Genomic DNA, 72,089 nt, shown 5'->3' with positions numbered 1-72,089 from the left:
TATTTAGAGAAATTTGAGCCCTGTATATGGGGGGTGGGGGTAAAGCTCCTTCCACTTTTGTAACAATAACTTTTCTTAATTAGTCAAGATCAGTTTGATGATGTAACAGTTGCCATTTCTATGAATAAAACATGTTATCACTAAGCAGTATGGCTGTGCACCAGATCTCGCCAAACGAACTGAATTGGGCCGGTTTGTGTCAACATATCTTGTGTGGGGCAGGAAGGAAGGAGGAGGAAAGATCTGCTTCACCAACCTGTTCCCTGCATAGAACACACTGGTGAAGCTGTGTCCAGCAGGACTGAACTCTCAGCCCCCCCCCCCCCAAATACTGACTGGAAAATTCAGTCTTGCTCTCTGCACGGGTCTACTTTACCAGTGAGTTCCCCTCAGGGAACGTGCTGGCAAAGTTGCAGCAAGCAGGACTGAACGCTGCCTCTCCTTCTGCACAGGCAGATGGGCTCTTGTGTCGTAGGAATGCCTTAGAACAGGGATGCCGAACTGGCCTATCACGATCTACCGGTAGATCGCGGGGTGTCTGTGGTCGATCAGGGTCAATCGCGTTATCCTGATTGATCGCCCCCCCCCAAAAGAAAAAAGCTCAACAACTTTGACTCATCATCCTTCCCCCCAAAAGCTCAACAACTTTGGTGAAGCCTCCCAAAAAAAGGGTCATCACCTCTGGTCAAACCAATGGGTAGATCACTGCCAGTTTATTTATAGTAGGAGTCGATCGCTGTCTCTTGGAAGTTGAACGTGCCTGCCTTAGAAGAAGTTAAGTCTAAGGCACCTTGAAGATCAGAATCTCAAATGCCGCAAACATCAGTCTCAAGACTCTCCTATTTGGTTATTGGAAGCCACTGACTGAGAGTCATAGAATCATAGAGGTGGAAAGGACCCAGGGGCAATAAGTTCATTCTAATATGGTTTATGTTATTAAGTCTACAATGGCGTTTTCTTGACACCTGTGGCAAGACTTATTTCACTAATGTGTCTCTGCTGTGTGGTCTATTGCTGCCTGTATCTCTTGCATCCCTTTGAATTAATCATCATTTCCCAGGAAGAGTCTAGGTTGCTTATGTGTCAAGGGAACTTGATGAGAACAGCAGGTGCCTGGGAGAGACATTCATTCATTTCCCCAGTTGAATCCATGCTGTAGAATATCTACTTTGGGTCTTCTTCTATTGTATTGATCATAGCTTTTTAAAGGCCTCTTGTAAGACATTTAGGGTAGGGTGTCCTTATCTGAACACTGGCTGGAGCAGATGGGATTGCAAGCTGGAGGAACAACTAGTTATGACAATTTCATGCTTCCATTTACAATATATATATTAATGCAAAGTATAAGGGAAAAGCAATATAAGATCACACACTGGCCATGTAAGAGAAAACGATGAAACTATATGCTCTAGGCATTTGCCCTATAATCAACCATACTATCAGTTAAATGTGGCTGAGTTTCAGTGGCCCTGAGAGAATTCACAGTAGTCTGTACCTTTAACAGAGCATTTAAGCAGTCAAACCGTGACCTTGTGGAATCAGTTTGTTGGAGAGAAAAGTGTTGTTGTTTTTTCCATTGAGGCAGAATTAACATCTTCCCACCCCCCCCCCCAACTCCATGAACTCATGCTATGAGAAAGCTTAGTAGTTTGCAAATAGTTTTTCAATGTCACATTCCGGTTACAGTGTTATAGAACAAAACTAATTGCTGTCTGTAGTGGATGCAATTCTATTCACAGCAAGATAAATTGGATTTCTAAACTGAGATTTCCATTGTGTTACCTCCATGTATCACGAGAGTTATCCTGATGTGCACGGCAGTGGGTCTGCTTACTTATACGGTGAGATACAGCTTTATGCTGAATCCATCATCTTGCTGTGGGCTCTAGGGAGACCAAAAGAAAGCCCTAAGTTTAATTGTAGACTGCCATCTATTGGAGGGGGTTAATGAGGACATTGGCCATTCAATACCTGACTGATTGTCTAACAGAGGCAGAAAAACACTCCTTTTGGTGATAGGAGATAGGAAAATATCCCAAGCCGTCCATTTAGTTGCTGAATTTCAGCTATTGGGGGATTTGGACTATTTGCAGAGATTCTGTCCACTGCAGAACAGCATATGCATTTCAGTGCATCTGTTCCTTTCAGTGAATAAAGAGAGAGAGAAATCTTCAGCTTGGCTGCTTTTAAACAGCAATACCCAGCTGAAAAGTAAAACATTAGATGGTACAGCTTGATTTTTTTTCAGAGGTCAATTAGTTATTTGCCCATTGCCTCTTTATTGTTTTTACAGCCTATGCTACTCGAGGGTGCTTCCTTCCAGGAAAGTTTACAGACAGAGCAATCCTATACAGTGGTACCTCGGGTTAAGTACTTAATTCGTTCCGGAGGTCCGTTCTTAACCTGAAACTGTTCTTAACCTGAAGCACCACTTTAGCTAATGGGGCCTCCTGCTGCTGCCGTGCCGCTAGAGCACGATTTCTGTTCTCATCCTGAAGCAAAGTTCTTAACCTAAAGAACTATTTCTGGGTTAGTGGAATCTGTAACCTGAAGCGTAAGTAACCCGAGGTACCACTGTACATATTTTCTCAGAACCATAGAGTTGGAAGGGACCCTGAGGATCATCTAGTTCAACCTGAATATACAGCAGTCCCATATGGGGATCAAACCCGCAACCTTGGCGTTATCAGGACCATGCTCCAACCAACTGAGCTAAGTAAGACGCTCTTTGTCCAGTAGCCTTACTTCCAGCTAAGTGTGCATAGCACTGTAGCTTTAGGATTGCAGAAATGGTCTGATAAGATCATGGGAGACTCTTCTGAAGTTACGATGGTTAAGTGAATGGAAGGACACTGGACACTATCTACAATCATAAACCTCTAAGAACGAGGACACATTATTTAGAATCATAGGATGCTTCAAGTTTAGGAGCTTCCATTTTAAAAGATTAGAAGGGGAATGAATCAGGAGGGTGTGTGTTGGAATGCTGCATAAAAGTCGAGCTATAGATTCAGTCCCGTGGGCTGAAAAAATGTGCATCAAGAAATATATTTCATGCTATAAATCGCAATGAACCTCTAGTGGTTCAGGAGAGTAAGGGATTCTCTTTGAGTTTAAAGCAAAATAGCATGTCAAGTTCAATATAGATAGTTCAGCTATCTCCGCAAGAGGATGATATGGTTGAAACCGCCTAGGTCAAAGCATTAGCATCAAAGATAATAGAGCCTTTCAGTCTGTAGTCTGGCCTAAACAGTAGCAAATAAAAGTTTGTCATAACTATATTGATAAGGTGCTGACCTGTGATAAGTGAAATAGTAACAACTTTTCAGTTCAGTAAATCTGCAGCGGAATTCGATGTGACTTGTCTCCAACCAGAGCATTAAATTCCTTTCATGACCAGGGAATTTCTTAAATAATTGTTATGTTGACTGCAGTGATTACAGTGACAGTTGCCACTTGTCTCTGGAGAGGAAGGAAATGAGGCCTAGGGCAGTGGTGCCAGCAGGGATAGGTAAAAAATGAAAATGAATTCAATAAAATTCTGAATTATTTTGAAACAATTATTTTGCTAAGATAAACTAATTGCAAATGCTAGACAGAAAATGCTGGCTGTCACTGATATAAGACATGGAGGGTTGTTCTGATAAATTGAAATATTGGGTTGTATCCACTGTTAGTGCTACTCAGAGTAGACCCACTGAATTTAAAGGCCGTGACTAATGCAGGTCCATTAACTTCAATGGGACTACTCCAATCACAACATAGTTGGACATAACCCATTGGTTTTTTTTTCATTTTCATTTATTTTTCTTTTTTAAATAAAATTAAAAGGATAGTTTCGAGAATCCATGAGTTTAGCTTTGATAAGGAAATGTTGCAGAAACATTGGGTCATATAAAGAATCTTTATTTCTGTGCCACTTTCAGGAAATGGCATCCTCAATCAGCTGCCAAAAGCTTATCATTGCCGACATTTCTGCTGACTTTTCTGGCACTCCAAGACCACTGACACCTGTAACTGCAATTGCCAACAATATCCTGAAGTGATGCAATGTCACTTTGGGGGCAATGTGCGCAAGTACAATGGTTCCAGCATTGAGCTGATGAAAATCAGGACGTGTCTGATTTGGTGCCACGCTCTTGCAGGAGCCAGATGACTCATGCAAGAGTGCAGCAGCACTGGGAAATTGGGTGGGACACTAAGGTTCATCTAGTCCAGCCCCCTGGGGAGGCTGGTGCTGTGGTCCATGCCAAAACAAGCCTTTACTGCAACAACTTCATATTGAGTACCTGCATCTTCCCCTTCCCCCAGAAAAAAGGCACTGAACATTACTAGGGCTGCCACTATTGCTGCTTATTCCAAATTTCCTACACAGAAGTCATGATCACCCATTGCAAATCACTGTGTGGAACATGACAATCAGAAAGTATGTTTCACTTCCACACATAAGATTTAAATCTGCGTGAACAAATTTGCACAATCTGTAAATCAGATCTTAGCTGCTCAGATAAGGGAATGTGTAATTATGTTAAGCAAGGAGCTATAGATTCCGATACGTTACATTTTAATCCTTGCAGGAATGAACATTTCTCAGATGAAGAATGAGATCTCGGATTTATACAGTGTGGCTCAAGGTTAGGAAAGGTTATGACTAATTGGGATGAATTAATATACCTCAAGCAAAGATGCACACAGTCCCTCCTGGACTCTGTCCACAGGTAAATGGGATGTGACAGTTATGTTAATCATTTAATTAATACCATGCATACAATTAGCAAATGAAGATTATCACTGGCAAATATTAATTACAAAGAGGGAAGATGCTGGTTCCTTCCACTGAAAGCTAACTATTTAACCCTATTTCACTGGTATTCTTTCTCTCATTTGTGATAATTCATTAACAAACTACTGGGAAGCAAGAGCTTAGCTCATTATTTGCATAATACCTTGATTATAGTTTGACCTCATCATATCCTTCATAGCACTTGTTTTGGCCGGAAGTGTCTATTTAAAGCACTTCCACATGAGGCTTCCCAAGCAGAAATGTACATATTTGAACTGAATGGAAGACTTCTCATTGGATGCAAATGGACCCTTGAGAGTTTACTCTTCCCTTATTGTTTTCACTAGAGATGTTACATTGCAACAGCATCCGGATGCACTAAGAGGCATTGCTACTGTGCTCCTGCATTAGTGTACATATATCCAGTGCTTTTTCTGGGGGGACACAGGGGTACGCATACCCCTAAACATGTTGTGAATCTTTGTACTTTTGTCCATTTACTGTATTTATTTTTCCCGATTTGAACTATAAAACGGTGATTTTTCTTGAGACAAAATGAGAGTACCCCTAAACATTTTTTTAAGAAAAAAAGCACTGTCCCTGAACATTTTTTAAGGAAAAAAAGTACTGCATACATCCGTGCATACTATACCCACTGACTGTACAGTCTGCAGAGTTGTTTGTTTGTTTGCTTGTTTGTTTTGAAAGAATATTGGGCCCAGAGTAGGAAAGGAACCATGGATTATAGCCTGGCAAATCAGAAGAAGAAGAAGAGTTTGGATTTGATATCCCGCCTTTCACTCCCTTTAAGGAGTCTCAAAGCAGCTAACATTCTCCTTTCCCTTCCTCCCCCACAACAAACACTCTGTGAGGTGAGTGGTGCTGAGAGACTTCAAAGAAGTGTGACTAGCCCAAGGTCACCCAGCAGCTGCATGTGGAGGAGCGGGGAAGCGAACCCGCTTCACCAGATTACGAGACTACCACTCTTAACCACTACACCACACTGGCTCTCAATCAGGGATAAAAATTCTTGCCACACAGAAAAATTAAGATGCTAGTCACAAAACTGGGTGAACTAGGCCACATTTATTTAAATATTTAAACTTGAAACCAATCTGCATAGGGGAACCAAGGTGTGGGATCTAACCAGTGCTTTCTTTCAAGAAGAACAGGTGCCGGAAACTCACCATGAAGTTGTCACAGTAAGTTTCTGGGTGACTTGGGGCAGCTGTGAACACATGCTGGTTTGACAACAGCTGTGCTCACCGCCCATAGAGGTGCTGAAAACTATAGCAAACTGTCTCCCTAGCTGGTTTGGCAGTCACCCCTGGGGCTGGTGCAGATCAAATAAATGCGCTTCCACCTCCCTCGCTCTCTTAGATTCAACCAGATGGCTAGGGCATCTCAGAAGGGCCCTCGTGCAAATGGGTGCATGTGCAACAGCAGAGGCCTGGCTGAAAAGCTTAAAGCCCATCACTGCTACATGGGAGATGGATTGAAGAAATGTGAATTGGCCCTGCCCCATAGCTTGACCAATTGCAGCTAGGAGCGGCTAGGAGCTAGGTGGAGTCCTAGATCTTAAAAAAGTTGACTTGCACAAGGTTATCAGCTTCCATGTTGACTTCAAATGTTTGTTTTCGGCTTCTCAGAAGTACATAAAGGCAAGAAGCAGGTAGAGGGAGAGCCAATCTACAGTGGCGCCCACCTGAGAGGTGCCGGAACTGTGCTCTCCGATTGAAAGAAAGCACTGGATCTAACTAATAACTAATAAGGATAAGTCAGCCCTGGCTAGAGCAATGGGTATTGTTTGTTTGGTTCATTGGTTTATACCCTGCCTTTTCCCCTGGCATGGAGGGGCTTGCAGATAAAACAGGGGGGGTCATGAAAAACATTGTCCTCTACATCTACCCTTAATTCCCACCCTTTGGGTTAATAGGGAGGCCTTTCTAGTCCATCTGCTCCTGGGGATCCCACAACTCCAGGCAGGTGCTACAGGTCAGCTCCAAAATTGACTGGGAGCCAGTGTAGTGTAGTGATTAAGAGAGGTAGTCTTGTAATCTGGTGAACTGGGTTCGCGTCTCCGCTCCTCCACATGCAGTCTCTCAGCAGCCCCACTCACCTCACAGAGTGTTTGTTGTGAGGGAAGAAGGGAAAGGAGAATGTTAGCCGCTTTGAGACTCCTTCAGGTAGTGATAAAGTGGGATATCAAATCCAAAGTCGTCTTCTCTTCTTCCTCAAAGGTGCTCCCTATTCACCCATCAAGTCCCACAGCCCTGAAGGCAAGTCTCAGGACTGTTGGTGCCTAAAAGTGCTCCCCAAAACTCAACTACCTCGTAACTTCCTAGACCTACCTGCCAGTGCTGCCAATCACCCTGTTTAATGACCACACCCACCAACACATCAGTATAGAGCAGGCGAAGTAACCTGCCAGCAAAGTCAATCTTCTAGCAACCAAAAAAATCCTACTTGCCCCCCCCAAAGACAACCAGCCATGACCTGTGCTGCCAAAAGATGAGTCCAATGAATGGTCAGTCCAGGAGAGGGGCATTAGCCCCACTTTCTCTTTGGCACCAGTGTTTTTTGACACAGAGGTGTTTTTTAGTCATCCTTCATTAATTGACATACAGCTTTTCTCATTTTCTGAATATAATTTGGCAACTCAGCTGCAAGGGTAGAACAATATGCCTTTGCTCCCCTCTTTTGTTGTTGTTGTTTAGTCGTTTAGTCATGTCCGACTCTTCGTGACCCCATGGACCAGAGCACGCCAGGCACTCCTGTCTTCCACTGCCTCCCGCAGTTTGGTCAAACTCATGCTGGTAGCTTCGAGAACACTGTCCAACCATCTCGTCCTCTGTCGTCCCCTTCTCCTTGTGCCCTCAATCTTTCCCAGCATCAGGGTCTTTTCCAGGGAGAGAGTTGTAAACAAACAACTCTAAATTGAATGCTACATAGGTTTCTTTTTCATATATTTTTACTATGGGCGATCAAGACTGTTAGCTCTGAAATTCCGCTTTAATGGTAATTATTCTTGGAGATGACTTTGGTCCTATGTACACTTACTTAAGAGTAAATCCATACGACACATAGAAACTTACTGCACAGTAACAATGCGTAGGATCAGGCTACATGGGCTTTTTAAAATTTTGTTAGTGTTTTTATATGATGTAGGATTTAGGCAGCCGCAAGCTGTTAATGCCTGCATGTTATTCGCTGTATAAGAAAACCTGAAATCAATTTAAATGTTCATTTAATTTTGTGTATTTGAGCATTTTGACAATACTGCAGAGAAAGTATTCTGCGTTTATGAAAACATTTGGGAACAGTTGTGCTTTAAATTGCTTTCTTTGTGACATTGTACAGGAAGATTGAACGGAGTTTCTGAAATATGTATTTGTTCGTTGTAATTGCAGCTTAAATTAAAAGAGGAGGGAGCCTGTGGCTCGAGAATGTTGGGGATTGCACAATACAAATAGTGCTTAGTCTTGTTCATATATGAAAATTCAGAGTTGCTTCCTAATCCGAGAGCATAAATTTCCCGATTTACCCTATGCTAAAGATTTGAGTGTGGGCTTTTTACTTTCTTGTGGTTTTTGTAAGCTATTATTTGGTGGAGGTGAGAAGAATTTTGTTGTGTTGGTTATTTTCTTCTGGAACAGGCTATAATCGATATGTCACGGGACATATAATTGATGTAACTATATTACTATTTTTGTTGTCAAAATAATTGCTCATTTAGGGTAAATTACATTTGGTGATTTTTTTTAAGGTTATTCTAGTGAAGTATAGTAAATTTCTCTTATAAATTTGATTCATTGCAACCCCAATATAAATGTTGGTGTGTGGTGGGCAGAGAGGGAGGGGTGAAAATATTTGATATTAGTAAAAATAATAGTAGTAGTAGTAGTAGTAGTAGTAGTAATAATAATAATAATAATAATAATAATAATAATAATAAAAACCATTGGTGTAAAAAGTATTGGGTATTGGGATGTAGCCTTGGTTGAAAGTTGGCACATACATTAAAATTGGCCAAGGATCTAGCTTTGGATCAGATACATTGATTTTGCAATGTATGTGGATAAGAAAACAAAGGATGTAATGCAGCTGTCTCAGTATGCTACTTTGTGGAAGTCATAGTTAATTTTTAGTAACATTAAGAATAATATTGACATTTGTTACCTTTCTGCTGTCTTTTTTGTAGAGAACAATTCTTGTGTGATTCTTGCTCTGCATATTCGACTCTGTAACTGAGTTTTTTTATGTTTTAAGATATGTTCAGAATGTTATTTATGTTTTAAGTTATGTTTCTATGGAATAAACACACAAATCAGTCAGGCCTGCATCCATAGCAGTAACCAGAAAGGGAATAACTGCTAGGAGGAGCTCAAAGAGAAGAAACCATGGTGCACCTATTGAGATTATTGATTTTATGCATGTGGAAGCCACTGGATGCACAAAACTGACTCCTGTACTGAAATAAAAAATTCTCCAGTCCAAAAACCTGGTTCAAAGGCTTTACTCACAGAACTTAACTTCAGACGACTTAGAAACAAATAAAGTTACATTCACTTAGTTGCATTAATCTTAACACTGCTCCCAGCATAAGGCATAAAAATTTAGTTGATCACTGACACCAAACAACAACATCAATTCCCTGTCCATTCATCATGTAGAATCTTACGCCAACCATTTTCCTCAAGGCATCAGTAGATTTTGCCCCCAGCCCCCACCAGCACCACTAAAGGCCAAGTCTATAAATGACGGTCATCTGGGTTTGTAGAATATAAACCTGGTTTTCATTAAAATAAGGGAAAGGCTAAACAGTAAGACAATTGCAGATTGCAAGGTGCAGAACTGTTTTTCCAAAGCAGAAATGCTTGCAACAATTTTTTCTACTTTGAGATACTCCAGACACATCTCCTTGAATGGACTGTTCTTGTGTTTGCTTTATTTTCATTTTACAACCCTTGTCTCATTTAAGCTCAACACATCTCTGAGAACTAATGCCAGTGGATCCTGGCAAATCGGGAAAACCAAGAGAAAATTAGCTCCTGGTCACACCATTGGCACAGTTTCATTGAACCACGAAAAGATAATCCATGCAAATATATGGACATTTTATTATTATACGTGGTGGATGCAATTCACAGAATTCAGCTTTTTTTAGCACAGAATTTTGAATGCACAGCCCTATGAGGCTTTCCTCTAAAAATAATGTACGTACCCTTTTTTCCAACCGGAACTGAACTGGCTGTCGAATAATGCTACCTACAGTGCCGATGCTGCCGATTTTGTACAATTGTATATCTAATTTCATATCAGAAGACTGAGAGAAGAGGTCAAAAGTTGGCAGAGGTCTGTGGTAGAATGTGTCAAACACTACATCCAGAATGCGTGTTTGTTTAATATAGATAGAGATTTTGTTTCAAATTAGATTTGACAATTTCTGAACCTGAAGGTCATTTCCTCTGCTGTTGACAGCTTTGTGGCAGAAAAATATCCAGCAGATGCATTTATTTCTTGTCAGTGCATCACTGCAAGTGATGCAGGTACTGTTCACAACATCAAATGGCATGCAGCTATTGAAGTCACAAGTGTGAGTCAGGAATGGGCAATAGTGGTTTCAATATCCAACTGCAATGGATTCCTATGTACATTTTGAAAATGGTACAGACTTTGCATCAGTATCTATGTCAGGAATGAGCCAGCACTCAGCAAAGGTTTACAGCAGGCTTCTGAAAGCTACCAGGAGCAGAGAAGCTTAGAGGTGAAGCCAGCTGAACAGCAGCTCGCTCCATCCACCCCACCTCTAGGAATGCAGGTTGATAAGGGATTGGCCGGGAGTGAACTGGCACACCGCCACAGTTCGCCTGAAGAGCGGGAAAGTACAGAGTGACAGCTTGTCAGGACAAGAGGAAGCTGGGGCTGAACCAATCAGCCCACGGTCTTGTAGAGAGGGAGGGTTATGAGACAGGAAGCAGAGCAAGCGACATAAACTACATAAGTTCAATATCTTCTGTAGACACAGGAAGCAATCTTCAGAAGGGTCATCTTGATTGATGGTGTCTGAAGCTCTGTTAGAGCTTTCCGCAGTTATCTGTTGCTTTTGCAATAAATCCTCCTTTTTAATTACCTACACGTACTGTGCTACCAAGCTGAGAACCTGGACTCCTGACAATCTAAATGGAAACACTTTCTATATTCCTGATAGTTTTCTTACCAGACAAGGAATAATGCTTTTTGTGCTGTATTTATTTCACAAAAGAAGAGCTCTGTTGCATTAGACCAAAGGTCCGTCCATCTAGCATCCTGTTCCCTAAAGTGGTCAATAGATACTCTAGGAAGTTCTCAAGAAGGGCAAGAAAGCAAAAGCCTTTACCCATCATCACTAATCTGCAGCTGGTATTCAGATGCAATGCTGCCCTCTGGTCCTGGAGGCAGCATATAGTCAATGACCACTGACATCCTCCGTGAATTTGTCAAAACTCCCGTGAACTCATCTACATTTGTGGCCAGCTCCACATATTGAAGAAGCAAATTTCACAGTGTATATATGATGTATAAAGAAGTAATTATTTTGGCTGTCTTAAGTGTCCTATGATTCAGCTTCATGGGATGACTTCAGGTTCTAGTCTTCTGAAAGAGGACCTCCAACTAGATATCTTGAGAAGAGTCCACAAGCAGAATATGAAGGCAATAACCCTTGCCCATTCTTTCTCTCCTGCAACTGGTATTCAGTGGCATACTGTCTCCAGTACTGTACGTTCAACCTGTGCTTGGGCTTTACTACTTCCCAGATTTATTTTTATGCACGAAATAATGAACCATCATTACTATGTACAAGTATATTCATGATCATTTAATTATAATAATATTTCAATTGCAATCCCAATTATTTAATATGAAAATAGTAAATTTGTTTAATTAAACAAATGATCCATTATTTAATTATCTAATAAGTGTAGCATTGAATCGCATAAGCTTATGTATTTTTGTTTGCCATCTTGCATTTCATTCATTTTACATTAATCAGCAATAGCAATAAAACTATAATGAATTGTGTGCATACAGAAATACTTTGTTCTTTTATTAAAACCATTTCAGTGGTAGGTCATTATTATTATTAGGTTTCCAGTATGGTGTCAGTGAAGGAACTTCTCTGACGTGTGGATCTAAATGGAGAAAGTGCCCCAGTTCTGCACTACCACCAAGGATGTATATTAAACCCAATAACCAAGAGAGAATCACATAGGCACACTGTATTGCTACACCAGGGATAACCAATGTGGGACTGCAAGTTCCATCAGCCACAACCAGCATTGCCAATGGTTAGGGATACCAAGTCCAACACCCTCTGGAGGGCACCACATTGCCTAGCCATGCTCTTCATGGCGGAATTTATTAGAGTCCCTTGAAAGAGTAGGAACTTATCAACTAGAGAAAAGCACTCCTCATTCTTTGCTAGACAGACCATGTGACATGGCACAATACATGCAAATGCCCACATTGTCGGGGCTAAAGTCAGACACAGGTCAGCAATATAGGAAGCTATGTAAAATAACTAAGCAAGTATTATACATCACCCCAGAATTGGCCCTAGTAAACATCTTCCAAGACAACAATGCCCATTTACACCACAAAGCACTCATAACCCACCTACTTTCAGCAGTCAGAAACACCATAACCAGACACTGGAGAGACCTGTCAGGAGTAAGCATGGACCAATGGTACCACATAGTATGGGAAACAGCCCTACTGGAAAAATTAACCAATAAACTGAAACTGACACGGGGACAAACAGAAGAAGACGCCTTTACCCCGGTATGGCTCCCCTTTATCCCATATACAGCCCAACAAGACAATGACATAATCCACCAACAGCATACAAATCAATATGGCTAACCTGATCCAAAACACCCACCCACCCCACTCACACACGAAAACAAAGATCACCACAGCCAATCACAAGCAAACAACCACACCCTAGGCCAACCCCAACCTCTCTCACCACCAAAGGAACACAAGTGAACAGCACGAGCAATGCTGACACCAAACCCTACATACATTAAGCAAAATAGAAACATAGCCACCCAACCCCCCATCTTCCCCCCTTCCCCCCCCCAATGTCTCAACAAATGAAACTGATTTGTAAAAATGTTACATGGAAAAAATACGAGAGACAATACACATACTTCTGTAAAACAAGAAAATCTTTAATTAAAAAAAAGCAATAAAGGAAGCAGATATCTGTTGTCAGTGAAGTTAACTCTTTATTCAAGGAAACAAGCATGCAACTTGGCTCAGTAGCGTAGTGTGGGTTGCCAGCACTGGGGAAAGGTGGGGGGGGAGGGAGGGAGGGAAACAGACGGAGTACGCATGTGCATTCAACTACCTAACGGCATCCACATCACCCAGGAGATCTGAGCCACAGAGATAAGAAAAAAGACTTGTTCCGTTGACTGGAGAGGTCACTTCCTGGTTTGCATGGAGAAGCCATTTCAGTGGAGCCCAGTGACGGAAGTGCACAGCTGTACTGAGGCAGTGCCAGGTGTAGAAATTTTGCACCCCTAAGAATTTTGCACCTGGGGCAACTACCCCTGTGGCCCCTTCCATGCTACACCACAGAGTCGTCCTAGTGGTCTCAGCAACACTTCCCAGTAGGTCTTGCCCCTGTGGAGTAGCATCTAGCACTTCCTCTCAATCTTCTTTCTCTGACCTCTCCTTGGTGTCCCACCATCCATCCCCTGGCTCTGAGCCTTCCTCCTCTAGGGTTTCCTTTGGAGGTTCCCTGGCTGGTGCCTCCCACCAGTCCTCTTCGTCCAGCCAGACAATGACACACATGCCTTCTTGGTCCAGGCTTTCTGCATATTTGACAATGCAGTTGGACAACCTGTATTGCATATATGAAGAATACAGTAAATAAAATGAAGAATATGCAATAGGGTGTGATTCTTCAAACAGCATATGTACAGAATCAATAAATTTTATTTATCGGTTTAAAGTATTTATAAGCCGCCTTTCAGGACAAAGCTCCCTCAAGGCAGCATACAAAAGGTTACTAGTGTCATATGCATTGAATGAATATCATGCTTAAAAATAATTGGTGCCCTCATTGACTTTCCCCATCCTCCTATGATCCATTGAGTGGTACCTCAGGTTACATATGCTTCAGGTTACATATGCTTCAGGTTACAGACTCCACTAACCCAGAAACAGTGCTTCAGGTTAAGAACGTTGCTTCAGGATGAGAACAGAAATCGTGCTCTGGTGGCACAGCTGCAGCAGGAAGCCCCATTAGCTAAAGTGGTGTTTCAGGTTAAGAACAGTTTCAGGTTAAGAACGGACCTCTGGAACGAATTAAGTACTTAACCCGAGGTACCACTATATTGTCATTGATACCCTGTCCCAACTCCACCGCCTGCCTCAATCTGTGACACTTATTATTTTTTTTGATGATGAAAATATTTTTTTAATCTGAGTGGTAAAAGGTTAGGCTGTCTTGACCTTCTGCTCTGTAAAGCCCTTCACATGCTTTGCAATCTAAAACCAAAGGAACAGATCACAATACATAACATTCCACTATCACAAGGTTAAGACAAATTTTATTGTGGTTGCAGCAATGGAATTACTTCTCTAGATCAACAAGATATTATTTACAGAGAAATCCACTGTTATGCTCTCTTGGGTCACTTTTGGGAAAGCTCATTAGTTAGTGGTTTCCTATTTATATTTCTCTTGTTCTTCATTACTTTTGCCCCTATGAGTAATGTTGTATGTTTATCAACAATAAATTTTATTTCCCTCATGTCAGCCTGGTTACAAAGCTGATACAAATCTCATAAAGCTTTCTTACCACTCAATGTACATTCATTACTCTTCCAATCTTTGTGTCACCAGCTCTCTGTTTAGCTAGTTTACAGTCAGTTCATGAAATTCATGTAAAATAGAAATAAAAAAGCAGACCAAAAACATGCAGGTATCCCAGCAGATTGATATGGCCCTTTTCTCACCGAACAATGTTGCCTTTTAACATACCTGCTTGGAAATCCTGTTGTAGGGTAGATAAATCATCAGAATGAACCGTTTGAAAGGACCTTCATCACTTAGTGGTGTCTTTCGGGTGCTGATGGACAAACAAGCCTAGCAAACTCTGTGTTGGTCACAACAGTGAGAAGGAAACCTAATTTGCATGGAGTAGAAAGATCCAGAGACAGAGGCAAGTTGAAGCATGGTCTGGGCAATCTGGGCAAATAATGGATAAAGCAAAGAATCAACATTTCTGTTTTGAGTCAAGGAGGAGGTTTGACCTGTACATTAGAGGTGAAGCATCTGTGGTCCTCTAGCTACTATTGAGCTACAGTTCCCATCATCCTTGAAAACTGACCAAGCTGGCTGGGGCTGATGGGAGTGGAGTCCAACAACATCTGGAAGGACATACCTATCCTATTCCAGCTGCACCTTCTGACAGAAATCAGAGCCTGTGACATTGCCCATTCTGGCCTATGAGATGTTCAGGCATCTCTTGTTGATTGGCCTTAAGTTAAAGAATTTTAACTATTGCTTTAATCATCAGGCATCTGACTGGACTGTGTTCCTGGTGATTCCAAATTGCACAGAAGTTTACACTTGGCAGAATGAAGCAGAAAACTCAACTTGGTATTTTAAAAAAAAATATTTTGAGAGAGATTATATTTAATGATCACTTATAAACAGTATCATTCAAAATAAACAAGAAAGCATTAAATCCTGAGGGAGAACTGTCTCTTAAGAGACTGTATGACATGCTGAAAGGCATTGGGAGACGACAGCCCTATAACCATTGTTTAATGGGCTCATTTCTAATCCTATCAGCCTTTCAGCCTTTCAGTTTATTTTTGTTGATTCAGTGCATTGATAGTTCTTGTTTTCAGTAGATAATTACCTCTGGTTTATTTCTGTCTCGCCTTCCCCTCTATCTTATTGATATTTTTCACTCACAACTATTTCTGAAATGCAAAGCTAGCTTTAATACTCCAAAAAAAGTACTAGCGGAGTCATAACTCACCCTTCATTAATAAACACATTATGGGCCTCTAACTCAGTTTTCTCTCCTCGTTATTAGTAATAGCTCAAGGGCAATGCAGTCAGAATGTAAGCAATCTATCTTCAGGTTCCCCCCTCCCACACCCACCGCCTTGCTTTGATGGTGATGATGAGGCACACAAAGTCCCTCGTCTCGTTTGCATGTGAAAGGACGCTGCTGGCAGGTGGCTGGGTGAAGATCAGAAACCGCCTCTTCTCATGTCAGCAAGGGCAAACGCTTCTCGCCGACATGAATCGGCAATAAGAATCCTATTAAATGCAATTAAAGAACCCTTTAGTCTCTCTTTTCAATAACTTCCAGGACCCTCCTTTGTAAGCTACAACGTGGGTCTGATATTTCTCATTGTCTCAGTTTGTCAAACCCCATCTAGACTCTTGGCACCCTTCATTCCTTTCGGCGCATCACAATGCAGGGTGGAAATCTTCAAGGATTCTTGGAGCAACACAGGCAAACACCCATACTTTTGGATTTGGGCTTGTATTGATAGGGCTCACACTTTCTTCTGTTTTGCAGAAGGGAACAAAAGCATTTCAATTATGCATGGAAGCTTAAGAAAATGCCATTTGCTACAAAAGTGCTTTATATTATTAAAGCCTTGTAGAATTATTACCGTACATCGTTTTATTATGTAGCTCATTTTAAATGGGGCAGAATATTTTAATGGCCTAAGAAAAGTAATAGTTTCTAGCTTAAAACTGGAGATACATCTGTAATTTTTCCCCATTAAATATGCATGCATGATTTTCAGGCCCATTTAACTAATGTATGTTGGAAAGTCTTTATAATAGTAAACGCAACAAACCTCAGTCAAGATAGAAATATATAAAGTGTGATTAATGGCAGCTCCGGGTTTTTTCTTTTTCTTTTCCTATTCTGCCGAAAATTTGAATTTTGAAGTATGAATCATTTTAGGTAGGTAGGCTCAATATTACCATGCAGTTTAACAAAGCTGCATCCATTAGAGACTAGGTACAGAATTGAAAATTATGCTGGAGAATTAAACTGTCAAAACATCATAAACTACTCACAATGTATTTACCAAAAGCGGAAAAAAGAAGAACGTAACAGCTCTTTGAATTGCCTGGAAAAGCAATCAGAAATTGGATATCAGCTGCTATGAAGCTGCATTTTAATGTATGCCTTTCTCAAGTTGAAGGGATGGATTTGAGAAGCCATGTTCCCAAAAGGAAAAAGTTTTCGTCCTTTAAGAACCAGCAACACAAAATTCCTCAGGGTGCAGTCAAGCCCCATCCGCACTGTACATTCAAAGCAGCATCATACCACTTTAAACAGGCATGGCTTCCCCCAATGAATCATGGGAACTGCAGTTTGTTCTTAGGAGACCTCCATTCCCCTCTCAGAGCCACAATTCTCAGTGTGGTTTAACAATCAATCCATTTTCCCAGGGAACTCTGAGAGCTACAGTTTTCCATACCAAAACAGGTGTTCTGCTGTCACTACATAATCACTCCAAATGGTCCAGATGGGTTGCATATTTAGAAGCTGGGTTGCTTGAGACTCTTTTGAATTCTGCATATGATGAATCTGCATGTATATGCCACTCATTTTAGGCTATATGAAGTGGTCCGATTCTTTTCTTTCTTTCTTTTTTGAAAAAAAAAGGTTGACATAAATCTGTTCACATTAGAAGAGCACAGTTCATAGTAGAACAGGGATCCCTTTTGATTTTTGAATGGCTTGACAGCTTGCTATCACGTTTAAACAGTTGGTATTTAAATTTTATTTCAGGAGTTCTGACATGTTGCCATTTTATTGTGCTGTTAGTAATCTGATCTTTATTTGTTGTTTATTTATTTGTTGTTTCTTCTGCCACACCATGAGAACTATGATAACTTTAGACTGGAAATAAATAATGAACTTAAAGGGATAAACTCAGGACAAACCTTTCCTTACACTGTGGAAAATCATTTGTTTTATTTATGTTTTTCAAATTGGTAGTTCTTTGGAAATATTTGTTGGCTGAAATTTGTTAGGACAATTGTGAAAATAAAAAGGGCCATCACTTTGGCTGCAATCCTTAGAGGCACTTGCTTTAAACCAGGAGTAGCCAACATGGAACCGTCCCAATGTTTCGGACTATAACTCCTTTCAGACCCAGCCAGCATGGCCAATGGCCTGGGATGATGGGAATTGTGGCGTACAAGTCCACCATCTTGACTACCCCTTCCTTAAACAGTCATTGTTATTTTCTTACTAATGTCTCCAAGTTACGGTACTTAGGGCACAGATATTTGTTTTGTTATTAATTTAGGAGTATTTTGTACCCCACCTATTAACCAAAGTTCTTGAGATGGCTTACCATGTGTTAAAAATACAGCAAAACAAGCAACAGTATTACCACAGGACAAAGGCTATATAGGTTTATCCCCAATTTATCCAGTGTCTTAGCAACAGCTTTGCAGCTGAATCTTCCCACCTAGAACTGAAGTTGAAAAGGTATTAGTTCTGGGGTGGGGAGCTGGATCCAGCCATTTTATCTTGTCCTCCTCCACCACCATAGGCCATGTTTGACAGGTGGGCAATCACCTGACATCACACCTATGTCAGGTGATCAATTTCCAAAGACCAGCTACATCTTGCATACCCTGGTTCACACCAGATATGTCTTTATCTACCACACACCTGACATTATATATGACGTCAGAAATATGACATCTACATCACTATGTTAGTCCCTCACAGCCCAGGAATTCCTTACGTTCCTTAACATGATGGCAGCAAGTCCTGTTTTTCTGTGTAACTATAAGCTAGATGTTATATTAAAAATATTCTGTCTGACACAACATGGAGCCAAGTCACATAGCTTTGGGTAGCTACTTTTTCCTCCAAGAGAGATGACTGGAGAATCGATGGCCTCAAGAAGTACTAAGGTGTTGAGGAAGGATTCTATGCCTGAAATACATTGGGCTTTAGCAGCTTCTTTCAACAAACTGTCTCTTAGCACCTAATGAGGCAATCTCCTCTATCGTTTCCTCAACTCAGTAGCTCTGTGCCACATTTTTATTCTCACACCATTCAACAGCCTACAGTAGCTTCCTGTTCGTGGTGAATGGGTCGTCTGCCATGTTCGTCATACAGCTGCCTTCACCAATAGAGCATAGCAGCCATTATCAATCCAGCACTCATCATCAATCCCAAAAGAAAGGATAGGGGTTGTTTTTGGCAGGGACACAGCAAATAACTACAATGGATTCCATTTTTTCAGCCAGCCAAGAATGGGTTAAAAAGAAGCAACTTTTCTAACGGCGGTTTCCAAATAATATTTGAGAGAATTGGGTTTTAAAAATAACAGTTCAGTTAAATTGTCATGGGAAAGTCGAGCCTCTGAAAAAGTACATTGATCAAATAATGCAACATTTCTTCCAGACAAACTTTATGACTTATTGCAATAGCAATAAATGTGTAGCAGAGTCTGTAGGAAGGATGGCTGAATGACATTGCAAGTTGGCATAGCTGGTTCTGGTGGAACAGGAAGTGTGCTGAAGAGGCCGGTTCAAAGACTGGCAGCAGAGTTATGACTGTCCGAAATGGCACTGTGACAGTGCACAGAACTGTTACCTTGCACAGAAATAGGAGAAATGTCAAGAAAGTGACAAGGCTAAAAACAGGAAACAGCTCTCTTACACGTGCCATCATAAATGCCTTTTGGTTGCTAAACACATCAAGACAAGCCCTACATCAGGCTTCCTCAAACTCGACCCTCCAGATGTTTTGAGGCTACAATTCCCATCATCCCTGACCACTGGTCCTGCTAGCTAGGGATCATGGGAGCTGTAGGCCGAAAACATCTGGATGGCAGAGTTTGAGGAAGCCTGTCCTACATGTCCAATTCCAGTACAGTGGTACCTTGGGTTAAGTACTTAATTCGTTCCGGACGTCCGTTCTTAACCTGAAACTGTTCTTAACCTGAAGCACCACTTTAGCTAATGGGGCCTCCTGCTGCTGCCGCACCGCCGGAGCAGTTTCTGTTCTCATCCTGAAGCAAAGTTCTTAACCTGAAGCAATATTTCTGGGTTAGCGGAGTCTGTAACCTGAAGCGTATGTAACCTGAAGCATATGTAACCCGAGGTACCACTGTATATTAAGATCCTAAAAGCAACAGGCAGAAAAGGAGGACAGCATTGCTGGAGCTACATCAATACTCCAAACTCCTGGGCAGCCAAATGGACAGATTACTGGCCCAGCTAGTCCCTGGATTACAGTCAAAGCATGTCAGGGGACAGGCCCCCCTTCCTTTTTATTATCTGACTCAAGGCTTCTCTTCTCTGGTGGGTACTTTCTGCATTGAGGCACCTCGAGGTTCAGAAACAGATTTCTTGGCATTGCCTGTATCAAAATTTGCAGCTGATATGCACAGGTATCAAGAAATGCCTGAAAATGGTCACCCTGTACAGTGCACCAGGTTGAGTTTGCTGTAAAGAAAAGCATTTCCAAAAGTTAGACTCCTCTCAACTCCACTAACCAATGACTATCTTGAAAGCAGCCAAGGGACATAGCCAATGGAGTTTCAAAAATGACTTCTACTTGCACAACAAAACTTCCCCTTCATCTCCATTCCTCTTGCTCCCCACTTCCTCCGCAAATCTGTTCTGGAGGGTTGTGGGGAAATCCAGAATGGAATTGGAAGCAGATATCCTTGCACAGGGGACGAGGGTGGTGCTGTGGGTTAAACCACAGAGCCTAGGGCTTGCCGAACAGAAGGTCGGTGGTTCGAATCCCCGCAACAGGGTGAACTCCCATTGCTCAGTCCCAGCTCCTGCCCACCTAGCAATTCGAAAGCACGTCAAAGTGCAAGTAGATAAATAGGTACCGCTCCAGTGGGAAGGTATACAGTGTTTCTGTGCGCTGCTCTGGTTCGCCAGAAGCGGCTTAGTCATGCTGGCCACATGACTCGGAAGCTGTACGCCGGCTCCCTCGGCCAATAAAGTGAGATGAGCGCCGCAACCCCAGAGTTGGCCACGACTGGACCTAATGGTCAGGGGTCCCTTTACCCCTTTACCTTTACTATCCTTGCACAGATGAGATGACTTTATTAGATACAATACGTTTCTTGAAAATGAAGAACATGAGTTGCATTGAGACAGTGGTACAGTTAGGTCATGTTAGAGTTTGGATCTAATGGGCTTATGTGTGTGTCTCATAACTATAATTATTGCCCTTTGAAGGCATCTATTGGCCAGTTCAAATTCAAATTCTTGGTGGGCTATCCCCTCATCCACCGCAGCTGGCTAGGTCCAAGGACAACAAGCAGCAGCAAAGTGTATGGGGGCCTGATCTCCCCTCACGCTGGGCCACAACCGTCGCCCACCCAAAGAGTGTAAGCAATCTTTATGATGATACACTGACCAAAAGAGAGCCCAGAAAAAATATGCTGCTGGTGTTTTTGAGTCTACCAAGTACAATTTTCCTCCTTTTCTCTCTTCCTTAGATGCCTGGAACTAAAATAAATAGAGCATTTAAAACTCAAAAATAATATGTAAGTATCTGTTTTTATTGATAAATATTCAAATTAGGTAGGTGCTGGTAATTCAAATTAGCTTCACAAAACTTGTCTCAATAGAGCTCAGAATAATTCATAACTCATGACTTAATAATTTGCAATTATGTCTTCATGGGGAAACCCCAGTGGCTTGAGCACAAAGCACAAAGGTTGGAGCGACACACCACAAATCTGAGCTTTGAATATTCAGTTACTTTGACAATTCATGGCCCACTGTGGCTTTTCAAATAATCTGGCACAATAATTTGCACAATGTTCCACTTCCCCCAACAATTTGTAATGAATGTCAACATTTGGTACTCACCATTCTGCAATAATAACTGGGGGAGGGTGGGGGAGAATCGGATCCTCTTTGTATGGGCAAGTTCTGCTGCGGTGAGATAGATGAAGTGGTGTAACGTTGAAGAAAGCCTACTTGACGTTCTTCTAATGTCGATTCCATTATGAAGCTATTTGAGGTGAGAGGCAAATGGGAAAGAGTCCTCATCAACTAACCTGATAAAAGAAGAAGAAGAAGAAGAAGCTGACACAGTTATTGAGCAGTATCAGTTCTGGAATACATGTCTACAAGTCTGTGTGGGACTCAGGTATATATTTCGGCTAGTTGTTGCAAGATTCCAGTGTTTTGGAACAGAAGGAAAGTAACAGATAGAGCTTTCTCCATTAATGAATCTCAATGCTCAGTAAGCTTGTTTGAAAGGCACCAGAATACTGGGAGCCAGATGACAGCCATAATAATAATAATAATAAAAATAATAGTACCCTATCCATCTGGCTGGGTTTCCCCAGCCACTCTGGGCAGCTTCCAACACATATAAAAACATTATGAAATGTGTAACATTTTTAAGAAAACTTCCCAACACAGGGCTGCCTTCAGGTGTCTTCTGAAAGTTCTTTATCTCCTTGACATCAGATAGGAGGGCGCCCCACAGGGAGGGCTTACATAGGAACAGCAAAGGAAAAAATCTAGCAATGCACACATGGTTCTGCCCTATGGACACATAAATCTCTGGATTGTGGCTTTTATCTGTTTGTGAATCCCTAAATTCCCATTTTACAGCTGGGGAACAGAGACTGAAAAACAGTGTTGTAGGCCGTGCTTTTTTCAGCAGGAACTCCCTGGAATTCAGTTCTGGCACCTCTCAGGTGGACGCCATTGCCATTATAAGAGAACAAGGGAGGTGTTCCTGGTGAGTTCCAGCACCTCTTTTTCTAGCACTGGTTGTAGGCAGTATGCTTCTGAATATCAGTTGCCCGAAACCACGTGAGAGAGGAGTGCTGTTCTGCTCAAATTCTGCTTTGAGGCTTCCTAATGGCATCTGATTGGCCACTATGAAAAAAAGGTGCTAAACTAGGATGGACCTATGGTTTGTTCTAGCAAACTCTTCCTATGTTCTTACAGCCATCATATGAGGTGACACAAAATTTCCTTTTGCTTTCCAACAGATAATTCAGGAATTATTGTAGTCATTTGTGCATGGCCACTGCTCTAGTAACATTTGGAAATGAAGCCATGTGCGTATTTCTGCATTTAGCATGTTTTGTTTTTGTTTTAACAATAATAGCCATAAAATGGAGGAGGATGATCAATACCAGGACTGTGATGCCCTAGGAAAGGTGGGCTATTTTTTTATGCCTGCTTTGCAGGGATTATTTTCACTGGAACCACAGCATAGGAGGAAAGTGTTCCTATGTGCCATGGATGGTCCTAAACCTGATCATCCCCACTTCACAAACATACATTTAACATACTAAATAGTATGAAGGAGCATCTTCACCCCATCATTCAGCCTGGACACTGAGGTCCAGCTCCAAGGGCCTTCTGGTGGTTCCTTCACTGAGAGAAGTGAGGTTACAGGAAACCAGGCAGAGGGCCTTCTTAGTAGTGGAGCCCGCCCTGTGGAACGCCCTCCCCTCAGATGTCAAGGAAATAAACAACTATCTGACTTTTAGAAGACATCTGAAGGCAACCCTGTTTAGGGGGGGAAATAATGTTTGATGTTTTATCTTGTTTTTAATATTCTGTTGGGAGCCATCCAGTGTGGCTTGGGAAATCCAGCCAGATGGGCGAGGTATAAATAAATGAGCCTGAGGAGTCTGGGGGTGGGGACTGGCTGAAACTATCTATCTATCACAGGCATCCCCAAACTCGGCCCTCCATCTGTTTCAGGACTACAACTCCCATCATCTCTGACCATTGGTCCTGTTAGCTAGGGATGATGGGAGTTGTAGTCCCAAAACAGCTGGCGGGCCGAGTTTGGGGATGTCTGCATTAAGGCTACTGAACATAAATGCAGACCCATGGATTGAACCCACAGAAAAGTGTCTCCCATGGTGCTACTGCAATTGAGGTAGTAATCCTATACACAATGATCTGGGGATAATGGTCCTTGTACTCAAGGAAGCTTACTTCTGAGTAGACATCTATAGGATTGCACTGCACATCGCTACATATTTGAGAGATAAACCTGGGAAGGAACCCGAAAATATGAAGCCATCTCACATTTGCAATGCATGACAGGGCAAAATGCACCGTAATGGAAGTCAGGTGTTTAAACTAATTTCTAATTTAGCAGCAAAGGAAGCAAAGATAAATGTTAGTCTCCTGAGCAAGTTTTTGCATGTGACACTACAGGATCCGTCAGTATGAAAGGGTTTGCCATACTTTGCAGAAAAGGTTAACTCTTCAAACAGTGTTGTACCAACATAAATGTTAATGAGTTTGTGTGTGGCGGCAGGTAAGCAAGAGATGGCAAAAGGAAGCTATTGTGATAGGCAGATAATTACAATGGAAGTCATGTCTTGGGTAATGAGTAGGATTCACATCACATATCTTTCCAGTCACAGTACAATTTCTCCAGCTCTGTTTATGGTAATCTATGGGATTATTTGACAGCAAGGTGACATTTTGACTTTGGAACAAATTTCTTTCATAGACAGTGCAATTACTCACTGGTATTGTGACATTCAATTAGGCACAGAACTGCTATGCAATTTAGATATTATTATATATTTTTTTAAAATGGGGAGAATATATAAATATTGGGTCTATTTTTCATTAACACACAGGGTCATTCGCTTCTTAATATTCTGTCCTTCTTATGCAAAGAGCCATGATCTACCTAATGCAATCGTGCCAATATGCAAGAGAAATTAAAATCCTTGCAATTTTTTTAACCAACTGAACTATGGTAGGTAGTGCCCCCCAAAAGGTAAGAAAATAGTAGAGTGTGCTTCAAAGTCTTAGCCATGCTGAGAGTTAATTTCATAGTTCAGAAGTAGGATTTCTCTGTGCTTCCAAACTATGCTAAGGATTAATAAATTATGTACGACATTTCAAAGACCGCACAAAAGGAACACACACGACCTGAAAATTGGCAGCCATGGCTGATGGCTCTGACCACAGTGGTATATTTTAGCTGGGGAGCTGACATATACATGCCTGAAAGGATTTGACCTGACAGGCACAAATCTTTTAAGTGGCACAGCAGGTCCGTGTCACTTGTTCTTCCTCTTTGCGAAAGTGAAAGAGGGGACTGCCAGGGGCATCTCTCGCGTGAGTGAGTGAGTGAGAAAGGCATTCCATTACAGGAGACCCTTAACAAGGCCAGTTCCTCTAGAGCAACGGTAAGTGCAATTTAGAGCAGCCTTTAGAGGTGCAGCTCCATACATCACCCAGCTTACACTTTGCATAGGCTCTCTGCAGACAGCCAATTTTTGTCCCAAGATTTAGCAGACAAAATGAGTTGGTGCCATATTCCAAATGGAAATTGCTACCAGTCGCCACAGATGGCAGCAAAGAAAGATGCTGCCTCGATACCATTCTAACATCAGCACGCTGCATCTCAACTCTGTTGGCATGATACGAACGATGGTGTCTGTCAGAACCGAGCTGGTGCTAAATCACAACATTCAAGTTGGAGTCAACTCTTAATTAGCAAGAAGAAGAAGAAGAAGAGTTTGGATTTGATATCCCGCCTTTCACTCCCCTTCAGGAGTCTCAAAGCGGCTAATATTCTCCTTTCCCTTCCTCCCCCACAACAAACACTCTGTGAGGTGAGTGGGGCTGAGAGACTTCAAATAAGTGTGACTGGCCCAAGGTCACCCAGCAGCTGCATGTGGAGGAGCGGAGACGCGAACTCGGTTCCCCAGATTACGAGACTACCGCTCTTAACCACTACACCACACTGGCTCTCAAGAGCACGATCTGCACAGACGTGGTGGAGCGTCGGCCCTAATGAGGACTGCAGCTCACCCCCAGGAGATCTTGCGCCATGGATCAGTTGCTGAGACTCAAAGTCCCCGCTTCCCCATAGCTGTCTAAATTCCCTCCTCTTCAGAACTTTTTCTAAGCAGTTGGAGACTGCGCCTGTGTGAAGCCAACCTCTCCTCTGCCCTTCTTAGGCCTCTTCTGGTTCTGGGAGACAAGGCGAGAGATGGGAGGAGAGACCCGTGCCTCTGCACCAGCCTGACTCATCTCTGCCTCTTGGCCTCCCTCATCCCACTCTCCTGCTTCAGCTTCTGCATCTGATTCTGGACTTCTCTCCACCACAGACTCTCCCAGCTCACTAAGCCCTGTCACCTCTTCAGCTTCCGACACCTCCTCTGCCACTATGCTGTTTTTTGCTTGTGGCAATGAAGCCTCTGACGTCAATTGGATGAGGGGCTACCATGGCACGGAACATTCCTACCTAACTGGAACAAAGTTGTGAGAAGTTTTGTTTGCATTTTCTGCAAGAGAAGCAAAAAGTGGCAGCTTAGAATGGTATCCAGAGACCCAAAAGACAATAGCAGCTGAATTGTAAGCCATGTGAGTAAAGGATCCTCCAACCTCTCCGGGGTTTAGGAAACCTGCCCATTAGCTCCTGGCACTGGAAAGAATCGAGAAGCTTATGCTTATATCTAGCTCTCTAGATGGAGCTGCTGGCTCAAAGATTTTCAGTGCATCACTAAGCACAAGGCCAGCCAGCCCATGAGACTTGGGGTGGCAGTCGCTTCGGTTGATAAGTTGGGAACAGCTGGCAGGGGCAGCAGTTCCATGCACCCAAGGAGTGTGCCTCCTGAGCCTGGAGGAGCCTCTACCTCCTCCTCATCCTCCACTGCCTGCCAGCATGGTGTAGTGGTTAAGAGCTGTGGACTTGTAATCTGGTGAACTGGGTTCGCTTCCCCACTCCTCCACATGCGGCTGCTGGGTGACCTTGGGCTAGTCACACTTCTCTGAAGTCTCTCAGCCCCACTCACCTCACTGAGTGATTGTTGTGGGGGAGGAAGGGAAAGGAGAATGTTAGCTGCTTTGAGACTCCTTGAAGGGAGTGAAAGGCGGGATATCAAGTCCAAACTCCTCCTCCTCCTCCTCCTCCTCCTCCTCTTCTTCTTCTTCTTCTTCTTCTTCTTCTTCTTCTTCTTCTTCTTCTTCTTCTTCCTTTCCAGCCACAGTTTATTTCCCCCAACACCTTCATCATACTAAGGCTTCCCCAGGCCATGTCTAGTCACCTCAAGTGGTGTTGCCATTTTCTGTTTTGCCTCAGGCAGCAAAATGTCTTAGACAGGCTTATATTTATTCATATGTGAGCCCCACTTTACTGCTTAATAAGTTTTCTGAGGATTCCAGTGTTTGTCTTTTTCTCCCAGAGTGCAAAATTTGTGAGTAACTTCTTAAACTGTCTATCACTCATTGTAACAAATCCGATATTGGAATAAGTAAACAATTCTGTGGGATACAAATCACAGTGAAAATAAAATTACAGGGATAGAAATAAAAGCCACACACTTATAAAAATAAATCCAGACTTATTACCTAATCATTGTATGCTTTTTTTTAAAAAAAAAATATCAGCAGGCATCCACCTGCAAAGATTTGTCCACAGAAATATGTCCAAAGTTCCAGATAAATACTTCTCCCTTAAAAATATTTATGTATGTAGTATATAATAAATAATCTGTATAAAAAAGATGGCAAAGCTTATTAATCATTTCCATATTATTCCTTCCATTGGCTCTTGATATAAATGACTAGACCGAAATCAGCTTCTGGAAAGTTGGCGTAGGTAACTTATTTATAGTCATGGTGTGGAAAAAGACAATTTTCTATCAGTATCCCATTATTTCCACTTCTGTTCAGTAATTTGTGACCTGAATGAATAAAGCCTAAGGCTTTAATAGGATGAGGATGCTGAAAAGATTTATGAAGGCTGGTTGAGAATATCTCACGATTTTTCCTCCTGAGTACCAAGCTACAGTGATAATTATCTTACATTTATTTAGTAGCTTTCACACCAAGGGATCTCAAAATACTTTACAAATATAGCAAATCATATACAGAAATCTTTCCATCCAGTGCTAGAGGTCTGCTACAACCTTTGTTGCGAAACAATATTTAACAATCCCATGCAAAACTGTGCACCTCTTCACAACTGGGAGTGAAAAACCATGACATTTTCCAAGGAGAAGGAAGCAAGAGCTCAGCTACAAAAAGCCCGTACGTTATTTCCTATATAACATAACTCAAAGAGCACTCAAAGCTTTCTTTTTTGGGAGGGCACTCTTATTTTTCATGAAATGAAGAAAATCACTTGTGGAATAATTTTCTCTCAAATCATGTGGTACGGGTGGCTACTCCTTTAAGGGCTGGGGGCTACATTCATTGTTGGCCAACTCTGAGGGGGCTGCATGGGGGTTTATAGGGGTGAATCCTACACAGTGTGGCATATGGTGCTTGCCCTCTGCCTGTCTCAATGATAAGCTTATCCCTTACAGGATAGAACAATGCCCCCAGGTTCCAACCTCCCTAGATGGTCCAAAAAGATCCCATGGTGGACAGGGGTGCCAACTTGAATAAAATATTGCCCCGCCCCCACATGATCGACCACATGACACAGCGCACACACACCATTTGAATGGGAATGCCCATCAACTGGGGGGAGGGCTCAAATATTTTATTGTGAGGGCCCCCGCAGCCCCTAGGAGTTGGCTCCTATGATGGTGGATGGTATCAGAAGCTGCTGAGATATCAGCAGAACCAGGAAACTGCTTTCACCTTTGTTTCTAGCCCACCGGAGATCATCAGGCAGTGTGACCAAGGCAGTTTTGTGTCGCTGTTATCTCTGCCAACCTCATGGGTTCTCGCATGTTTGTGTTGTGTAATCTCCTTGTAGTTGCAGGACATTGTTTTCAGCCAGAACTCACTGGAACTCAGTTCCTGCACCTCTCAGATGGGTGCCACTGCCATTATAGGAGAACAAGGGAGGCTTTCACGGTGAGTTCTGGCACCTTTTTTTCTAGGAAAGAAATTGCAGTGTTTGGATAGTGTGAGTTCATTTGCCACGGCCTCAAACACATGAAATGTATTGCAGGCATCACCAAAGTGTGAGAAAAGACCACCATACAATTCATGACAGTGCACAATTTAGTGCCAGCCTCCTATAGAGCTTTATTTACAGTATCAAGTCTCTTGGAGTATTTTATTCCCATCAGCACTTGTCTTAGATTGACCAAACTTTTAAATCCCTCTCAAAGTGGCTAGCAGTTCCCTCCGCAAAGTATATTCTTATCTTCTCGCCTACGCACAGCATATGCTGGAAACTGCAGCTTGGCAGACTCGAGCAGCAGAAGCAGTCTCATGTATATATGTTAAATTATGGGAGCTATACAATTCACATACTTATTTATAAATGTATCTTAAAAGGGTAAAGGTAAAGGACCCCTGACAGTTAAGTCCAGTCGCAGACGACTCTGGGGTTGCGGCGCTCATCTTGCTTTACAGGCTGAGGGAGCCGGCTTTTGTCCACAGACAGTTTTTCCCTGTCATGTGGCCAGCATGACTAAGCAGCCATTGACCTTCCTGCTGGAGTGGTACCTATTTATCTACTTGCACTTTTGGCGTGCTTTTGAACTACTAGGTTGGCAGGAGCTGGGACAGAGCAACGGGAGCTCACCCCGCCGCAGAGATTCGAACCACCGACCTTCTGATCGGCAAGCCCAAGAGGCTCAGTGATTTAGACCACAGCGCCACCCGCGTCCAAATGTATCTTAGGGGCCTACAATTTTCTGAGTGCCTGGAGCCAGCAAGGTGGCACAAGGCTTCCTGATTTGTGTTCCAGTAGCAAAAAAAGAAAGAAAGATGTTGTACAGGTACCATATCAAAGCACATACTTTTCTCAACATACAGCTAGAAACATGTAATGCACCACTACTTGGGTTGGAAAAAGTTGGCTGTGAAGTGGCCACAATATATTCAGTATCTCCCATACCAATTCAAAAAACGAATGCCAAGATGCAAACCAGAAGAGATTAAGAGCTGAGCACACTTTATATGGACTAAGTCCCACTGAATTCAGTAAATGTGTTTTGGATCATGTAGCATGCCCCACTGATTTAAGTTTCAAAACTTTTAACAGGTGCTTACATTGTCTTCAAGAGCATTCAGTTTGAAAGGTATCGTGTTTATTCTCTTCAGTCTGGCGGTCCTCACAGCAACCCCAGAATGCAGCCGCTATAAATTCCCTATTTACAAATGGGGAACTGGGCTGGAGGATCACATCCAATATCAGGAGACCTATTTGATGCCAAAGTTTTCAGCCTGCATGACTTTCTCCAGCACAGCAGGTTCCTAATCAAAACATCCTCACTGCAACTGCAAGAGCAGCCAGCCAAATGTATTCCGCTTGCATTCTCCAGATCATTATTATGAGGAAGTAAATATTTCATTTTTGAACTCTCTGGGAGCTGAACAATGCAGTGGAAGTGTGTTTAATTTCTAATCTATTTTAACATTAGAGTTATGTAAATTTGATTAAAATGCAGATTTAAATAAAAATGGAAATGCATGCTGAAGTCGCTTCAGGCTTGCTTTGTTTTCGCCGCAGAGCTCTTTCCAATGGTGCCGCAGCTCCCTCTGCTGTACTGATGGCAGGAATTCAGATTGTTCCTGGGCTTTTCACCTGTTAGCAATGGTGGGGGAGAGAAGCCGTTTAATGCTATGTGTTAAAATAATACAATGACTCTATGAGCTGAGAAGCACTACAAGAAGTTGCTGGTTCCTGTCCTCTTGCCTTTTCAAGTTAAAGCAAAAAGGCCATCGGCACAATCAGCCTTCTTCTCTGTGACCGAAATAACAACAAGACACTTGAAATACCAAAACATCATCATTTTTAGGGGATCTGGATTCCTATGTGTTTTCAGGACTCCTGCCTCTCCCTAGAGCTGACAGGTCTGCATGGCTATGTTTCCTGCTTTCAGCAAAGACTGAGGAATTAAGAGCTTGTTGCCTTTTCTAAAGAAGAAGAGGAGGAGGAGTTTGGATTTGATATCCCGCTTTATCACTACCCGAAGGAGTCTCAAAGTGGCTAACTATCTCCTTTCCCTTCCTCCCCCACAACAAACTCTCTGTGAGGTGAGTGGGGCTGAGAGACTTCAAAGAACTGTGACTAGCCCAAGGTCACCCAGCAGCTGCATGTGGAGGAGCAGGGAAGCGAACCCGGTTCCCCAGATTACCAGTCTATCGCTCTTAACCACTACACCACACTGGCAGAAAGGGTGAAGCACAGATAAGAAAAACAGGGGGTTTAGAATTTCAAACTGTAGAAAGATATGTAACTTTTTGTGTAGCCACCTTATCTGCTCTATATGATCTTGGAGTGATAGGCTGGACACTTTCCAGCGAGAGACAGTCTGTTAGCTCTCTCTCTTCCAGTTCTTCTACACCTTGCTGTTCAGCCCCCAGTTCTTCCCAACTTTTGTCTTCAGAACTATGCCCCTCTGCAAACCACTGTTCCAAATCTATACTGCTCCACTGCTCCTGGGCAGCTTCAGGATCCTGGTCAGGAGCAGGGGCAGGCTCCCACCATTCCTCATTAGAGCAGTACTCCTCAGCCTGGTCTTTGACAGGTTGACTCTTTCCTCACTCTACCAGGAGATGCTGGAGACTGTGGAGCTCACTCAGTGCACTGTGGACCTGTTTATTATGCTTCGAATGCTCTTCCGCCATCAAACTAGCTGGTTTTCTTCCTGTCTTTAGGACATCTCCCTCTCATAACATTAGAGCTCAAGACCATCCAATGAAGCTGACGAAAGGGAAGCCTGTTTGCATATTAAAATCAGTGTGCAATTCCACATAGTATCATCGTTATTAGCGACAAAGCTGTAACACAATTGAGGGGTAGATGAAGGGCAAGATATTAAGATGTGTGACTTTTTTGTGTCTTCTGAAAATGCAGTGTCATGCAAAACATAATCTAAACTGGGGCCCTGGAAAAGAAGCAAAGAGCAAAGGAATATTAACAAGCAAGATTATGCTATTGCAAGGCTAAGCTGAGCCCCAGGGAATTTAGACAATGCAGAAGGTCGGCTAGATTACATCAAAGGAGGGGACTTTTAGAATTTAGTGTGCAATTTTCTCCATAGGTGTATAAAGTATTTTTCTAACTGCTTTTGTTCCGATATTCAGTCACTTTGCAGCCAGCAGCTATGCAACAGTAGGTTGCTGATAAAATTACCTCTTGAAAACAAGATTAGAAATTCTCCACATGAAATATAGGAAGGAAAGATGTGAAGCAGCGCTTGGCTAGATAACTAAGGCTACCGCAACCTTATGAACACTTTCCTGAGAGTAATATCCATTGAACGCAGTGGGACTTACTTTGGGGCAAAAATGCAGAGGCTTCACACCAAAAGATACATGATTCCTAAAAGGTACGATCAGCCCCCAAAATCTAAAGTGCTGATTCACATCACATTTTTAAAAGGCAAAGCCAACCTCAATTGACTCTGTAGATCCATTTTATTGCAGACTGTATCAACGAGTTTGGGACTTGATCCGTGTTCTGACACCCATCCCGACTGTGATTCTATCACATTGCTATTTTTAGAAGAATTTGCTACATAAGCCATAACATTTCATTCCCGCCCCCCCTTGTGCCCTCCTCAAAGTACACCCCCCATACACACTCCAAAACAATAGCAATGCAGTTATCATAGATCTGTTCATTAGCTGGAATTCTTTTTCTCTAAATCAATAATAGCATTACGGTGAAGAAATTGAAGAAGTGCAGCAACATCAAGCAATTACATTCCACCTACCTAAATTACCCCTGCAATGATAATTGACACAGTTTCTTACACTCTGCTTCAGCATTAGACTTTTGTGAGCACAGATCAACATTAACCTTCCTTCTGCACAGAGAGTAGTTATTCGGTGTTGTGAACCAGTAAATCATGATGATCGGGGTAAATTTATGTGGCTGTTCAAGGGCCTTCAAAATCCTGATATAAGCATAGTAAAATGCAAGCTTTTTAAAAATTAAGGTTTTCTTAGAAACTAAGTGGGGGGTTTTAAGAAACTTGGGGGGGTTCTTTGGGGGGGGGTTACATTCAAGATCTACATACCCTCCAACATTTCTCCCATGAAAATAGGGACATCCTATTCTGCATCAGGAAGCTTCTCCCGTGTTTGATCCCGCCACACACATACAAGTCATACACATATAAGCATCTGTCCCCTTGAGACAGTTACAACCTCGGAAATGACTGGCAGAATCCGAGACCTGGGAGAAGAGTTGGTGGAAGAAGACTGGAAGAAATTTAAAGACTGTCTTCAGAAATACTGCAAAATTAATGAATGTTAAAATGATGTTGGATTGAAAATAAGTGGCATTAGCAACAAAGTTAATAAGAATATGCAAAAATGAATTGATAATGGATGAAAATATAAAGTTATAATATGTTAAGATACAGAGTTAAGATAAACGAAAGAGGGTAAGGATTTGCTGATTTGATTATTTAAATGGGAATATAAAAAGGGGAGGTGTGAGGAGGCCAAGGAAATAAGCTAATGAGTTTAAAGTTACAAAAAACGGATTTGTTTTTAATTTAATTCTTTAAATTTTTTTATTTATCTTTTTCTTTTTCATGTATTTCTCTATGTATTTCTCTATGTTTTTTTTCTATCTTTTTCTTATTATATGACCTTTTTTCATTTTGTAAACGTTTTTGTGAAACTTCAATAAATATCTTTTTTAAAAAAAGAGACAGTTACAACCTCAGTCTAACCGACTTCATAGGATTGTTGTAAAGAAAAATGTGCGAGGGAAGGGATCATGTACAACACCTTCCACAGATAAATGGAATGAAATAAAAATTTAGCTGTAAGCTGCCCTGAGTCCCTGTCAGGGAAAAAGGCAGGCTATAACAACAACAACAACAGAAACTCTGAGAATGATCAGAAACATAAGGTAAAGGGACCCCTGACCATTAGGTCCAGTCGCGGACAACTCTGGGGTTGCGGCGCTCATCTTGCTTTATTGGCCGAGGGAGCCGGCGTACAGCTTCCGGGTCATGTGGCCAGGATGACTAAGCCGCTTCTGGCGAACCAGAGCAGCGCACAGAAACGCCGTTTACCTTCCCACCGGCGGTACCTATTTATCTACTTACACTTTGACGTGGTTTTGAACTGCTAGGCTGGGAGGAGCAGGGACCGAACAACGGGAGCTCACCCCATCGCTGGGATTCGAACCGCCGACCTTCTGATCTGCAAGTCCTAGGCTCTGTGGTTTAACCCACAGTGCCACCCGCGTCCGATCAGAAACATACCAGAAAGTAAATTCTATTAAACTCAGTGGGACTTAGTTCTGGCTAAAGGATTGCTTAGGAAAGCAGTGTAAGGCTGCACAGTCTTTGCCCAGTTATCAGGGAGTAAGATCCATTGAATGCACTGGGACTTCCTTCTCAGTAGACAGTGTAAGGCTCCATTTACAATAAAGGAATAAACACTCCACACATTTCCTTAAAACCGGCTGGCTGCTGAAGCATTGCAATTAAAGAATTTAGATTGGTGACATTTTCCTTCAAAATTATAGGAAGGGCTTCGTATGCCAGCTTCACCATTTCTTTAATTTGGTGCAGGAATTTTATTTTTTGCACCTACACACACACACGACTTTTAATTGTTCTCTGAGACGTGGAGGGGAGGGAAAAGGAAAACGGGGACATTCTGGGATCAAATCAGAAACTGGGATGGCTTCTGTAATTCTGGGACTGTCCCTGGAAAATAGGGACACTTGGAGGGTATGGATCTAACTACAATTTGTTAGGGAGTATGTTTGAGCACAGGTGGTCTATAGCTAGGAAGACCTTACTGCAAGGCACTGCCAACCTTATTATGGTGTTTGAATAGATGTAAAGCCTGCAAGGCAAAATGCAGTTCTGGGTCCTTCACTATTGTGGAGCATAGAATGTCCCCCACCTGAATAAAAAAGTGGGCATCTCTGGCCTAAGGGACTTGGTGGAATAGTAAAAATGAAAGGATTTAGCTGAGTGATAAGAATCAAGCAAGGACTAACAAGGTACGCAAATGTTTAACTATCACTGGCAAAGTTGCTCTGATCCTAAGGTCTCGGGCTGGCAAAATGAGGAAGAGGTTGACATCCTAACTTGAAATGGCCTCAGGCCTCTTGTAGAATTTCAATATTGCATCCCCTGCAATGCTTCCATTTATTATACCCTGGGAATCCCTAGAAGCCAAACTCCTCTAATAATTATGTTTGAGGTCTTCTCCTGCAAATATAAATAGCCATGAGTAATGGCAGTGTATTATTTTCTCAGAAGGATTCCATAAATTCTATAATCATTTCACACTGTATGCTCAGTGCAGGCTTCTTAGGGGTGCTAGACAATCTGTAATTTAGACTGCAATTTCTTCTCTGCTTAAACCTCTTAGCATTACACTATGCTCAGTGATGACAATGTATAAATGAACAATCCTCCCATTTTAGTCGACCCTGCATTTAATATGGAATGACTATGGAGGGCTGCAAGCCCTTGCAGCTGAAAGGGGAAGCTTCAGTTTCTCTGCGAAACCTCTGGCACCATCTCAGGACATCTGTGCAAAGATTGCTGTGTGTACCAGATGGACTTTCATAAGCATTCACCTCCAAGCTGCAATATGGACTACAGTGCAGGCTTTCTATAAGGTACTCTCTCACAGCACATCCCTCCAATCTGCAACAAGGATATTACCATAAACAACACTACACTTTAATGTATCCTGCTCTGACTAATCTGCAATGTGGGTAACATCGCAGGCTTGCTTTCTTCTAATCAATGAACCTGCAGAAGGATTTGATTTTCTTGAACAACACTGCAGGGTGGAGCCTGACACTACGTGAGTATTCAATGTGAACACTCATAAATCATTCTTTCATGGCCTTTTCCAACCTAATAAGAACAAAGTTAGAAAAAGCAAGGCCTCTTTCCTTTGCTGCTACCTTTCAGGTTTTTAGGCAAATATAGTGCCCATTCGCAGCTATATTAAAATTTTGACTTTCTCCATTAGTTTCTATGGGCAGCTCTCACTTCTGTCCCTGGGAACATTTTAGATAGGACATGACCACCCTGGCCAATTAGGCGATTCCATATGCCTCTCTCCTTCCCTCTCCAACCATGCCATTCCATTCCCCTTCCCAGCATTTTAGCCCTTCAACTCTCAATATTCCACTTAATTCTACCACTTAATTTATTTAAGGGTTATTTGGTGCCCTGCTCCATGCTGTTTCTGAAAACCTAAGGTTCCCCTCCCCCACAAGACTGTTGGTACCTCCCCAAATTTTGGCTATGTAATGGTGGGCGCTCTCCTCCGAACTTCCATTAAAAAAATGTAATATATTGTGCGGGTGTGAGTGTGTTTATAGATGAAGATATAATTTCATGTCAACTGAACATTCTCCATCCTCATAGACCTGGTTTTGGAGGTTCCCCCACCATCCCAATACACTATTATGGTGTACCCCCCCAACTTTTTACATTTCATTGTTTTCCAAAGCTTGCCGATACCTGACTTTTTGTGCTGCTTTGGCTACATAAGCAACAGCTGTCACCTATGAGTTGTAGAAATAGAGGGACTGCCAAACCATTAACGAAACAGCATTTATTAAACCAAGGATGAGAACCAAAGCATTTGCAAAATTAATTTCCAGTAGAATACTCACATAAATGTTTATGTGTACATTGGGGGGGGGGCTGCTGGACCAATTCGTACGCCAAACAAAACACAGAACACGAATTCGACAACATGAATATTTTTTGTTGTTCGTGGACTTCCAGTTATCCTCACAATTAATCTTTTGAAAATTGTCCCAAAAATGTTGTAGCTAGAAATGAACAGTTTTTGGCTATATATTTGCATAGTACCGGTCACGGTTTTGGAAATCTCTATGTGCATATTTTGCATCTGATCTGCTGTGAGGCACTCTGTCAAACGGCTCGTGATCATTGAAACACGATTCAAAGACTTCATCCACAGCTTTCTCAGCCGCCTCTTTGCTGATGTTCCGAACAGCCAAGATGGAGCGAACAGCTCTGTCTTTTACACAGGTCTGAGGAAGGTAAGGAAACCAAGGTCAGGACACAGACTGTGAAGTCTAGACAAGTGATACACTTCGTAAAACTGATTATTACCAATGATAAGGCACAGAAAGTGTTTTGAAAGGTATTGCTAACTAAAACAAAACAAACAACTGTCAATCTCCCATATTCTCCACAAACCTGGGAAGACACCAAAATGCTCAACTCAAAAGCCAGTGTCACATTGTTTATTGTGGATGTCTATTAGCAATGTCACTCCTTGAAGAATAGCAGCAGATTCTAATACTTTGTTATACCTAACAGAACTCCTGTAACTTGAATCTCTGATATCTAAATTTCCAAATTAAACAGGACCTCCTCTGCAAATGGAGACACTGTGGAAGTCTGGCCCTCCTCTTCATTTACAGGTCATGATCAACTTACCTGCTGATGCTGCTTCAATCCAAATTTAAACCGGGTCATTTCATTTAGGAGGGAGCAATCACCACTAAGATTAGCAGCTCGAATCTATGTAGGGAAACACACCAAAACTAAATAAAGTACTCAGAGAACTGCAACCATTCCTAACATGGCTCCCAACAGTTCTCTGGCTAAGATGGCACTAGCTATATGCCAGTCAAGACAACAGGCCGTAAGAACATATGTGACACAAAGTAAGACTTTGAAAAAGTACTGTTTGTTTACTTATAAGATTTCTGACCTTGTGACAAGTCTGGTTTCCTTTTTCTCCTGTTCCCTGCTACTTCACACTGAGTAAAATTTTAAAGGCAGGCTGGTTGTTTGAATTTTCTCATTCACAGTTTTTAAAGCTGCAACAACTAAAATAGGAATACTGACAAAGGCTTTTCAATCATGTCAGATACTGATCATTGATTAGAATCTTACATTTATATTGCTTTATTATGTTTTAGCATTGTACACTAGTTATTCTAATTTTAAATGGCACATAAATCCTCCTTTTTAGAGTGTTAGTTGGAGTAAATTCTTACTAGCACATACACAAAAACCCACTGGGTCAATCAATTTCTGAAATAGTGAAATCACAGAACTGTTATACAGACATACCTCGGAAGTTGAATGGAATCCGTTCCGGAAGTCCGTTCGACTTCTAAAACGTTTGGAAACCAAGGCGCGGCTTCCAATTGGCTGCAGGAAGCTCCTGCAGCCAATCAGAACCCACGGAACCTGCGTCAGATGTCCGGGTTCCAAAGAAAGTTCACAAACCGGAACACTCATTTCCAGGTTTGCGGCATTCAGGAGCCAAAACGTTTGACTCGCAAGGCATTCGACTTCTGAGATACAACTGTAATGACCCTGTGATCCACTACGTACGCCTATGGAATTTCTAGATGTGACCAGCATGAACAATCCCCATCTTGCCGCTTTTGACAAAAACAAACTTGGAATGAAGGGGAGGGGGGAAGCCAAGGAAAAAACTAAGAAGAATTGCACTGATAAGTGTATGTTTTGCTTAGATGTTAAATATGTTCTTAGCAGCACTATTAATTTACAACTTACCTCTGAGCAAGCTAAATGCCTGATATTATTGAACCAGTCCACATGTGCACGACAGTGATCAAAAGCATGGATAAGCTCATGTGCAACCACTCTGTTCATATGAGACTGGTGATGAATATTGTTTTGGCACAGAACAATCTACAAAGGAAATAAGGGGGACATTGAGAAGATAATTTAATCTACAAGTCACAGGCTTTATCCTATTTTAAAGCAAGCCTCAAAAATATACTGGAATTGACAAGCGCAGAACTTTGTGGGCAGTCATCCTCTGGTATTTCTCTGGTGGTTGATGGGAAGAGAGTCACATCTCCTTTCTCACTTCCCTCCCCAAATATCTTTACTATTATATAATGCAAATGGGGAAGGGATGGTGCAGATTCATCCACACTTATCACACTGCTGTATCAAGGCGTGTCAAGAAAGGGAGGAGTACAACATAGCTTCTTTTTTGCCACTTTTGATTATAGCAGGAATGGGAAACATGCAACCTGTGGGCCTTATTTGGCCCAACACATGTTTCTAATTGGCCTCTGAAGCTTTTCCTCAAGCCACTTGCCCTACAACTGATTTCAAATATGACATCACGTAAGAACACAGCCACAAAGGAACAATTGGAGCCGAAAATGAGCTTTCATTTGCTACTTTGCAGGTGGGGAATCACTGGCAGCACTGATAATAGTAATAGTAATAATAATAATAATAATAATTTATTTTTACCCCACCCTTCCTGGTTCAAAAACCGGGCTCAGGGCAGCTAACAACAAATTTAAAACACTTAATCGTAAAAGCAACATAAAATACAGTATAAAAACATGAATAACAATAAAATTCAAAATTCAGAAATCAATTTAGGGGAAAAAAGCATTAGATAATCCCCAGGGCTAGCTGGCTGAATTGGTCCTACTTGGGCCAGTGAGGAGGCCAGGGGAGAATTAGCTGTGGGGTCTCAGAGTGGGTAATCTTCATAAAACGGGAGGGGGAGGGAAGAGAAGGGAAATAAAAGATCAGGATGAATTCAAATTGAAGGCCAGGCGGAATAGCTCTGTCTTACAAGCCCGACGGAAGGAGGTTAAATCCTGAAGGGCCCTAGTCTCATGGGACAGAGCATTCCACCAGGTCGGAGCCATCACTGAAACCGGCACTAACAGCAAGCACCAGATGGGCACCAGAGTTCCCCATCAAGAACTTTCCCATGCAGCCAAGAGGGCTCGCTATCAGTGCTTATCAGCAAGCCCCTTTGTAAGGTGTGCTTTCACTGACAGTGCAGCTTCCCAGGGGCTTCCTGCTCACTCCTGCTTTGTGCATTTGAAGACTCATCGTGAGCCCACGCAAATGCATTTTGAGCCCATTCAAGCCACTAATCAGCTGTCAAGATTAAGTCCCAACTGTGGGCCAACAGTCTTCCCTTTTTGTAGAAGGCCTGTAGTTTACCAGGTGAGTCTGCTGCCTAGAACAAAATAAGCCCTTCCACTCTAACAGGAATAACTTCTCTGGGAGCAGTGAGTGGGCCTGTGGATTTGTATTTCCAATTAAGAAGAGGCCTGTCTGCTCAGATACTATTTAATTAAATACTCCACTTGAACTGAGTCCTTCTGGTTTGTGCAATCATTTTATTAAATTACTATAATACTATGGGGGAGAGGGGAGTAAGCATTGATTCCGAGAACTATGAACTCAAAATGTTCAACAGTAAACATCTCATAATTTTCTGCAACTATTTTGTTTTGCTAACATGTCAAAGCATCAAGTTATCTGATGTTTCCAATGCTGCAACAGATTGCTCCGTACCTACCTGTGATGTTGAAGAATCGAATCCTCCACTGACACACCCATCACATTCTTCACATGAGAAGTGTCGATCTTTGAAAACGGTGCTAAAAGGTCCAAGTACAGGTCAGCTTTTTAGTATTAAAGTCATCTTCAAGTAGGAACACAAATGCAGTAAACATGCAACAAGCTTGGGTCAAAAAAAATTCTTACCAGCCAGTATTCTTCATAGCATCAAGTAGCAGTTTAGCATATGGACCTAGATCAAGCAATGCAGTCATTTATTCTTAAGCACAACACTTGGGCAGACAAAATGAGCTATTGGTCTCATGCTTTAGACCACAAACGGGCAGCCTGTAGCCCACATGTGGCCCTTGCAGGCCTTTAGTGTGGCCCATGTGGGTGCCCAGCTTTGTAAGATCAGAACTACAGCTGGGTGCATGTCTAAAACTTTAGAATAAGGGCAATGGGAAACAGACAATATGAATGGACTCTCTGCACCCTCACTACAGCAAAAAGACTGTTATTAATGAACTGGAGGAGGAAAACTATGTGGGTCCCTTTAATGACTGGATTGAAGATATGAACAAACTCGCTACACATGAACAAGCTGTATACAAACATAGACTTGCCATGGGCAAATTTGACAGTATTTGGAATAGGTTTTTGTTATAAATACTGTATTAGATTAAGGTCTGGTTAACTGCAATAACAAGGTTCCCCCCTCCTTTTTTGTAACGCACACAATATATATTTTTCTGCTTTGTTTTCTACATGGATTCTATTTCTTGTTTTTTCTTTTTTGTGTCTTACTCTGTGCACCTGTGCTATGGTATTTTCTAGGAAAGAAGGATATATAGAAAGATAGATGATAGATAGATGCACACACACACACACACACACTTGTACCTTGGTTGTCGAATGCATTGGTACTCGTACGTTTTGGCTCCCAAACACCACAAACCCAGAAGTGAATGTTCCAGTTTGCGAATGTTCTTTGGAACCCCAACGTCTGATGCTGCTTCCGCGGCTTCCGACTGAGTGCAGGAAGCTCCTGCAGCCAATTGGAAGCCGTACCTTGGTTTTTTAACCTTTTCAGAAGTCGAATGGACTTCTGGAATGGATTTTGTTCGAGAACCAAGGTACGACTGTGTGTGTGTGTGTGTGTGTGCGTGTGTGTGCGCACACACACACACACACACACACTATTGCTTTACAGTAATTAACAGCCTATTACCCATGGGTAATAGACTGTTTATTACTGCAAACCAGTTTCTGGACTACTTGAAAAGAACAAGCTGGAAGGCTGCCAGTGGTTGATTCACAGGCAATGGTCTTCTTGCTACTACTTAAGACATGGAAGGTGTGTGCCCTGGCAACAAAACAGGGTCCAATGCCGCACTTAGGCTGCCAACCTAACCCCGCTTACCTGGGAGTAAGCCCCCCTGCATTCCCTAGGGCTGAATAGGCATGGATAGGTTTGCACAGACCTCTCTTGGGAAAGAGACAGGGGCAAATTTGGGGAATTGTGGTTGTTCTATCAGCTAGCTCTCAGTTCTGTGGCTGCTGTTGCTGAGTGCCAGGTCAGCTCAGAGTAAGACCTCTCCCATCCATGATCTGATTGTGGATTGCCAATCTCCCCTTCTTAGGCAAGATCCATGAGCATGTGGTCGTGGGCCAGATCCAGACACCCCTGCAGGAAACTGATTTTCTAGATCCATTTCAATTGGGGTTTAGGCCCAGTTTGGGCATGGAAACTGCTTTGGCTGCCCTGTAAAGGTAAAGGGACCACTGACCGTTAGGTCCAGTCGTGGCCAACTCTGGGGTTGCGGCGCTCATCTCGCTTTACTGGCTGAGGGAGCTTCCGGGTCATGTGGCCAGCATGACTAAGCCGCTTCTGGCGAACCAGAGCAGCACATGGAAATGCCATTTATCTTCCCGCCAGAGCGGTACCTATTTATCTACTTGCACTGGCGTGCTTTCAAACTGCTAGGTTGGCAGGAGCAGGGACCGAGGAACGGGAGCTCACCCCATCACGGGGATTTGAACCGCCAACCTTCTGATCGGCAAGCCCTAGGCTCTGCAGTTTAACCCACAGCGCCCTTGGCTGCCCTGCAGAGGCCCCTAAAGTTTCGGTAAGAGCCTCGCCTGCGGTCCAACCCAGTATAGGTGCAAGTAATTGACGGGTGTTTAGGAGAGAGACAGAGAGAGAGGGGTGGTTGGGAAGGAGCCGCAGGTCCCTTGGGAGTGGAGGGCAAGTGGCTCGCCCGTCACTGCGCGACCAGAGAGGGGACGCGGCCTCCAGGCACTTACTGCTTTCCAGGGCGATCTGCAGCATCACCTGGCACTTGTGGTTCCTGGTGAAGACGGCCTTATAGAGCATGGACTGCTGCTTTTTCCGGGCTCCGCGGCTCCTCTCGGGAAACAGGCCGTACCCGAAGTCGTCGTCCCGCTCTCCGCCGGAGCCGCTGCTCCCCGGATCCTGCGGCTGCTCCGGAGGAGGCATCTCGGAGGAGCCTCCTTCAGCCATTCAGGCGCGTCGGAAACAGCATGGTCCGGGAGGCCTCGCCGGCCACCGTAGGTCACTCACCGTAGTGATAGGGAAAAACCTCTCGAGGTCGCTCCGCCCCGCCTCTTTGGTACCAACGAGATGTGGAGAAGGAAAGATAGAACTGCCTCCGGCTGCTTCTTTTGAACCAATCACCGAACGAAGCGAGGAGAGGGCGGAAAGGCGGAAATGAAGAGGGGAGGGGAATCAGACGGTATCCATGGCACTAGAGGCAGCAGGCAAACTAAACTGCGCAACCGCCAGATAAGGCCGAGGGTCCTTTCTATGGTTACCACAGAACTACCTTTTTTCGCAAGGGGAGTTTTACATCACTGCTCTGTGGCGCGCGGGATTCTGGGAAAGGAGCGCGGCGCTCGGCCCGCGGAGTGACGGCTGGGGAGCGCGAAAAGGCGGGACCAAACTCCGCGCAGGTGAGGAGGCTGCGGGCGCCGACGATTGACAGGTGGGGCGGCTGCCTGAGGGAGGGAGTCTCGGGGCCGGCCGGCGGCGAGGGTGGCAGGGACTCTGGCCCGGGGAAGGCTCCCCTTTGGCAGTCTGAGGCCCGAGGCCTTCGAGAGCCCCCTTGAAACCGGGGCGGGGGGCGACACACCAAACAAGATTGCGCCATTCTCACGTTCACTGTTCGGTTTGACTCGGAGGTAATTTCCCAGGGAGGTTTCTGTCAGACTCCCGTCGTCTTACGCGTAGCTGTCGTATCTTTATAACGAACTTCGCCTTGAATTTAGTGAGGGGAACATCGCCTCCAAGTCTGTCCAAGCGCTGTTGCTGAAGAACGAACTGTTACGTGTCTCTGAACACGTGTCTGTTCTATTCCTGTATACAGCAGGAGGGGTGGGGGTGGAGTGGTCTGACCTCTGCAGTTTGAAAAAGAAAAGAAAAGTTTGGTCCAAGGGCACTATTTACAGGGTAATTTACTTGTTGGGCACTGTTTTGCCAGAGGAGCTTATCCAAAAAGAAAACCATGCATGCATTAAAGCCAGGGGGTGTATACATTAAAACTTCCTGCCCACTCCAAAAGGCCATATAGGTCGTTAAAAGCTAAAGTTGCCTGCTTTAAAAACTGTGTTTTTGGCTGGCACCTGAAGATACATAGCAATGGCACCAGGTGAGCCTCTGCAGAGAAAGCAATCCCTTGCCACCGTGCAATGATTCATTTTGTTATTTATTTATTTATTGAAACATTTCTGCCCCATCCTTCATTGAAATGATAAAAGCTAAAGGGATCCCTGACCATTAGGTCCAGTTGTGACCGACTCTGGGGTTGCGGCGCTCATCTCGCTCTATAGGCTGAGGGAGCCGGCGTTTGTCCGCAGACAGTTTTTCCGGGTCATGTGGCCAGCATGACAAAGCCACTTCTGGCAAACCAGAGCAGCGCACGGAAACGCCGTTTACCTTCCCGCCGGAGCGGTACCTATTTATCTACTTGCACTTTGACATGCTTTCGAACTGCTAGGTTGGCAGGAGCAGGGACCGAACAACGGGAGCTCACCCCATCGCTGGGATTCGAACCGCCGACCTTCTGATCAGCAGGTCCTAGGCTTTGTGGTTTAACCCGCAGCGCCACCCATGTCCCTCGTTGAAATGATACATCACTATAAACTCTGGCCAAAACAACTATGAGCAAAAAAAGTAAATAAATGGAACCTGTGGGTATAGGGTATACCATAGGGCAGTATACAAATGATGATGGTGATTGTAATAATAATAATAATAATAATAATAATAATAATGATAATAATAATAGGGACAATAAAGTCGCAGCAATAATTATGGATCAAAATCTGGCCAGATGATTGACATCCCCCATCCTTGGTAGCATAGGTTGGTTTTTAATTGGCACTGGAAATTCATTGGTGTTGGTATTTTAAGGGGCTTCTGGCAGTTTTCACCATTTGTAGCTTAAGAAAGAAGAAAAGTATGTGGAGTACTCAACAAATGCAAGGTGCAATGCAATAGAGGGGTGGGTTTAGTACATGATGGTTTTATTGTGAAAATAAGACACACCCCAACTTTGCATGTTAGTGGACTGGGCATATGTTTAATGGTCTAATTTCCTGTGGCTCTGTATAATTCAGTCTAGTTTCATTATTTTTTTAGTAAGGGGCTTTTAGAATGATAGTAGCCTGCTTTTCCCCACTAAATTTATCGTATCATCAGATGATGTTGCTTATTTCAGTACTCAAGCACTTTTCTCTTTTTTTCTTTCCTTAATCTAGTATCTGCAAATGTTTGTTAGTAGCCTGACATTTCCCAAAACCTTTTAATTACCAGATGACTTCACCAAATAAAGCAATAGAGTTACAGATGCAAATAAGACAAAATGCAGAAGAGTTGCAAGATTTTGTGAAAGAATTAGAAAATTGGGAAAAGGATATTAAAGAAAAGGATTGCAATTTACGGCAACAGAGTGGAGTTCCAGTCAAGGTAAATTCAGTTATCTGATACTAGGATTGACAGGGATGCTTACAAGTAGAAATATGTCCTTTTTAAATTTCAAGTGAAACTACAAATAAATCACTTGTATTACTGATGTAGTTTTTGCCATTTTGTGCTTAGCATGTTTGTTTGGCAGGAAGTCATATACTTAGGTTTCCTCTTTTACAAAGCAAAAGGAGACTCTTTGTAAACTCTGAAACATTTAGGTCATAACTTTCAACAAACAATGATGCATAGTGCCATTCTTTTCAAGATAGAATCATATGTAATATTGCAATTGTTTCCCCAGCTTAAGCAGCTCCCTTGCCATTCACAGCTACTTTCTCTGAGAGAAGAAATCCCTTTGGGAGCAGGGGAAGAATGGAACTACACACAGCATAGAGATTGTTTAAGTGGGTCGCATACCTGGATGAGTCTTCCTTTAGTGCATTTGGGAATATACATCCTCATCAATGGCCAATAAATCTGCTTGTGTACCATGGGAACTAGAAAAGGGCAAATCAATTTATTTATTAAGTTTTCTGATACTGAATAGCAACCTTTTCTGATATTTAGGATTTACCACCAATTCGAAATGAAGCTTATAAGAAAAGGAAGAAAAACAAAGTTAAAGCCATCTCTAAGAAAACTACTGAAGAAAATAAAAAGAATAAGATAAAATCTTATGATTATGAGGCATGGGGGAAGCTTGATGTGGTAAGCTGAATCTAGTTATTAAAATGCTAGGAAAAATACAGAGTTTTGTTTTGTGGGATTTAAGTATGTAACATTAAAGCACGCTATGAAATTTTAAAAATACAATTACAAATTCAAACATCATTTTTTTTAAATTTACACCTTTATCTTACTTAGGAAGAGCCCAGGGCAATGTACAGCAACCATGTGAACAAAATAATGATAAGAGAGCCATAAAACATATATACAATTTTTAAAAAAACTTGTAGCAAATTATTTAAAACGGAAATACATGTGTTGCTCAATAGAACACCTCTTATTTGTAAAACTGGAAAGGCCAAGGCAAAGGTAACTGTTTTCATTTGGTATCTGAAGGCCAACAATGGGAAACATTGGAAAAATCATTCCAGATTCAGGGACCTACCATAGTGAATGCCCTTCTGTACATCTCTTCATCCTAAATATTGTTGGGGACCTCAAGCAGAGCCCCAAGATCTGTAATCCATCACTACTTTGAACCACGTCTGGTATTATACAAGTGTCCAGTGCAGAGCTTTTAGGATAGGTGATCCCATCTTACTGCCTCAGTCAATAATCTGGCAGTAATATCCATCACTAGCTGTAGCTTCTGGACCCTTTTCAAGGGTAGCCCCATAACAAGTGCATTGCAGTAATCCAAATGGGAGGTCACTAGAGCATGGGTTACCGTGACTAGCCAGCACTGAAACAAACTCAAATACTTCCGAAGGTTCAACTAAAGAATATTACAGTTTATTGGTGAAACATATTGTCTGTATGTTTTATTAGACTGTAGTCTAATTAATGAGATAATTAAGTTGGACATAGATTAATTAACATTTCTGATCTGTGCTTATCCAATTAAAATGAATAGATGTTGCACAGGAGCACCGTTGTCCAGATTACATTCTTGTACCCTAGCCTAAGATTTTAGCTAAAGTAAATTTCACCAAAGGCAGATTTAGTCACAAGAAAATGTATTTCTGGGTTGTCTTAGGGCATTCTATATACTGTAGAAAAATGTTGTAGATTTCTAGTTGTAACATGTGACGCTACAGACTTCAGGAAGGGTGGGTGTGTTGGGGGGTGGGTGGTCTGCTTTCATGTAAAGCATTTATTTCACATTTAGTGAGCACATTGTGGAGAGGCTAAAGTAAGTTTTTAATATGGGGAAGTAATCCAAAATATGACATCACTCCTTTTCCCGCACTCTGAAGTGGTACAGACCCAAATTCTACCACCTCATTCAATGTATGTATAAACAGGGTGTCAATTATACAACAGTCAGTAGAACTAAATTAGCTTTAGTATTCAGGCTTAATTTGAAGGAATGGGTTTCCACTTTTTCCCTTTTCCAAGGGAGCATTTCTAAAATGCTGTAACTTGAGCTCTTGAGCCAAAACCCAGCTGTATAAACAAGTGCTCAAAGCTCTCTCCCTTATCAGTCCATGAAGGCTGGTAATGACGGATGATCTTGTCCACTCCAAAGTGGAATTTCAAAAAAATACTTCCCAGAAATTCATTTCTAACATCCCTTCTGAAATGGCTTTGGGCAGAAAAGTTTTACTTTCAGAAGCAGTTACTCCATTTTGTGATACTACTTTAGCTCTGATAACGGAAATCTTTATTTAAAAAGTGAAAAGACAGTTTGCTTTAGCTGGTTGGATAGGAGTTGGGTGAAATACGTGGATGAATGTTAGTGATATAACTAATATTTAATAAGACATTCACTGTTTTTTACTACTTTGTTTATTCACCCTTTAATTTTTTTTAATTTGTAATTTTCTTCAAATGTGTGTCATTTCAGGATAAGATACTTGAAGAACTTGATAAGGAAGATAGCACCCATGATTCAGTGTCTCTAGAATCAGATTCTGAAGAAGATGGAATACACATAGACACAGAAAAGGCTCTTGCTGAGAAAGAAAAGGTTATTTTGGTCTTTCAGAATGAGGGACACTTTTGTTTTCTCCCAACACCCTTTAGGATGTACCTTCAGATTAAACCTTGAAACCAAGAGATTAACTCCAGACATTTTTGGATATTTTACCGTGACTCATTCCTTATCTAATTATTTTAAGACGTGTTATGGGCAGCATGGTGATTTGATATTCTTTTGTTTGTTATATTGATGATCTTCTTGAGATAGGCAGTTCGGAATTGTGGTATTTACTTACTTTAAATCACGTTCCATTTTCTGTAAAAACAACAACAAGAAGGAAACCCAACCTGGTAAAAGCTATAGATGTTTTGGAAAATTGGTGACAGTCACACTCTTCTGTCCTGCTCAACTCTTATCTCCCAGTGCAGGTTGTGTGATCGAAAGTGAGGTCTGAAAACTGCTAGAATTTGTGGTTACGGAAGTCATTTATAAACAGAAGTGTGAATTGGGGCTAGAGAGATTATGAATATGTGCCCCCTTCCCAAAATTTTATTATATTATTTATTTGCATTTATATTCATTTCCTCAATTTATATTCAAAATAAGCCATGGCGTAGGTTAGGATGCATGTGAGTCTTGCTGAGCTCTTTTACAAGGATTCCATCTGAATTTGGTTGAACATGGGCCACAAAATCCTGAAAGCTGGCAAACACAATTCTCACGATACAAGAAAAGTAACATGGGGGGGGGGGAGGAATCAGTTTGAAGTATATTCACATCACTGATCACTATATTTTGTTTAACAGGGTAATAATTATTTTAAGCAAGGAAATTATGATGCTGCAATTGAATGTTACACAAGAGGAATGAATGCAGATCCTTACAATCCTGTTTTGCCCACAAACAGATCATCTGCTTTTTATCGACTGAAAAAGTAAGGCTTGTTTTGGATACTTTGGTATTTCAGGATTTCCTTAAGCATTCAGCTCCCCCTCTCTTCTTTTTCAGTAGCCTTGTTTTGGTTTTATACCTGTCAATGCTCAACCATTTCAGTTTGCCATTTGATAGATTAATTAACAAAGAAAATGGGAAATTAGTGCCTTATCAGAAGCTGGTATTGATGCTCAGCATCCTGAAAGTGCAGAGGCAAACATTTCTGAAGTAGTCCCATTTTATGAGCATTGACTCCTTGAAGGCGGTGGTAGGAAACATCGGAGTCACATGCTGTGGCTGCCCTGTCAGACAGCGGGGGACAGAATATACTGAAGGGTATGATATAGCTGACAGTCTTCCCCAATTCAGCACCAGTGCAACTTTAGAAGTATTCATACCCACATTTCTGTGAATTGCATGGGTTTCTGTTTGCATGCTTTTAAGGAACATGCATTTGGGATGACAAACCTACAATATTGTTGCAGGTATTCTGTGGCTGAATCTGATTGTAACTTAGCACTTGCCCTAAACAAAAATTATACAAAGGCTTATGCCAGAAGAGGAGCAGCTCGCTTTGCTTTGCAAAATTTTGACGGTGCTAAAGAAGGTATGTTGGATTTTCTGTTTCTGTATGTTTAATATTCATTCGTTTTGGCTCTCAAAGACATTGCTCAGCCACAACTCGTTTCATCCCAGGCCATTAACCATGCTTGCTGGGGCTGATGGGAGTTGTAGTTCAACAACATATGCAGGGCCAAAGGTTCCCCACATGCCTGCTCTAGATAAATAACTTTTTGATTTATGGATTGACCTACCAATATACCAGCATTTCAGCATTAATTCTTCAATTTGCCTTGTCTCTGAAGCATCCATGGAAGAGTTCAGCCAATTAATTAATGTATACAGCATTCTGAGAAACTTCTCAATTGAACAAGATTCTGGGAAACACCCATATATTATTAATTTTAAGTAAAATATGCTGTATCTCAAATGTCACTGGACATTATTGGTTTGTATAATCTTAGAAGAAACTTCTTATATTTGTTCCCCTTCTTTAGTGTCTGTAAAAAAAATTACATTGGAGAAATGACTTTTTTTTAAAAAGGTCATTTTGCAGATATAACAATATTGTCTTAGATTCATGTTTGCTGACGTTGAAAATCACCCAGGTTGAAACGTAATTACAAACTGTTGGAGACTAACAGTGTTCTGAAATGTGATGAGATCTGTTTTCCATCTTCCCTCAAAATGAAGTCTAGAGACTGTGATACCTATTGATGAACTATAAATGTGTTTCATGTTATCTTCTAGTTTATGTAGTTGGGTAATAATGCTATTAAACTTTTGGGAGGTTACTTTGAGAACTATTTACTTGTTTTGCTTTTTAAGTGAGGTATGTCAGTGCATTTCCTATACAAGAAGCACTGCTGATACAATTAGCAAGCCGTAACTTACATTTTTCCTAAAGCTTCGTGCTTTTCACCCTATTAATGTATATTTTCATGTCATGCTGTCAGATTACGAAAAGGTTTTGGAGTTGGATTCAGACAACTTTGAAGCAAAAACTGAACTTAGGAAAATCGAACAGGTAAATAATTTAAATTTGCCCAATGAACATGATTTTATTTTTTGCTATGTAGTATAAATGTTTTGCATGTCTTATGTCTTATATTAGGCTCTCCTGTCGAAAGAAGGCTTCCAAACTGAAGAATCAGATGTCTTTACCAACACTGAAATAACAGAACAGAAACAAACTGAGGAGGAGCAGCTAAAGCAAAAGGCTATGGCAGAAAAAGATTTGGTAAATAGAACATATAATGTTCAAGATAGTTGTGGGAGTTGTGGTGGAATTTTATAGTGGTTCAGAATTCATTGCATTGTGGAAGCCTTTTTGCACAGTTCTGCACCATGCAGAACTGGAACCCACATCTGTGACAAATGGAATAAGTGTCTAGTGTTTAGTTAGTTGTGTGGTTTCTTTAAAGCGACCAAGTGTTAAAACACTAGATTTACATTATTCTGATGTAGCTCCAGCCCTGGCCCAGCTGCTATATGATTGTATTGTGTTGTCATATGCCAGACATTCTGAAATGTGCATTGCTGTCTGAAAAGCATACCCTATCACTACTTCTCTTCTTTCACATGCAGGAGTGTGTGAGATATTGAATAAAGTCTTAATTTTTGAAGTGCTGCTCACTTGTATGAAGATGCAATTGTTGATGTATGCACTGTTTCTCTTCCCCAAATATCACAGGGAAATGGCTATTTCAAAGAAGGGAAATATGAAATAGCAATAGAATGCTACACACGTGGAATAGCAGCAGATGGCACCAATGCGCTTCTTCCAGCCAACAGAGCTATGGCCTACCTGAAAATTCAAAAGTGTGTGCTCTTGAACTTGCAATTCCGCATGATCTGCGTATTTTCTTAGCATTTAAATCAATTCTGTCTTTTGAAATCTTTTTTGAAATACATATTCATAAGCAAAGCTTTTTACTAATTGCACTCTCATCAGTATCTATTAAAAAACAATCTTAATTAATTTTCATATAACACACCAATAAACAGTACAACACAACATTTTGTTCCCACAAGAACATTTTGTTCCCATAGTGGAGATTATGTCATAGCTTGGGTTGGTCTAATGCTGTTTTGCACTTCACCGAACTGATCTGAAAATGTTTTTTTGTGTGAAATTAAAACTTGTGTACATAAGCAAGTGGCTAATGTAAGCACTACTTTCATATATTACAAGAATGACTTAATGGAGGAATTCAGAGCTACGATCTCCTCATCCATTCTCATTGCATTTTATTCATCAAGTTTTAATATTCAACCAGTGAAGTAGAATAAAGTATTCCTTTAGAGCAGAGCTTTCCAAACTTTCCAAACACATTAGTGTGTCAGCTGCAGTGTGTAGGTGTGTCACGTGAACGCTCCCCTCACTCCTCCCGGGGCTGGAAAGAGGTTAATTTAACCTCCGGTTTGCTAGTAAAATTGAACTACTCTGTCGTGAAATGATGCATGTCTAAAAAGTGTGTCATCAACATGAAAAGTTTGGAAAGCTCTGCTCAGGTTCAGATTGGTACTGTAGCTGTTACATTGTCAAGACTAGAGAGCAACTCTGCTATAAGTTGATACTCTTTGTAACATATTCAACTAAATGTTTTTGAACTTTCCAAATAATGGTCACATAAAGTTTAAATTTAGGCAACATATTGGTTTTTAATCCAAGCACTTCTTTAATGTAATCACATTGAGAAAGGTCTGTTCAGCTCTAGAGATAGAATTACACAGCTTCTAGTAGCATATAATTCTCATATTTGCTCATATGTGACATAGATATGCAAACTTTGGTCAGAATTTGTTGGAGTGACTGTAGACTGAGAAGCAATATCTGATGGGATCTGCACTACTAAGTAATCCTTTTAAATGTTTTCTCTTGATGATGAGATATGAAGAGGCAGAGGAAGATTGTACTCAAGCTGTATTACTAGATTCCTCCTACTCAAAAGCTTATGCCAGAAGAGGGACTGCGAGAGCTGCACTAGGAAAGCTAAAAGAAGCTATGCAAGGTGGGATTTTTAATGGATGTGTGCTTGATGTTATCTTTTGATGAAGTTTTTGCTCAATCATAATTTCTCAGTGCAACAGCTCCAGTCCACCAACAGCAATCCAGTATGATAGCAGCAAAGCTTGGGCAGAAAGTAACTGGTTTTTTTAACATCTAGATTTTCTGAGCTACCACGTTTGCCTGATATAGTTGGGCCACTGTAAGGGGGCACATGGATGTGTTCCTACCCACTTAACCTTTGCCCAGGGAATAGCACTGAAACTTAATTTTATTTCCATAAGGAGACTCTCGCCTGAAGGCGATGTGGCAGAATCTGGACCCTGTCTAAATTGCTAATTGAGAATCTAATCAGTTTGGTATTTGAAATTGGGCCTTGCATCCTGCCTCATTGGAGTCAAGGCTGGTACTGCTGATTCAAAAGAAGTAAAGCTATTTTGCACTGACAGAGAGCATGAAAATTGCTTAGTTCCCATTTCCTTGCTATTGCTCTGAGTGCAAAATTTCATTCACAGTAGCTTACATTTTAATAAATAATGACCATTAGTTACTGTTATTGCATTTCAGTAGTTCATTAATAGATACTTGAGCATGCCATAGTCATGGAAATCACATTTATTATAGTGGGGAAAGTCTTCTTTGGGAGACCAGTTGGATTCAGTGGGACTTCCAAATGGTTAACATTTGATAATGGATCGTGTCTTAACAGTTGCAGATAAATACGTGTAAATTAAGTGTTAAAACTAATTATCGTTACATTACATTAAATTTGTGTTTCTTGATATAAATTCATCAGATTTTGAAACTGTTTTGAAGCTGGAACCTGGAAATAAGCAAGCAGTAAATGAAATAATGAAACTTAAGAATGTAAGTGTGTTGTACTTCAGTATCTCCCTAGTTACTTCCTTAAATTACTTTGAGTATTTTTCTGAGTTATAAATCATTCCGATTTTCATGGATGGTTATTTACTAATCTTTTAAAGGAATCAATTGCAAAAGGGCTGTGGACGGGCACGGAATGTCCTGGACTATCACAAAAGGAAACAGAAGCACAAAATCTAGTGAAACCCATTGATAAACCCTTGCATCTTAGATCAAAAGTAAGTACAAATGATGAGGGTATCAGGTGTTTTTATCCCAAGGATAAGGTTAGTGAGAGCAGGGCAAACTTGTGTGGGCTTGAAATGTTGTAAAGAAGAGGATCAGTTTGTTCAGGAAGGGAAGTTACAGGCAGGATGTTTGCTGGTATGAAATCAAGAGAAATTTCCAGAAAGGGTAGAGGTGTGGAAGGAGAGAAAAGTGCATCCTAAGTAGTTTACATGGATCTGAATGGCGAGCCATATGTCTGTCTAGTATCATAAGAGAGGAAGATACAAAGAGGATTTAAAAAAAAAAAAAAGTTTAGAAGGTGTGGTCTTATAAATTCTGCCATACACATTTGGGGTGAGATCAATTGATAGGAGGCAGATTCCATTGCTGTGTGTGTGTACTAAAAGGGTGAGTGTGTCTTCCTGTGATTGCCTACAAAAGTTTTATGCCACAAACAACCTCTTAGTTTCGGGATTTTCATATTTGCTATGACAGGCAAAGGTAAGCTTTGAGAATGCACCCAGTTGTTCACAGGTATGTTAAAACCGCTGTAACTAACTCCCTGCATGGTTCTGTTCTGTTTAGAAACCCTTGAGAAGAGTAATCATTGAAGAAGTGGATGGTGAGATTCTGACCGCAAATTTGCTGGTTACCTCCAATCCGCAACCTAATCAGTCTGTTTCTGCAAGTGTAGAAGCAACAAATACCTCAGCATCTGCACAGAATCCAAGCAAAGATGATTTTTCTTCTTCAGCTGATACTCCCAAAGCAAAGCTGTTGAAAATAGAAGAAATCGGAGATTCTGTAACCATAGAGTAAGTACTGATTTTAGTATTAAATAACAACTAGTGGTTTGTTTTGCTCCAAACAAACATGTTCACAATAAACTATTAACTATTAGCTTACTATGAGTTTTGAATTGACCCATATGGTAATGGGGGTAGGAGGCCTTATGAACGGAATAAACAAATGGGAACTTTGGAAATGATTTTAATCAGATCTTTTAGTTCCATATAGGTTAGGATAATTTTAGCTCAAGACAGTTGATGCTAAAAATCATGGTGGCTTAACAGCATGTATGTCCTTTTGAATGAATCTTAAAAGTAAAACTACAAGGCTATTTTTTCAGGTCTAATACATGTTATATAAGTACACAAATGGAAGAGTTTATAACTTTCCCCTCATATATTTTAGGAAACACTATACTGTATTTAGTGGTGTCCAAACTTTTTTTCAAAGAGGGGCAGATTTGATGAAGTGGGGGCCGACCAAAGTTGTTGACCTTTTTTTAGGATTGCAGTTGTTGAGCTTCTATTAAGATTTAAGTTGTTGCGGTTTTTTTAGGATTTTAGGGAGTAGGGCCGGATTAGGCCCCCAAAACGGACTTTGGACATGTCTGCTGTATGTGGTATACAGTAAACATTTTATTCTTGTAGCAAAGTTCCAACCCTTGAATATAAACCAAATGGAATGACATATAAATTACAGGAGAGCAAATGGCTACACTGTAATCAGTGTTGAGGGGGCTTGGACATTTGACATTTTTTTCTTTCACGTTATAAAATTATAGGGAAAGGCTTTACTTTTCTAGTTGTGAAAATTCCCTTTTGACGTTTATAATTTTCAGAGCACTATGGGCTTAAAGAATTGTTGTTTCTTACCACTTTTTTCCTCACCAAATTAAATGTACCGTTAAATATTTGGTGCATTAGCATTTAGTATTAAGTAAATCTCTTGTTCTGAACTTTTATATTCATAACCAACTTTGTTGCACAATAGTTGAGGCATTTTTACCCTTTAAACATTGCAAGTAAATCTAAAATGTATGTCAGATCAAGTGTAAGTAGTACTGTTGATGCATATAGTCTTAATCATGTGTTCCAATATTGTTGCTATTGTTTGCAAGATTAGGCTTTGAAAATGTACGTTGCACAAGATTGTGCAGTTTTCTACACAATCTACTTAGTGGGGATTAGTGTTGGAACAGAATTCATTCTGACAACATCCAATGAAGTGTTACCAATCATGCACATATATTGATTATATGCAAGCTTTTTGTATGATTGATATAGACTGAATCTTACATTATGTCTTATCCTGACCCTGTCCTTTACTAGAACAGATTCTAATCTGTTAAGGGGAGTCTCTACCACCATTCTGGATTTTTTGTTTTCTTTTAACTACTTCAACAGAGTCCTGTACTCTAAATCAGGGAGTCATAAATGGGTTGGGACCAAGTATCAGAATTAGTGCCTTCTCCATAGCTTGGACTCTCAGATCAACAGCTGAGAGAGGCCCTTCTTACTCTTCCCTCTTTGTCAAAGTTGAAAAAAATGACAACCAGAGAGAGGGCCTTCTCAGTTTTGACACACCGTTTTTGACATACCTTCTGTAAGGAGGCTCACTTGGTGCTGATGTTATCTTTTAGGTGTCAGGTGCAAGAAAATCTTTCTGTTCACTGGCATTTAAGTTTTAGGAATTTTAAATGTTTTGCTGATAGTTCTGTTTTGTCTGCCAATTGTTGTTAACATGTGTCTTATTGATGGGACCCTTTAATTGTGTGAATCACTCTGGAACCAATTTTGAAGATTGGTTTGAATAAATATAACTGTGTTTTGTAAAACCTGTCTCCAAATAGAGGCTAGGTAATCATCCACTTCATGTCTGCCTTAAATGTTTTAGACCTGTCAGCAAAAGCACTGTGAAAGAGAAACCATCATCTACATCTCAGTCTTGTGCTATGAAAAAACAAACTAAGACAGAAAAACAAACACTTCTCCCCACATTTACATTCCCTGTGCCTCCAGTTCCTGTGAATTCTTTTCAGCTGGAATCGGATTTCAGAAAATTAAAAGGTTACCCAGATCAATTATACACGTACTTGAAGGTAAGCTTCTTCATAGCTAAGTATGGTTTCTACCAAGTTGTGTAACTTTACAGTGCAGTCTTTCTTAATACCTTCCTTTAGGGTAAAGCAATTTCCAACTTGTGATTTATTTAGTTTATTTCATTGCATATTTGTTGTTGTTACCCATGAATAGTACCTTTAGGGTATGTTTTTCCTATTTAAGCTTCAGGTACGTGTTGAGCAACCTCACTGTCTCAGTCAGTTCATGCAAAGAGGTTGCAGCTGTCTCCAAAGCCAATTCCATTGTGTCCAGTGTGGGGCGTCCCATACAGGGTTTTTTTGGGTAATAGCAAGAGGAGAGGGGAGCTCCAGTGCTGGCTGTGCAGCCTCACGTTTATTTAGGGATTTGGAGTGGCCTTCCTCTCCTTCACCAGCAGCCCTAAAACCATCATAGGTGCTTCATTTGAGTGCTGACACTCCACTTGGCTTCAGGACTCAACCTTCCACTGTAGTATTAGAACCAAGTGTGTTCCCTTTCCCTGTGAGTCTCTGTAGCCCTTGTGCTATGCTAAAGAGAAGGTAAAATTGAAGCTCCTGCAGTTCTTTAAAATGGATCTGGGTAGAATTGAGTTGGACACCCATCTTCCACTTAGCAATCTTGGACTGAAAGGAAGCAGGAAGTCAGCTGCCTCCTTTCGTTCAACCAAACTCAGCCCCTACTGCTCTCTTCTGCTGATATTTGATGGCAATGTGCATGCCTGGATAAACAATCTCTTCCCCCCCCTCTCTCTCTGTGTCTATGTCTATATAATCAGAGGTACTTTTGGAGGGGAAAGACAGGATTTATTATGTAACTTCGGGAAATTCTCTCCATCTGTAGGATTGCATTCATCAGCTGTAGTATTGAAAGTGCTTATCAAACTGCATATACTTGTAGAGCTAACTGTGGTATAGGCGTCTTAAAACCCTTAACCTTCAGAGAACTCTTTCCACATCAGCAGGACAGTAGAAGATCCTCTGACCATATGTTGATTACCTTGAATCCTGCTCTTCCTCCAAGGACCTTAGGTTCTTTTCTCCCCACCCCCTGATTTTCATAATAACCCTTTGAAGTAGGTAAAGCTGAGAGAGAACATCTGGCCCAAGGTGCTTGCTGCCGAGCTAAGCAGCAGACTGTGAATCCTAGGTCTCCCCTATCACAGTCTCTGTACGCTGTCACAGGATCTTAACAGCATTTTCTAGGCCACACATTCCATTCATACTGGCCCTGGGAGCCTCACTGTCACTTCATATGAACTGAGAGACCTTGAGAACAAATCCAACTTTCCCTGATGCTGCCCAGTATGGGGAGAGGGGCAATCAGTATTAAAAGGAGCAAGCTGTACATCAAGGAGGTGTGTTCCACCATTACTATCACTCTCATTGGAGAACCATGGTAAACTCCCAAGGAACTTCCCTAGAACAGTTTGAAAACTGCTGGTATAATGAAACGTTTTAATTGATTTGATTTCTTTCCAGTCAAGCTTTTGTTTCTATAGGCACTGTGCAAGAAGATGAATTCTGATAATGTATAATGCCTGCTTTGTTTTTGTTTTTCTTTTGTTTTCTCAAAGCAAATTGATCCTTCACTTTATCCTAATCTGTTCCAAAAATCCTTGGATCCAGATGTATTTAGCCAAATTTTGAAAATTCTACAGGATTTTTATACTGGGTAAGTTTTTCAGTTCATGGATTTTTAGATGGTAAATTGAACAGCTGGACTCATTTCCTGGCTGAAAAGCAATTTTCCTGTTTTCCAGAGCATATTTCTGGCTGCTTGTTGTTGTGCCCAATTCTAGCAATATGCCAGTACTTGGAATTAGTGTCGCTTGAATAATCTGTAAGAGAAATGATATTTTACAAAGCAATTTTGGGAAAAGTAAGAAAAAAATCAGCAGCAAAGTGTTGCTTAGAGCTGGAACACTTCAATGCTTACCTTTCAGAATATTTGGATGAAAATCCAGAGTTGACTCACAATACAATGGTCAGTAAATATATGGGCACCTTAACAATTGTTCCTTCACTTATTCTGACATCATACCATGCCTCTGAAGAGTGGCGCAAAGTCTAACATGAGACTCTCCCGTCTATCCATCCATGTAACTTGAGTGCAGAGGAAGCATCTCATTGTTGACTTTGGAGGCACAGCACAATGCCAAAAAGTCAGCACCTTCTGCCCAAGTTCCAGGTTAATGGAAAATGCAGTGCCCGGCTTTGCACTATGCTCTTAAGACACTCAGAATGTCTTTGAAGCATAGTGTGAAGATCAAAACTAGATTATACAAATCCTCTGTATGTGCCAGAGATAATGACTGTACCAAGGCTAGTTAAGATTTGTGGAACTTTGTCACCATGCTTGCTCTTCTTAGGCAGCTGCTTATGCATAAGACGGGTGGTTCGTTTCAAGTGAAATCAATATTCTAGAATATCTTGACCTGCCTCAAAATATCCTTTTAACGGTGATGCCAAGAACTGAGCTTTGAGTCATATAGAACCAAAGCATGTCCCCTACCACTGAGAAGTATGAACTAAGTTGTTTTGATGTGCTTATGAGAAAGCACAGCATGTGTATTACTATTAGTATTATTAGTAAGACCCTGTATTAATGCTGCACACACAGAAAGGGGGAGTTGAAGGAGTGCTGGCAAGATAAGATCAAGTTCCTCAGAAACAAGGAAATGAGGACTAGATGACTATCAATTTAATGTAATGTTGGTAGGAGGCAAGTACACAAAATACATCCATTATCATGAAAACAGTCTGGAATGATGTTCAGCATGGGAAACTTTTGTTATGCAAAAATGATTGCATAACTTTGAACAAAATGAAATACCACAGTTGCACCTTAAACGGGAGCAGTTTCAGGATATTTTATACAAAATATTCTTATTTTGGATACCCATAGGAACATAAGGTTATCAAGTTGCTTTTCTGGATATGTCAAAATTATCAGATTATTGACAAATCATATCTGATTTGTAGCTTGTTGTAGTGGTTGTTTATATAAATTGGTTTTAATACTTGACTAATTTTATCCATGCATTTTGTTTTTCACTTTTTACTTGAGTTTGATAATGCCATATACATGTCATGAAATTATCCAATCAAAAGAAGTTATTTATCGTTGTATGTTAATGTTTCCCTCTCACACAGGAAAGAAGAACCTTCACTCATCTTAGAAATTCTGCAGAAGCTGTCCGAATCAAAAAGATTTGATATGGCAGTAATGTTTATGTCTGATTCAGAGAAAAAAGGTAAATAAAATGCAACCATGGGTCACTAATAGAATCTAGTAGTTGGTAGGTTTAGAGATAGGCATGCTAATTGCACAGTTTGGTTGCTGCAACAAAATCCTGAAAGTGTTGTTTCACTTTCTTTTTTTAAAGAGATTCTATCCAGCATCATTGTTTGAGAAAATAATTTTCTTCACCTGCTCCCCCCCCCCCCCCCCGCAAAACCTAAAACCAAAATTAGGTAGCTTGGGCTTCTGGTGCTGTTGCTGGGTTAGTATAAAATGGAAATGGAAAGTGTCTGGATTTTTCTCTCTCTGAGAAATCTTAAAGATCCTGCTGATATTTAACAACCCAATATAAATAAAATATTGCAAATTGGGTGCCAAAGTACAATGTTGCAGTTCTTTCTTTTGGAGCTTAAAAAACAATTGTTGCATCAGAGGCAGGAGTTCTTGCTCCAACCTGTTTCTTACTTCATGTGCAAAATTTATTTTCTCTTAAGTTTAGAACATTTTAGAAGTGCAACCAGTCTTTATGCAAGTCTGTGGAATACAAGTGCTGAATTGGTCTCAGAGGTGGTCAGAGTGAGACAATTGGAAGTAGTTTTAGCTTTTTCAGCAATCTAAAAGATATGAGGGGGCAGTATTAGGTATTAGAAATCCAAATCAGTCACCTCTCACCTGCAGTATTAACAGTGAATTCTGCTGCAGGGCCCCCATAGCAGTGAACTACATGATTGTTATAGTCTACTCTCTCAGGCCACTTGGCAACATGGCGAATAAAAGCAGTGGTTTACCATCATACCTTCAAAAACTAAATTGCAGCTTCTGATTGGCTGGAAGCTCCTGCAGCCAATCAGAAGCCGCGGAAGCCCTGTCAGACATTTGGGTTCCAAAAGAACGTTCCCAAACCAGAACAATCACTTCCGGTTTGCAGCATTCCGAAGCCAAAACGTCTGAGTTCCAGGGCATTTGTGATCCAAGGTACAACTGTATACTGTAGCATTGTTTGTTTGCTACTCTTAGCTTTCGCCCAGCTTGCATACCTGTGGACAACACTGTAAACTACTCAGAGAAATGGATTAAAAAGTAACAAAGCAGCACAGAACCTGATTTTCTCCTCTCTGCACCTCCGCCTTTGTTAGCCTGCCCTGCAGCTGATAAAGAACATTTTGAAGCCTCCCAGACTGTGAAAGCCCTGCGCTTCTCTTCACCAGCCACTTGCCAGGCAGTCTCATGCAGAGAATATATATATGAGCTGATTAAAAGGCTTAAGAAATGCCCTAATCTCTCTTTTCTTATAGCTGCACATTCGTTATTTGGTCATTTGGAGCAGTCAGGATTGAAAGAGTCTTCCGTTAAACCGCTCAAGACAAGATACGGTATTTAAGGCAAATACCTTTTTGTGTCTGCCTAGAAGTACAGCTGATTCTGCACCGTTTTGGAAAGACACTTGCCTTCAGATGATCAGTGAGACTCCATCTAGGAGGATTCAAAGTACCTTCCACTTGGGCATGAGGATTGTTTGGTCCCCCCGTGCCACATCACATGTTTCTTTGGAAAGTCTCTGCACTTTCAATGGTAGTTTCCTGGATAGGGAAGAGAGGGGAAAGGCTGGTATTACATTTACTGCTCCATGCACTGCGCTGTGGAGCCAAGCCTGTGAAAAAGAAGCATTTATGTGGAAATGGTAAATGTGTGTCTTCCTGTCTAGCAGGGTACCTCATAAGATTTAGCACGACAGAACCTATTTTAAACTGGGCTTTTTTCCCTCTTTGATCATATTGTAGAATCAAAGCTGACAATGAGTTGTTAAAATATTTTATAAATTTTGCGTTGTACGTATTAATTTGCTGTTTTAAAATAATTCTGTATTTCTGTTCTTATCAATAAACAGATGTTTAATTCCAGGATTCTGAAACTGTTGTATATGATTACTAATTTCAATGTTGATACCTCTTGTCAGATTTTTCAGGTACAGATGAGTGAAAATCTTATTATTTTCAACCAATTGCCACCTTGCCTCAATTTCTCCCTATTTCAGTTACTAACAAAGAACATTTTTCTCCTAAGGATTCATCAATCATCGTTTTGGCTTTGTTGGTATCTTCTTTCTGAGACTATATGTATATCACATGAGTTAATCACCCTTTACCTCTTCAAACGCCCACCCTTACTAAGAGTTTAAAACTGGTTATTTTGCATTTCACTGGTGTAAATTACTGGAATCAAATGAAGGATGTATATTTCTGTATATTCTTCAATAACATTAGGTGTATTCGTGATGCTAGATAGTTGTCAATTAAACATTTTGACAAAAGCATTATATAAACACACTATTTTTTTTCATGACACATTTGTTTTATGACATCTGCTCATTTAAAAAATAATTACCAAGGTTTTGCTACATTGATTTCTAACCTATCCACTTGAATCAGGTTCAAATCTAAAAATAAAGCACATTACATATTGTAGCCTGAATGAATTGTAACAAAGTTCAAAGCCTTTTAAAAACACATTGAGCCATCTAAAATCAGCCCAAAGGAGCAGGTTCTGGAAAAAAAGCCAGGCTGAGAGTCCATTTACTTCAGCATCCTCATCATTTCCCCCGCATCTCCAGGTGTGCATCTAGGAGGCCAACATTTGGGGCGTTAAAACAGTAGACCTTTCCTGCTGTTTAATTGCACAATGGGCAATTTCTGTGCCCATTAACAGCTTGCATTGCCCCTAACATATGCATTATTCTTCAGACAACAACTGGATGGAAATTGGTCCCTGTGAATAAATGTTTGGCTTCCTGGTTATTCAAAATTCTAAACCTGCAGCAGTTAACCAAGTAAATAGTGACAGCCCATTAAAAAAAAATCACAGAGAATACAGGTTTTATAGGTAGAACAAATGAATTTGTTTTCATTGCCATTTTGTAGACATTGCATGCTGTACCTTACCCTCTAGAACAGTAATTTTCAGACTATTCAGCATGTGTATCAAATGCTACAATGAGCATCAGTTAAACTAATGCTGAAAAATGAGCACTTAAGACCCAATTATTGGGAATTTTTCAATAAAACTATCTCTTCAATTGAGCAAAAGAGGCTTGATATTCAAAATCACAGCTGTTCGTTTCATTTAAATGTTGGCTGGCTGTAAATATGAATTCATATTTGAAAATGCCAGCCCTATAATTTAGTAAATGCTTAAGTAGACAACCTATCCCTGGAATAGAGAACAGGACATTACTCGTCCCTTGGTTCATAGGGACACTAGTTCTATTTGAACTGTTCCAAGAGATGTCATGAGAGACCCAAATTCTGATTTGCTTAGACTATATTGTTTTCTTTGGTGACAAACAATAATGAGTGTTTGGTTTGACTGTCTTCCAAAACCATTGTGAGTTATCCAGGTCCAATAAAACCAGCAAGAATGTTTGTTATTAATCTCAATTGCCTTGGCATATTATAATCTTGAGGTCTGGTTTTTAAAGACAACTTATGCTTGTTATCTTCTGCAAAACCCCATCATTGAATTGATCTTGAATGTAACAAAACAAAACAAAAAGAAACACCAGCTCTGTTCTTTCTTGATGAGACCAAAGACTTACACTATTTCTGACCATGGAAGCAGAGCCGAGCCATCATGACTAGTTGGGGAACTACTGGTTAGAACTTAGAGTCTAAAAATACCTTAGTTCACTACTGACACTCTTCTCTCTGACCTCCAGTTTGTTCATTAAACGTGTACCCTGCCTTACCCCACAAAATGCCAAATGTAGTTGTGATCTTCACAAACAGACTTGTGCATGCACACAGATCAGACACGGGCAATATCAGCACAGAGAAGCAACTTCTACCTGAATTGATGTTGTGTGCGAATGCTGATGTGGAATTCAAAGTGCTATGAACTGCACACATGTTTCCACGGCATCCTTTATGATCTGTGATGAACGGAACAATTCATACATCAAAAATGTAGGTTGCGCCATAGATTAATCAAATATACCTGCTGTCTTATTTTTAGTCCCTTTTCTAAAAACTGATAATGAGCTTTGCTCTCTCATAAAGGTAAAGGGTAAAGGGACCCCTGACCATTAGGTCCAGTCGTGGCCGACTCTGGGGTTGCGGTGCTCATCTCTATTGGCCGAGGGAGCCGGCGTACAGCTCCCAGGTCATGTGGCCAGCATGACTAAGTCGCTTCTGGCAAACCAGAGCAGCGCACGGAAACACCGTTTACCTTCCCGCCGGAGCGGTACCTATTTATCTACTTGCACTTTGAAGTGCTTTTGAACTGCTAGGTGGGCAGGAGCAGGGACCGAGCAATGGGAGCTCATCCCGTCGCGGGGATTCGAACCGCCAACCTTCTGATCAGCAAGTCCTAGGCACTGTGGTTTAACCCAGAGCATCACCCACGTCCCTATATTGCTCTCTCATAGCATACTGCTAACTGAAATACCAGTTAATGGGGAGCGAACATCTTCAATATAACTTTTTATAATGAAACATGGGTCTTTTCCCTCGGTGATTGAAGCAAATTTATCCACACTCCCTGCCATGTCTTAAAAAAACAAACTTGTCCAATTCAAAATCACAGTCTTTTCTCTAACTGCTGCTGGTCTTCTAAAAAGCACAATTTAAAGGTACAATGAAGTTTCGGGATTTTAAAAGTCGCTATAAGCTCCTTTCACCTGCTTTGCCTCTTAGAACTCAGCAGTGCAGCTCTCTCTGTGGCTGGTGTCCTAGATTGATAAACTGAGGATAGTACCCTATTTAAACTATGTAATTTCTATTTTTACTGCAGCGTTTGGCACTTTTTAGCCCTAGACAACTTGCAACTCTAGTTGAAGAGAGAATTGTGTGGAAAGAGAGCAGGACAGAGAAGTGAAGAGCAGGGGGAAAATGGGCATTTAGAAGCTTTTAAAAGAAGATGCCCCCCTCCCGCCTGATCTCCGCTTATGTACACAGGGGCCTGGAACGTAACCCCCATGTAAGTTGGGGGACACCTGTATTGTGCACTTGATTAAAGACACACAAGCATATCTGATCATTCCATTGCTACCCTACAGCCTTCCTTTCAGTCTCCTTCCCAGTCCTCTCTGCAGCCCACTGCCATTTGAGGTTTTAATCCCAGTCAAACTGACAGCTTCTCTTTGCCTGTCTAAGCATGTAATTACTCAACTTCAGCAAGAAGCTGGGTGACAAACTGCTTCAGTTCCTCAACCAAGGGGATATTCTGAGCTATGGATTCATAGCTCAATATGTCGTTCTGCTTGTGCAAATCTCCCCCCCCCCCGCCACCCCCGCCTTATGATATGTGTATTCAGTCCAATTTGAAATATATCGGCAGTTGGTCCTGGGACATCACAGAGACTGCCTGGAGCTCTCTGATCCATGACAGTGACCAAGACCTAGAGGCTGACTGAGATGCTCTTGTACTGTTTAGTACCAAGAACAAAAGCGGTAATAGGCATAGTTCCCAACATGGGTTTATATCCAGTGCTTTCATTCCACTTGCACAATGTCAGTTTGCATTTCTTGTGAAGAAAGTATTGATCTGATGTGTGGAGAGCTTTCCTATTTCTGATTAATACAAGAGGATTCCAGAAGCTACTAGAAGCTTCTCTGTGTGAGAGAAGCAGGCAGAAGGGTTATGATTGTTTGGGTTATACCTTCTGGGAAGCTGGTTTGAACTAGTTCTCTTGTCTCTTTCAATTAAGGTCATGCTGACTATAATAATAAGCCAGAAAGAACCTGGGTTTTACTTTATTTATTTTATTTATTTATTTACGGCTATTAGCCCATAAAAGGGTTTTACTTTCTATCTCTTTTCTGGTGTGGTGTTCTGTACACAGCATGCTTAGTGTTGAGTTTTAGTCTTATTCAGTCCTTTTTTCGGGGGGGAACGCAGGGGTACACATACCCCTAAACCAGTGGTGTCCAAACTTTTTTCAAAGAGGGCCAGATTTGATGAGGTGAAGGGCCGACCAAAGTTGTTAACCTTTTTTTAGGATTGAAGTTGTGAGGTTTTCTTTAGGATTTTACCCCAGGAAATAAACTGTCACAGGGGCTGGATTAAACTGACCGGTGGGCCAGATTAGGCCCTCGCAAAGGACTTTGGACATTCCTGCCCTAAACATTTTGTGACTTTAAGATTGGCCTCATTGAGGAGCAGTATTTCAATATGAGTAGGAAAATGAGAGTACCCCTAAACAAGGGGGGGGGAGCACTGGTCTTATTATGAGTTAAGAGTATAAGCTTTTGTAAATGCTGCAACTAGATTTTTTTATGGACTGTGCCAATCCTGAATGTTTTTGGATTTGTGACCATTAACCTCATTTGCCTTTAACACAAGTAAACCTCTGCTGGATGAAGTACTATTGCCTCTGGTCTGTTTTTGGGAACATGCTTAAGGTTTTCATCCACACATACAACACACTTCCACTTTGGCAATGTAACGTCCCTTTCCTCCCTGATTCAGCACCCTACGCAACCTCAAAATCTTCTTCAGAGAGATTGGGGAATCCTCTGGAACAGATTTGGGAGGTTCACAGGGAGAGGAGAGCAACCTCACAGCACACACAGGAATGGATGCAACTCTGTCATACCAGCTCAGTCACAAGCATGATACAATATACCGTATTTTTCGCTCCATAAGACGCACTTTTTTCCTTCTAAAAAGTAAGGGGAAATGTCTGTGTGTCTTATGGAGCGAATGCCTATGGATGGCGGGGGGATCTGCTGCAGTCGCTAGCAGAGGATCCATGGTTCCCCTTCCTTCCCTGCTCCGTGGCCCGCTTTGAAGCAGCAAAGCGGGAGAGTAGCCACTTACATGGGTGTAAGTGGCTCCTGTCCGGTTGGCTGCTTTAAAGCGAGTGTTCTCTCTTTCCCTCCCTCCTCCCCGCTCAGCTCGCTGAAAAGCAGCAAAGCTTTTCAGCAAGCTGAGCCGGGGAGGAGGGAGAGAAGGAGAGCCGGCTCACTTTAAAGGAGCAAAGCTGGAGAGGAGAGGAGCTGCTTACACGGGTGTAAGTGGCTCCTGTCCAGTTGTCTGCTTTAAAGCGAGCATACTCTCTTTCCCTCCCTCCTCCCCGCTCAGCTCGCTGAAAAGATCCTTCTCCACACACCCCATGCGTGCTCCTTGTCCCTTCAGTATTTTTCCTTCCCTCCCCACTTAAAACGTGGTTACAAAGCACGGATCCACATGGATCCTCAGGATTTTTGCATTGGGCTACCCGAAACTCACTGTCAAATCACACGTCTGTGGCCACAGCATGAACCACAAAAATCATACATCCACTGTTTTGTTCAGAATATTTTTTTTCTTGTTTTCCTCCTCTAAAAACTAGATGCATCTTATGGTCAGGTGCATCTCATGGAGCGAAAAATACGGTAGATGCTAAAACTACTCCACCCCAGACTTGCTCACAGGGAGTCAGTTATTTGTATAGGGAATCCAATAATAATGATTTTCTTCACGGGAATGACTATTAAGTGGCTTTACAAATATGGAGCAAAATTGCTTTCAATTTGGGAGCATTCTAATTTCTTCAGGGTGGTTGGAAGTTTCTTTCTTTTTCTGGCTTCCAAGCAGCTTATAAGTAAAAAAAAAAAAAATTTCATTGCACAGCTAACAATTCTTAGCGCCTTCTGTTATTCTGAGTAACTAAATTGGTGGGCTGTATTTCTCCACATGTTCTGACACTTCTCTTAGCAATTTTTTTGTAACTCTGATGCTGCTGGAAGATAAAGGGGGGAAACTTAGTGAAATGGATATTCTGTGTAGAGCTGAAGTAATTATTACATGCTTGTGGAAGCACAAGTTCGTGCCACAATTAGGAAATGTGGTGACACTGTTTCAATGGTACTGTCACTTTGGGACTTTTAACTACAAGGTATATTACCAAAGTACGTACTATTTGGAAGATGAAATGGCCAATTTAGATTCAGCACTGGAAAAATATCACAGGCAAAAAAGAAAAAAAGGGGGGCAGGGGAGACAAGATCTATAATATACCTATCTTTGGGAAGATCATTCTTCCCTGATGAGAACTTGGGGAGGTTTGCAGGCTAAGGTTTGAGGTGGTGGACCATTTTATAAGCCATAAAAACAGACAAAGAAATTCCTGAATGCATGTGTGGGTTCTCACAGACTCTTGAATTCATCATCATTATCCTTTTCTCTGAGCCAAACCCTGATATGTAGGGACCAAAGGAGAGAATGGTGAGAGTCACAGCCACGAGGCCTCAAAATACTAGGTAAATAATAAAATTATTATTACTTTGGGAAGCTTTTAATGTTTGACGCTTTACAATGTTTTTATATGTGCTCAAAGCCGCCCAAATGGGAAAGGTATAAATAATAAAAAATTATATTCTTATTCTTATTCTTATTCTTATTCTTATTCTTATTATTGCTGTTCTGCTCCCTCCCCCAAGAAACCTTAAACTTCCTGGGAAAGCGACATCATTTTTACTGTCTATTTTGCAAGGAGTGTGAGAATTGGGGGAGGGATTTGAGGGGCTGGCATATGTGCTTCCATTTGCCTTATTAATGCAAAGGGGTGCCTGAGGACGTTTTTCCTCTTCGAAACAGGTTTAAAACACCCTATTTGTGCTCAGTGCAGCATATGGTTTTTGAAGAAAGGACTTCAGGCCAGTTACATATCTTTCTACAGTTTGAAATTCTAAACCCCCTGTTTTTCTTATCTGTGCTTCACCCCTTCTGCCAGTGTGGTGTAGTGGTTAAGAGCGATAGATTCGTAATCTGGGGAACCGGGTTCGCGTCTCTGCTCCCCCACTTGCAGCTGCTGGGTGACCTTGGGCCAGTCACACTTCTTTGAAGTCTCTCAGCCTCACTCACTTCACAGAGTGTTTGTTGTGGGGAAGGAAGGGAAAGGAGAATGTGAGCCGCTTTGAGACTCCTTCGGGTAGTGATAAAGCGGGATATCAAATCCAAACTCCTCCTCCTCTCAAATGATTGAAATAAAGACAATTGGAATTAATTCCCATGATTAATTTCAACCCCTTGATTACAATGGGTCTCCACTGAGTAAAGGTTAGTTGACTGCAGCGCTAGGTCTTTAAATGAATAATTGCCTACTTGTCACCCAGTAAAAAGGGAGAGGTCACTGACCTAACGGAAGATAGGGGGATGTATTTTCTGAAGTGTGGAACAATGAGTGGTCAGTGCTAAAACATTTTCATCTAGAAGTATTTTAAATCTGTTTCTCTTTAATGTCCCACAAGATTTGGCCAATTTTTTTGTGGGCAATAAGGTTACTGGAATGGAAAAGACACTCCATCTTCAAATATCCCTCTCAGAGGTTTATGGTAATTATCAAAACTCTGAATGAGTCACACACATTGTGAACATTATGAAATCCAATTATGATTAAAGTCCCCTTTTCTATCCAGTTAAATATACAGCAATTTGAATTTTTGTGGGGTTTTTTAAAAAAAAAATTAAGACAAAGTAGATCTTTTTTCTAAAATGGCTTCCTGACCTGTTCCCCATGAACATCTCATCATTATTACCCCACATTCAGCAGTCCTTATCCCATTTATCCTCATTAAAAAAGGTCTTTGAGATAAGTCAATATTATTCCTGTTCTAAGAAAGGGCTGAAACTGACAATTCCTTGTCCATGGTAGAAATAAAGTCCTAGCCTTGTCTGACATTTCGTCCTCTGGGCCCTGTTTATTCTGCCTTCCTTATTTATTGTCCTTCCATAGTTCGACTCAGTCAACGACTGCTGAGTGGGTTTAAAAACAGACCAAAGCATGAAAATTGGCATTGTAGCATCTTATCAGATACCCCACCGCTTCAAAAATGTCAGGCTGCTAGAATGACAACTGTGACATGCCAGTAAGCCACTGTTCTAAATCTGACAAGCAGGCATTGTTATAAGTTGCCTGTAGTTACCGAGAGGGAGCAAAGCCATTGGTCAATGATTATATTTTATCTGGGTATTTTTCTTTTCTCGTGTTTTCGTAAACAGTCCTAGAATCTCTGCTAAAAGGCGGAATATATTATAGATATTAAATAAATAAATAACAGCAACCATAAGACCTTATGCCTTCTGCAAGGAAAGCGAACATCTGAGATGTGAAGCAAAAGCAGGTCGCTGCAAATTACTGTATTTTTCGCTCCATAAGGCGCACCTGACTATAAAGCGCAAGTAGTTTTTAGAGGGGGGAATCAAGAAAAAATATATTATCCCCCCCCCAGCCCCAAAGAGCTAAAGAAGAAGCCAAGACAGTCAGCGGGATCCATCCCGCTGACTGTCTTGGCTTCTTTAGTGGCTTCTCCAGCCGGGAGAGGCTGCGCACGGCTATGGCAATTCCCCCACCTCCTGCAAAAACCCACAGGAGCCGTGCACCCTTTAAGGAGCGCACGACTCCTGTGGGCTTTTCTACGAGGAGGGAGAAGGGACTGACTGGCAGCGTCAGTCCCTTCTCCCTCCTGGGGAAAAGCCCGCAAGAGCCGCGGGGAGCTTGTGTGCGGCTCTTGGGGTCTTTTCCTGCCTGCCCCCCCTGCATTCGCTCTGTAAGACACACACACATTTCCCCTTACTTTTTAGGAAGGAAAAAGTGCGTCTTATAGAGCAAAAAATACGGTATATACTGAATCAATTATTTTTATTGTGCTTGTGACATTCCTTGAATTAAGCGATCTTTTTTTATATATTATTCCCACCAATAGAGCTAGTCTGATCTTTCCTAGTTTAATGACTCAAAAAATAAACAAGGAATGCATGCAGCAGTCTGAAAGTGTTGTTATTCTTTAATTCCCTTATTTCTGCACCACTTGATGGTGGCAAGGAGAAATGTTGGTGTGGTGTCAGGCAGATACCCCTTTGTTTTCATTAAATTATTTCTTGTAAGATAGCAGACCTTTTGCCATTCATTTACTCCAGTCTTTTGCTCCAGTGTTGGGTTTTCTTCTCCCTCACCCCCCTATCATATATAATTTCATATATAATGTTGCCCAATTGCTGTGGGCAATATTGTTTGGATTTTCTTCCAGTTTAATTCTAAAATCAAGATGCTTCATTTTTCTCGCTTTGCTTGGCTTTAGGAAGAACCACAAGACAGTGAATGATGGAAAGTGATAAACCATTACCTGAAATTCGGTTTATAACTGAAGTAAGCAAAAGAATCATCACCAGGTTTAGTTTTTGTGTACCTGGCATTCCACATGAGTAGAGCCGCAAGGCAATGGAGGCTTAGGGCCAGAGTTTTTGTTAAGTTTTGGGTGAACATATCAGACGACACAGCGATTCTTCAAACAGCTCTTGTTTATTCACAGGCCAGAACAGAACTGGGCTGAAGTGTTCAGCCAACCTGCTTATATAGAGCTCCACTACAAAAGCAACAGTAACAACTTTCTGTAAAGTGTGTTCTCCCTCATGAAGAGCACAGGTTGCGGGCGGGGCTGACAAGACACCTCACTGTTACTAGGCAGATGGTTTGGCCATCCTTTAAGCAGGGACGGGCTGTTACTGGGGAAATCTAGATGTTGCCATTTGTTGATTGACAGCCCTATTTGTTAAATACAATGCTCGCAGCGAGGAACTTCCTCTTTTCGCTGCTTACTTCGGATCACCCGCCCTCCCTTCCCTAATTTTAGGCTGTTTGCTTGACCTTGCTATGCCTGTCATGGGGTCGTCTGCTTTGGGGCAGGGGCCTGGTAGGAATTTTGTCCATTTGGCTGATTAGTGTGTGCCACTTGGTTTTTGCCTACTGCATAGCAAATCATCACAACTTGTAAGGTTTGCGGTTAGGCATTTGTCTTGGAATTGGTTGGTGGAGGGGTATGGATTCGGCTGTGCCTGCCCCTCCAAAATGCTGCTGCTGGTGGAGGGGTATGGATTCGGCTGTGCCTGCCCCTCCAAAATGCTGCTAATTTTAACATGTTTTAAGGCAGCGTTTTGTTGTTCTGGGCCTTTGCTCCTCTCGCTAATTCTTTGTACGTGCTGCTCCTTTAATTCCACTTCTAGCACATACACCAATACTTTCAGATGTATTCATTATGCCAATTAATTAGACTTGGAAGCTGTAATAGGTTTTTAAATGAGTACACACACGCACAAACCAAGTGGATTTTCATAGGCTCACCTCCATAAAAATATGCAAAGAGCTGCTCTCTGTTTCCTTCAACCAGTCATATGTGTGTGTTTTGTAAAATGCTTTTTCTTTTTGTGCAGAACTCAGCAGTTCCTGTGAAACCATAAGGAGTGATTGCAGCAACGTGGTTCCATGCTGTCAATGAAAACTTCCTAGGAGGTGAACAAAATATACTACAGTGGTACCTCAGGTTAAGTACTTAATTTGTTCCAGAGGTCTGTTCTTAACCTGAAACTGTTCTTAACCTGAAGCACCACTTTAGCTAATGGGGCCTCCTGCTGCTGCCGTGCTGCCGGAGCCCGATTTCTGTTCTCATCCTGAAGCAAAGTTCTTAACCTGAAGCACTATTTCTTGGTTAGCGGAGTGTGTAACCTGAAGCATATGTAACCTGAAGCGTATGTAACCTGAGGTACCACTGTAGTTGATTCCTTTTTCTTGCGTTATGCCAACTGGGCTGGAATACGGTAAGCTCACTTGCCAAGTCCTTTATGTCCTTTGATGAAAATGAAGGTCTGTAGCTCCCTGGTACAGCATCTGCCTTACATGCAGATTCCTAGGTTTAATCCTTAGCATCTCCAGGTAGGGCTGGGGTGGTGGGGGTGGTGGGGGTGGTGGGGGTGGCGGGGGTGGTGGGGGTGGTGGAATCCTTTCTAAAA

The 72,089-nt window shown here is 41.5% G+C and overlaps 2 protein-coding genes across 7 annotated transcripts; one reads left to right on the top strand and one right to left on the bottom strand.

The window, feature by feature from the left end:
• Positions 1–36,289: 36,289 nt before the first annotated feature.
• ATP23 (ATP23 metallopeptidase and ATP synthase assembly factor homolog) lies at positions 36,290–42,556 on the bottom strand (the record flags this gene model as incomplete). The annotated part of the gene is made up of 6 exons (XM_083574716.1): positions 36,290–36,752; positions 37,165–37,248; positions 38,260–38,397; positions 40,052–40,133; positions 40,240–40,285; positions 42,340–42,556. The coding sequence occupies 6 exons, from the start codon at positions 42,554–42,556 to the stop codon at positions 36,549–36,551; spliced, it is 771 nt and encodes a 256-aa protein (XP_083430842.1). The 3' UTR covers positions 36,290–36,548.
• Positions 42,557–42,804: 248 nt separating this feature from the next.
• RPAP3 (RNA polymerase II associated protein 3) lies at positions 42,805–61,239 on the top strand. 6 transcript variants are annotated; one of them, XM_083574508.1, is made up of 17 exons: positions 42,805–43,005; positions 44,812–45,019; positions 45,587–45,727; positions 47,532–47,654; positions 48,413–48,540; positions 49,025–49,146; positions 50,057–50,127; positions 50,215–50,340; positions 50,794–50,921; positions 51,993–52,114; positions 52,907–52,977; positions 53,094–53,210; positions 53,785–54,014; positions 55,882–56,086; positions 57,661–57,758; positions 59,240–59,340; positions 60,623–61,239. In XM_083574508.1, the coding sequence occupies exons 2-17, from the start codon at positions 44,867–44,869 to the stop codon at positions 60,706–60,708; spliced, it is 2,022 nt and encodes a 673-aa protein (XP_083430634.1). In that variant the 5' UTR covers positions 42,805–43,005; positions 44,812–44,866; the 3' UTR covers positions 60,709–61,239. The 6 variants fall into 6 exon arrangements, with proteins under 6 accessions (XP_083430634.1, XP_083430637.1, XP_083430635.1 ...); XM_083574511.1 differs by having other exon boundaries at positions 42,865–43,005; positions 44,867–45,019; XM_083574509.1 differs by having other exon boundaries at positions 42,927–43,037.
• The last annotated feature ends 10,850 nt before the right edge of the window (positions 61,240–72,089 follow it).

The sequence above is a fragment of the Podarcis filfolensis genome, assembly GCF_964270895.1.
Source record: "Podarcis filfolensis genome assembly, chromosome: 10".
Lineage (NCBI taxonomy): Eukaryota > Metazoa > Chordata > Lepidosauria > Squamata > Lacertidae > Podarcis > Podarcis filfolensis.
The sequence above is the reverse complement of the archived record's forward strand: the minus strand, read 5'-3'. Positions and strand labels throughout refer to the sequence as shown.

Coding starts and splice junctions, on each gene's coding strand:
- RPAP3 (XM_083574508.1), top strand. CDS start 44,867: ATGACTTCACCAAATAAAGCAATAGAGTTACAGATGCAAATAAGACAA. Junction 50,922..51,992: donor GCCTACCTGAAAATTCAAAA/GTGTGTGCTCTT, acceptor CTTGATGATGAG/ATATGAAGAGGCAGAGGAAG. Junction 56,087..57,660: donor AATTATACACGTACTTGAAG/GTAAGCTTCTTC, acceptor GTTTTCTCAAAG/CAAATTGATCCTTCACTTTA.